At 42.7% G+C, this 70,971-nt stretch overlaps 4 protein-coding genes across 6 annotated transcripts in view; 2 read left to right on the top strand and 2 right to left on the bottom strand.

The window, feature by feature from the left end:
• The window catches only part of FBXO43 (F-box protein 43), a 14,331-nt gene extending 14,158 nt beyond the window's left edge, over positions 1–173 (bottom strand). For 2 of the 3 annotated variants that reach the window (XM_059672098.1, XM_059672099.1), the window contains exon 1: positions 1–173. This exon is cut by the window's left edge and continues 615 nt beyond it. The gene's annotated coding sequence lies outside the window, so the exon portion shown is untranslated. The other variant, XM_059672097.1, reaches the window with a different exon arrangement.
• A 3,166-nt stretch (positions 174–3,339) lies between these two features.
• Positions 3,340–7,546, top strand: POLR2K (RNA polymerase II, I and III subunit K). Its single transcript, XM_059672096.1, has 4 exons — positions 3,340–3,448; positions 4,090–4,159; positions 4,696–4,788; positions 5,580–7,546. The coding sequence occupies exons 2-4, from the start codon at positions 4,099–4,101 to the stop codon at positions 5,600–5,602; spliced, it is 177 nt and encodes a 58-aa protein (XP_059528079.1). The 5' UTR covers positions 3,340–3,448; positions 4,090–4,098; the 3' UTR covers positions 5,603–7,546.
• A 3,702-nt stretch (positions 7,547–11,248) lies between these two features.
• On the top strand, positions 11,249–61,033 carry SPAG1 (sperm associated antigen 1). Its single transcript, XM_059672095.1, has 18 exons — positions 11,249–11,390; positions 13,165–13,324; positions 15,202–15,327; positions 17,536–17,600; positions 18,322–18,431; positions 19,172–19,277; positions 19,765–19,895; positions 21,903–22,009; positions 23,497–23,656; positions 31,938–32,318; positions 32,689–32,788; positions 37,440–37,592; positions 43,972–44,138; positions 47,240–47,372; positions 50,918–51,044; positions 57,562–57,726; positions 58,983–59,348; positions 59,453–61,033. Exons 1-18 carry the CDS (start codon positions 11,251–11,253, stop codon positions 59,582–59,584), a joined length of 2,829 nt encoding a protein of 942 aa, XP_059528078.1. The 5' UTR covers positions 11,249–11,250; the 3' UTR covers positions 59,585–61,033.
• Positions 61,034–70,841: 9,808 nt separating this feature from the next.
• The window catches only part of RNF19A (ring finger protein 19A, RBR E3 ubiquitin protein ligase), a 36,752-nt gene continuing 36,622 nt past the window's right edge, over positions 70,842–70,971 (bottom strand). Inside the window, exon 10 of the mRNA XM_059672093.1 lies at positions 70,842–70,971. This exon is cut by the window's right edge and continues 2,054 nt beyond it. The gene's annotated coding sequence lies outside the window, so the exon portion shown is untranslated.

Raw genomic sequence — 70,971 nt, 5'->3', positions numbered from 1 at the left:
CCACCCACTGGAGACCAAGGTACCGCCACACCCACGGGGCCGGGCGCCGAGCCGAAGGGCGGGAGGGGAGAGAAGCAGCTCTGCCTGGTGCGCCCGGGAGGAGCCGTGGCCTCGCCCCCAGGGAGACCCGCTATGGCAACGCCCACGCCAGGTTCGCGTGGGGCCGCCGAGCTTCCCTCCTCGGGTTTGAACTGCCCGCCCCGAGTAACCGTTACGCCCCCACCGTACGCCCCGCCCCTTCCTCCGGCCCCGCCCCAGTCTCTGCTCAGCCCCGCCCCTTCCTCCGCCCCCGTCTCTGCTCAGCCCCGCCCCCACGGGCCTCCCTGCGCCTCTCAGGCCCCGCCCCAGTCTTTGCTCCGCCCCGCCCCTCCCCGCCCGTGCCCTTCAGGCCCCGCCCCCACAGGCCTCCTGCGCCTCGAAGGTTCCGCCCCCGTCTTTGCTCCGCCCCGCCCCTCCCCGCCCGTGCCCTGCAGGCCCCGCCCCCACAGGCCTCCTGCGCCTCGAAGGTTCCGCCCCCGTCTTTGCTCCGCCCCGCGCTCCATCCGCCCCGCCCCAGACTTCGCCCGGGGGACCTCGTCCTCTCCTGCCTACCTTTCCTCCCCACCCAAAGCCTCACGAGGGCTTCCCAATCTGATGGGCTCTCCCTCTCCTCATTCTCACTTTGGGGAGCTTTATAGAGAGGATACTAGGTCCTATAGTGGATGCCATTAAAAACAAGGTAGGGGAATATTTACTGGAAAATGTTTCCAGAGACAAGCCCGAAAAGCAGGTGACAAACAGAATGACCTCTTTTAGGTTAGAAGTACAGATATGCGCAGTCTATGGTCTAAAAGGTCTAACTTGGTTACAGTACGTATTTCTAGACAGGGATTGTGCTTGGTTTTTAGGCCTCTAAAAGCGGATGTTTTATCTTATTTACTGGGCACCTTTTATAAACCAGGCTTCATCCTTCTCCCTAGTCTCCTTTTCCCGGCTTCTTTTTCTCTGCCTAGTCCCTAAAATGGAATTCCCTACCTCAGCCTTTTCCTTACTTGTACCATTCTGTGCTAACATAGCTCTCCTTCAAAGCTTCAGTCATTACTTTTAAGCCAGTCGCAGCTGCCACCACTCTACTCCGACTGGACATTTCTCCATCTGTTGCCCCTTAGTCATCCAAAAGGACATAAAGTCAAATTCACTAACAATTATTAAGCTCCAACGATGTGCCAATTACTGGTCTGGGTACTGGAAATCCAAAGAGGAGTGAGGCACAGTTACTGCCCCTAAGGGGCTCACTGGTGTAAGTGCTATAAGAGAGGAACAGCAGTGGCCCAAAGAAAGAGGGGTGAGGGGACAGAGCTAACTTCATAAAGGGAGGTGGATTTTGAAGGACAAACGACAATTCAAAAGGCATGTAAGCCCTGGCCGGTGTGGCTCAGTGGGTTGGAGCAGCGTCCTGTGCACCCGAACATCGTGGGTTCAATTCCCATCAGGGCACATACCTAAGTTGCGGGTCTTGTCCACGGTTGGGGTCCACCGGAGGCAACTGATGTGTCTCTCACATTGATGTTTCTCTCTCTCTCTCTCATCTCTCTATCCCCCCTACCTCCTCCCTTCCACACTCTCTCAAAATCAATGGAAAAATGCCCTTGGGTGAGGGTTAACAACAACAACAAAGAGCAGTTAACGTGGGATTTCAAACACAAAGCAAAATGTGGAGGCTCTGGCTGGGTGGTTCCGTTGGAGTGTCATCCAACGCAGGAAGAGGCTTTTGATTCCTGGTCAGGTCGGGACAGGTGATCCATGTTTCTCTCTCACATGTCTGTGTCTGTGTCTGTATCTGTGTCTGTCTATCTCTCTCCCTTATTTTCTCTACCAAACACACACACATACACACACACACACACACATGCCATATCCTCCAGTGAGGACTTAAAAAAAAACAAAAAATGTGCAAGATCAGGAAAATTGAAACAGTTGGGCGCATTAGAGAAATTACATTTGTTATAGCTGGAAACAAAGATTTGTTTGAGGCAAAGGCGAAAAAAAAATTCTTGAGAAGAGTAAGAAGCCAAGGCATGGAGAGTTGTCCGTGCATATTAACTTCAGTGTCTGCAGGTTATCTTCTAGGCAATGCAGCGCATTTTAGAAAGACTCTGGTGGCAGCATGGTGGGCAGAAGGAAGGGAGGTGAGCTACTGCATTACTCTGGAAGAGAGTGGGGGTGGAGAAGAACCTGGGCTCACGTTACACTAGAGGCCTGGTGCATGAAATTCATGCATGGGTAGGGTCCCTAGGCCTGGCCAGCAATCAGGGCCGTTTGGGGCCTTTTGGCTGTTGGCCGGGGCCCTTTCTTCGTTCCATGCCGCCCCCTGGTGGTCAGTGCACGTCATAGCGAGTGATCAAACTCCCAGTCTCCTGGTCAAACTCCTGAGGGGACACTTTGCATATTAGCCTTTTATATATATAGATTGGCAGAACCACTGCCTAGGGCGACATGGAGTGACTGAAGAGTATAGGTTTTTGAGAAATTAAGATGAATTCAGTATGATGTTGCTGAGATACCTGTAGGACTTAAGGATTCGTGAATTACACATTCTTTAAGAGAGCATAGCTCTTCACACAAATCTCTATTACAGCCACACACCCTTCTCTGCTCAGCATTTGTAATTCTTCTCCGAATTTTGTCAGAGCAACTTATCACCTTCTAAAACACCATGTTATCTAGTTATTGTGTTTCATTGATATTTTTATTGATTTTTAGAGAGGACGAGCAAGAATCATTGATGGGCTGTCTCCTGCACGCCCCCTCCTGGGGATCGAGCCCACAACCCCGGCATGCGCCCTCGACCAGGCTCGAACCCCGGGACCCTTCAGTCCACAGGCTGACGCTCTACCCACTTTTTTGCAGTTTCTCTCCTGCTCCCTCTACCCCCTTGGAGAAGTGATTCTTTCTTTTTAATATATTTTTTTGCAGAGAGAAAGGGAGAGGGATAGAGAGTTAGAAACATCGACCAGCCGCATCCTGCGCACCCCCCACCGGGGAGGTGCCCGCAACCAAGGTACATGCCCTTGACCGGAATCGAACCCGGGACTCCTCATCAGTCCACAGGCTGACGCTCTATCCACTGAGCCAAACTGGTCAGGGCGAGAAGTGATACTTTCTACCAACTTCTTTAATCAGAGACGCAAACCTCATGAAACTTAGGGAACTGTTAAAAAATGCTTTGCTTTCCTGAAAAATGAAAATAGCTGAGGACAAGCGGGAAAGTCTGCCCACAGTCCAACGTGCAAAAGCCTCGGCTGCTCCGCACGCTCAATCAGGCACCTCGGCCCCGCCCCGGGACTGAAGGGGAAAAGGGGGGGGGGGACTATGTTGCGTCACAAGCTGGCGCCGGAAGTGGGGTGCTCACGCCGAGGTGCTGCGCAGTCGGTTTGGAATCGCAGCGGGAGGAGCGTGCCCGTGCTGAGTGAGTAGGGGGCTCGCCTGGTTGGGATTTGGGGTGTATCTGGGCCCAAACCCGAAAGGCGCCCGAGGTTTAAAGGCCGGGTGTGGGGTTGGGCGAGGCTTAGGACAGAGCCGATGCTGTTAGCCCTTTGCCTGGTGTCTTTAGTTTAGCGGCGTAGCCATTGGGGGTTGTTTTATTCGCCTTGTCTCCGCGCACGATCCCCTGTGGAGAGAGGTCATTTTTTGGCTGTCCTTTGCGAAAGTTTGGGGAAATGGGACTCTTCCTTCTGCTGAGTGAGAATGCGAGCTTTGCAGTCAGTTCTGAACTCGTCTGCCTCCTCCTGATCCTGCGCTGTTAGCTTCTCTAAGCCCGGGTTTCTTCAGTTTAGGAATAAGCCTAATAACTGGCGGGACTGTTATAAAGATGATCGTAAAGTAACAGGTGTAAGTGAGATCGCATATGCGAAGCGTTTATTGCTGTGTCCGGTTTGATAAGTGCACAATACGTTGCGGGGTGTTGTTTCTTTGTTGTTTTATTTCGCCCTTTAGACCTATGCATGGTATTTGGAAAAGCACAGATTAGGAATGGGGACCTTTCAGCCTTCTCTGGGAAGAACGAGGGCTGGTTGGGTGTGTGATACTCCGCATTGAATCTGATTTCAGGGGTTAACAATGGACACCCAGAAGGACGTCCAACCCCCGAAGCAGCAGCCAATGATATATATCTGTGGAGGTAAGAGTAGCACTTACATGAAGTAAGACGATTTTACTTCACTTTTTAAAAAATTACTATTTTCTCTTTGGCTTAAATGAGTCACTCGCCTTTAAAATTATACAGCAGAAATTTTAGCCACCATGAAGATCCTCTCAAGATTTTATTGTCCCTCCTAGAAAAAGTGCTTGTCCAGACTATTCTTCCCCCCTTAATATATTGGTAATAAGCCTTGGCTGGTGGCCAGTGGTTAGAGTGTCGGCGTGGGCATCAAAGGGTCTTGGGTTGGATTCCCGGGGCATCTGTGTCTGTCTGTCTGTCTGTCTGTCTGTCTGTCTGTCTCTCTCTCTTTCTCCCCCCTTCTCTCTCCCTTCCAGTCTCTCTAAAAATCAGTGGAAAAATACCCTCAGGTGAGGATTTAAAAGAAAAAACTGGTAATAACAACATAACCTTGAGATTGAGTATATTTTAGTGATTTGGGTGAAAAATATTGTTAGTATTTGCTTGTCCATAATGTTTTCCTTTCAGGTACTGAATTAATGTGTTTACTTTTCTAGAATGTCACGCAGAAAATGAAATAAAATCCAGGGATCCAATCAGATGCAGAGAATGTGGATACAGAATAATGTACAAGAAAAGGACTAAAAGATGTATCCTTTTAACTATGCTTTCTAAATAAGAGGTAGGAGGAAATTAAGAATAATGCTTGGGTTGATACTCAAAGACTAATTTCTGGTAAAAATGGTAATAACTTTTGGATTACTTACCCAAAAAAAGATATAGTCAGCATTTTCACGGACCAGTATGCCATTGTATAGTCACATACTATGTAATCTTAATACTAGTTGATTTTGGTTCTCATAAGTCTAATTTTCAGGGATTCTGTGTTTAACTAAATACTCATGTGAGCTTGAGTTTATGGATAAACTAAATTATAGGAGAAATACAAATATTATGTATGCTACCAAATGGAAAAAGTGAGCCTTCCAAATTAGTTGAAAGACTGAGAGGAAATTGTTGTGTAGTAAAAATATGTTTTTATTGATTTTAGAGAGAGGAAGGGAGAGGGATAGAGAGATAGAAACATTGATGAGAGAGAAAACATCAATTGGCTGCCTCCTGCATGACCCCCACTGGAGATCAAGCCCAAAACAGGGGCATGTGCCCTGACCGGGAATCGAACTGATGACCTCTTGGTTCATGGGTGGGTCAATGCTCAACCATGGAGCCACATGGGCTGGACTGCTTCATTGTTTTTTGGTGCATTGGTCTTTTGTATCGTGGAAAGACAGCTAATAAAAATAGTCAAAATGATGAATTCTATACTTTTGGGCTTTTAAATTAAATTACAAACTAGCACATTGTAAAGAGAAAGTGACTTGGAAGTATTAAAGTCTTTTATATAACTTACTCTGTTTGTCCTTAACTCAGTTTTCTACAGTGGTGGTTTTTGATGCTCGATGAAACGGAATTCAGAAGAATATCTGTTTGCCTTTGGATTTGCTGTTATTGTTGTATAGTTTTTGATGAGTATACTTATCTTTATGAATACAACTACTAGTATATACACGATTTCATTTTTAAAACCATACTGTATTTAGGTATCTATTATAAAGAATTTTTTTGTTCAGTTCCATGATTTGTAATTTAATTTTGTGTGTGTGTAATTTAATTTTGTTGTATATTTCACCTGACATGAAAAAGGTTAAAAGTGCTTCGCCAAACCACACTTTTAATCAAAACCGAGAGTCATTGGGGCCCTTGTTAAAAATAAAGCTTTCTAGGGCTCTCTAGGTGTGATTAAGTTCGTTCCTTGGAAACCACTGTTTTATATTATCAATTGTTAGTAAAATCTCCAACATCATTTTGTGTGGAGTGTAACTGTACACTTACTCTCAGTGTACATACATCATGCGGAGTTACATTTTTCATTTGTTACTTGAAGTAGGCCTTTTTGTGTTTATATGTAATGTTTGACTGGTTTTTAAATCTTGGGCAAGGGGAAAGAAGCCAATGGTTGCTTTCTTTAAGGGAAAATCAACCCCACATACATACAGATGAAGACTATTAAGGCAGGTGCAGTTCCAGGTGTAATCATTCATTAAAGTAAAAAAATCTGCTTTCAAGATATAAAAAAAAAATAGGGGTTGGTTTACACTGAATTACTGGATAAATGTTTAAAATTTTTGTCTTGATTTTAGGGATATCGATAGTTTGATACTCCATGTGTGTCCAATATTATCATCATTATGGATCATCACATTGGTTTCCCTAACATTCATTTGAAGGTCTGAAATATTCCAAGTTCTATAAAATTTATTATGTACTATACAAAGTACCGCCATGCTCATATTTTTAAAGAGTTCTTCCTTGATCTGGGTTTTCCTTTCGCCATGGCTTTCATAATTTGGTAATTGTGCTATATTCCTCCTTGACCTTGTCTTTTTTAGACAAGAGAGTCCCAACAAATAAGGTATCTCTTTATGAAAAGCCCCAACTCATTGGATAATGTTGCTCTTAACTGTGCTGATTCCATCATAGATCCCTTTCCTATCAGTAATTTAATTGAATATTGTTATTTGGTTAACCAGACAGATGTTTAATGGAGAAAGTATTACCATGGGAACTCACCATTTCAGTCCGTTCCTTCCCTATTTGTGTCTTCATCTATAAAATGGAAGTGATTTTACCTCTTGCCTATCTGGGCAGTTTTAAGAAAAAAAATGATACAATAAATATAAAATTGCTTTAAAAAATTCTTTTGAATAGTGCTCTGTGAATATAAAAATCTGGGCTTGAAGTTCACCCATCACTTGTTCGCTACTAAGCTGCTTGCTTAGACAAGCATGTCCATGAGAAAGGCATGGAAATTGGTTCACATCCAGTCCTGCTACTCAGTGACTGGCCAGTTAATTTATTTCTTTTAACTTCAGCTTTATTGTCAAAGTGGAAGAGTTAATGATGGCCGTCAGTACAGTACTTTGAGACTCTGAAGCTATTTTCAGAGATTTAAGGTATGAAAAATTCAAAAATATGTGGAATCAGAAATGACCAGTCCTAAGGAATAATAACTATCCCTTGTCAACTGGCAGTTTGATCTTACCAGGGTTCACTTTCCTTGTTTGTACCATAGGCACCTACCTCAAAGGTTTGTTGGAAGATAAAAGAATCCATAAAAACTCAGCCTAATAATAGCCCATGTTAATTATTATTACCATTACTGTAATATTAACGTTTTTCACACACGATTGTTATTGGCCTTAGGATGAGTCTCTCCCAGCTACTCGTTTTGCTGTCCTCCACGCTCTTCACATTGCTCCTTCAAGAATACAAATTTCATGATACCGTCCTGCTGAAAATCCTCAGTGGCTCCTCATTTTGCTAAAATAAAAAATGATTTGGAATACTGTGCTTAGTCCTTGATAATCTGACTCTTACCTCTGTCACCACTTCAGCCCACCTCTCACTCTTTTGGGTCTAAGATGTTTGCAGTTCCTTAAGCAGGTAAGAGGCCTTTTTTCTTTCTTGCCTGTCCTTTTCCCCAGGCTTTTCTCAGCCTGAAATGAACTTTTCTGGTGCTCTTCGCCAGCATCAGAATTCTGAAGGATTGTTTTGTTGTCTTCTAGCTTCCAGTATTGTTGAGAAGTCCCAAACCATGCTTGTTCTTAATCCTTTGTCTGTGACCCATTTTCTCTCTGTTAAGAATTTTTGCCAGTGTCCTGAAATTTTACGGTATGTGCATCTGTATGGTTTTCTTCCGCTGTTTTGCACACTTGGGTACTTTCAGTCTGGAAACCCAAGCTCTTCAATTTGGGGACATTTTCTTGAAATTATGTATCTCCTTGTTTCTTGGATGCAATGCCTTCTCTCAATGAAAACCATACTGGTAATTTTCATTGCCTCTGTAGTCTTTTTCCTTCAGGTTGCTTTTTATCCCGCTTGTTCATTCAGTATAAATATATATGTACATAATTATAACGAGAAAAAAATTATGAGTGAAAGAGCTGAAATTATAAAACAAAGAATTCCCCATAAATAAAAATTACTGTTTTATTTATCTGAATTGTAGTATATCTTCACTTTTGTATCTAGCGCCTAGTACAGTGTCTGACTCATAACCAGCACTCAGAAAATGTTAAATGCATGAAAAGAAAGAGGGAATCTTGTCTTCATTTACTCTCTGTATAAAGGGGAGGAAGGAAATCTAGGTTGCAGTGTAGACATCCTGAACGTTTACTTATGTTTCTGTAATTTAATAGGAGTAGATACCAATTTACCTTGCAGGTAGCACAACAATCCAAAGGAGCAGTATTTTAACTCGAACCGAAAAGAATTGAAAAGAAGGGGAACTCACCCTCCCCGCCCTCCCCCCCTCCCAATGGTCCTCTTTCTTGGTTAAGCTGGCCTCTGTACCGCCAATCAGCGGGATGGGGTCGGGACTAGCCAATCACCCGGCAGAGGGCTAGTCCCCGCCCCTGGCGATCAGCCCGTTGCACTTGATGCTCAGGCGTTGCGACACGCCCCTCCCTGCAACCGCGGCGCAGCGGGTCAGGTTTGCTGCGCGCGGGGCTCAGAGAACCAGGTGAGTACCTGCCCTCCAGGAGTAAATTTCGTGTCCCCATCGCAGTCCTTCCTCTGCGCCGGGGCGAAAGGCGGACGCGGAGGGGCAAATGCACTGTGGGCTAGAGTGAGGGGCGCGTTGTGGCTTGACCATCCTTCCTAGTCGGATGTTGCGGCGGGGTCGCAGCACGGGGGTTCCTGGTGACCAAAGCCTGGGAGTGGGGAACAAGCTCATAGGGTCCTAAAGTGCCCCTGGCCGTTGCCAGTTGGCGGGAAGAGCTCGCGGATCGCGGCCAGTCCCTCCGCCCTCTCCAGCTGCGTTGTACATAGAAACCGTTGCTATGGCTGGAGGCTGTCATTTCCTTTCGGCCTCCGGCAGCAGAGGGCGCTCGGCCCCGTGGATCTCGAAAGGATGCTGAAGGGGGAAGAAAACAGGTTTTCGTGTTACTAGTTCATCGCAGTTCCCACTGGAGGTATTACGATAAGCTGAGTAGGAAATACGTACAGGAAGTGGATGTGGATCAGGATGATGGAGAAAAAATTAAGGTTTTCCTAATCTGCAACAAAAATTCAAACAGGCGTGGAAGAGTTTTAGAGAGCAAATAAGCCCGCCGGTGTGGCTCAGTGGCTCAGCGCAGACCTATGAACCAGGAGGTCAGGGCACATGCCCAGGTTGCGGGCTCGGCCCCCAGGAGGGGGCGTGCAGGAGCCAGCCGAACATCATTGAGGTTTCTATCACTCCTCCCTTCTCTGAAATAAGTATTAAAAAAAAATTTTTTTTTTAAAGAGAGCAAATAAAGTCTTGTACAAGTTGTATTTTAGAACTTGAGAATATTTTGTGATGTTAAGAATGTGTATCCTACCAACAGTGGTAGTTTTCGAAAAGAATTCTCAGAAATGTTAAAACTGTCCAGAATGAAATTTATTTGATTAGGTAAGAGATGTCTTATCATTTCAGATGTTTCTCACTATATTTTATTCAAATAATAAAATCTCAGGGGTTGCAAGACACCTTCCATTTAAGGTAATTTATTTTAATCCTATTAGATGTTTAAACCTCTCCTATCAAAGATCCTCCAGCTCTTTGGTAAATTATCCTAAGACAAACGATTGTATTCTGGGCAACATCAATAATTTAAAAATTCTTTATGTTGCTTTCCTGTAACTTCCACCCTTAAAGTTATGTTGTGATGGGAGCCATTCATCATACTGGACCCTTCCGGTATGGTGCAAAAGCCATAATCTCATTTCTCAGCCATATCTCATCCAAATGCTGACAAACTGTTATCTGTATTCTATACCTAAGTTAAAGCCAGCAGGAAGATGGAGGTGAAGCTGACAGAGCATCCTCTTCTGCAGAGGTCCCATATATGACTAGACTCCCAGAGGGCAGGCATGCTGAAGGAAATACTTCAAATGGATTAGGCCCATTGCTGCTGCTTATTTTTAAATTTATCACCCAATATTCTTTAGGGCAATGATTTTAAAAAAGTATTGCTTTTAGAGATGAAGGGAGAGGGATAGAGAGAAACATCAATGATGAAAAGAATAATTAATCGGCTGCCTCCTGCACACCCCCCATTGGGGATCGAGCTTGCAACCTGGGCATGAGCCCTGACTAGAAATCGAACCCTCACCTCCTGGTTCCAGTGGGTGGGAGTGGGGGCCCAGGTGCGTGGGGCCCAGAGGGCCTCTGGGTGTCCCTCAGCCCCGCGCCCCACTTTGTTTTCCAGGTGCTGGGAGTAGAGAGCGCCTTGAAAGGTCACCCTTTCATTAGTTTCTCCCATATATTTACTTTCTCCTGGAAGCTAAAACCCCTTCTCCTTTGTTTAATTACTTCTCCACAATTTATCACCCTTTATAAAAATGGTATATAGGCTCCCATGCTAAACAGATTCTTTGGGTTTTCACTTTTTTGTGAAGCCCCCATGTGCATATAAAATAAATGTTTCCTTCTGTTAATGTGTGTTCTATCAATTTAATTCACAGGGCCTCAGTTACTGAACTTAACTGGGTAGAGGAAAGTATTTTTTTATCTTTTTTATAGCACCAAAACCTGCTTAGTCATTGAATTTCAGCATTACGTAAGTGGAGATAATCCATATATGGTACATAGTAATTTAGCTCCATGAATGTTAGCTGTCATTATCAGGGAGAGAGAGTTTAAAATCAGTAGCCTTCCTCCTTTTCTCTAGAAATAAAACATAATTATTTTTTTAAAATGTATTTTATTGATATTTTTTTTTTACAGAGAGGAAGGGAAAGAGATAGAGAGTCAGAAACATCAATGAGAGAGAAACATCGATCAGCTGCCTCCTGCACACCCCCCACTGGGGATGTGCCTGCAACCAAGGTACATGCCCTTGACCAGAATCGAACCTGGGACCTTTCAGTCCGCAGGCCGACGCTCTATCCACCGAGCCAAACCGGTTAGGGCTAAAACATGATTATTAAAGAAGTACCTAGATGGTTACTGCTATCCAAATTGAATATATATATATATATATATATACACTAGATTCATAACTGTTTTCCTGTACTATATTTCAGCCATGACTGCCAAAGATTGCCCATCGTTGCTGGGCTTTGGAACCACAAAAACATTCAAAATTCCCGTTGAACATTTGGATTTCAAGTACATTGAAAAATGTTCAGACGTTAAACATTTGGAAAAAATTCTTTATGTGCTTAGGTAAGCATTTAAAAATCATTTCTAGTTTCAATTTGTCAGTTTTAATTATATTGTCCTTGTCTTCTAAAAGCTGAGGCTGCATTAGAAACGTTGGAAGACATTTTCAAGTATCGCTATTGTTGTATTTTCCCATGTTAGGTCCCACAATAGTGGTTTTGATCCTGTGGTTAGTTTGCAGTGGTCTGGCTGGGTGTACTTCCTCCGTGCCCCGTAGGCTAATTTGAGGAGGGCCTTTTTCTTGCTTCCTTCACATTGTCTAGGAAAAGGTCACTGTGAGAGTCGCCAGGAGGATGTAGGGTAGCTCACCAGCCTACGCTGATAAGGTTATTTGGCCTCTCCCGCGTCGTGCCATCTGGTGACTCTGTGAGCTGGTCACTTGGAGGATGGCGGGGAAGCCAGCCCGGAGGCCGGAACAGGAGGCAGGGAACCCGGCCTTCTCTGGCTAAGAACCCCACGGTGGTGATTCTTAAACTTTCATATACATGTCGCTGTTAAAAATGCAAATTCTACTTCGGGAAATCTGGGGTGGGGCCCAGGAATCTGTGTGTATTTTTTATTTGTTTTGTTTTGTTTGGAATCTGTGTTTTTAACAAGTGCCTGCCTAATTGACATGCAGGTGGTCAAGGGAACCCACTTCGAGAAACACCGTCCCGTGCCACGTATTTCAGGTTTCTTGGAGGGTTTTCCCCTGGGGAGTAGCCTGATGTTGCAGAAGCACACGTGGAGTGTGGCATCCCTACGGTGGCATCTCTGCGGTGGCTCTCTTTTCTCCCCCGGACCCTTCATCTTACCACCGTGTCCTTTGCTTTTTCTCTCTCGTTACCTTTGGTGTCATGTCCTCCCTAGGCAGCCCTGCTTGTCCCCAGCCAGAGTTGATGTAACAACCTCATCATTTCTGAAATGGAAATAGGAATCATGTCATTGCTTTCCCTTTTGTTTTCCTCAGCAGTATAAGAACATATTCATGTATATTTGACCAAGGACTGATCAACAATACGGGATGAAAGTGTTTGAAAGCCATAGTAATAATGTTGGTTCTAAGAAATTCTATGAATAGCTTCATGAAATTATATTGCATTGACTTGGAATGATGGTTTTTAAATTTTACTTGAAAATGGAATATATTTCTATTTTTCTAAAAATTTAAAAGTGAACAGACTTACAGGAGAAGGGCAAAAATTGATTTTCTTTTTAATAATAGTAATTATAATTATAAAGACAAACTAGAACAGATGTCTCCATTTAACCCTCTAAGAGAGGAATTCTGTTTCCTGGTTGTATTTAGGGTCCTGTTGTTCTAAACTGTTCCTCTGCCATTTTCTTCCCATCCCTTTGCGGGGAGAGGGTGGGAGTGGGGGAATAAGCTAGGGGCTCCTCTTGGAAAGGCAGTCCAGAGTCTCACTTTCTGCCTGTCTCTAATATTGAATCTCCATTTTTAAGTTTAAAATTACCTTATGTACAAAAGGAACATATGTGTGTTAAAGAGGAGAGGAAATGTTATTCATTCACCTTGTAAAGTGTGTGATGGAAATGTGTGTCTTTGGAGCGCCTTCTTTTCTTCCGTTGCATCCCTGCACGGATGAACAGATAATAATGGAGGTTGCACTGGTTGAGGAAGGTGCGTGGGAGCAGCAGCCCCACATGCCACCGCCTGCAGGGCAGTCCTGGGGTCTCCGCAGAGCTCCTGGGCTCCGTGGAACCCAGCCTGCAAACCGCTGGTCTAGCTGATCTCTGAACAAAGCGGCACCTCTAAAATTCTGTACCATTTTTTAAGGTCTGGAGAGGAAGGATATTATCCTGAACTTATAGAGTTTTGTGAAAAGCGCCTTCAAGGATTGGCTCCTCAAAGTAGAGCTTTGAGGAAAGACAAACCTGCAGCGACAGAATCCAGTTTCACAGCGAGAGAATGGGAAAAAATCGATGGCGATATAAAGGTATAGATCAATACCGGTTTTTGTGACATTGTCATGTTGTATATATGTCTACTTCACTTATCCAAAATTCTAGGTTTCTTTTTTGTCAGCCAAAGGCTTTTTTAAAAATATATTTTTATTGATTTCGTAGAGGGAGGGAGGAGGGGGAGAGAGAGAAATAGAAACATTGATGATGAGAAATAATCATTGCCCGGTTGACTCCTGCATGCCCCCCACTGGGAATCAAGCCCCCCAACCTGGGCATGTGCCTTGACTAGGAATCGAACCCTGACCTCCTGGTCCATAGGTCAACCCTCAACCACTGAGCCAGGCTGGCTGGGTTCAGAATGCTATATTTTTAAAAACTTTCATCAGCTTTCTCACTTTACCATTTTATTGACTTGAATTTGAAAATCTGGTTATTAATATAGCTACAATAGTGGTTTATGTTTAGAGTTCTTTGACTTTATTTTTGGGGGATAAAACCTCGTTTTTTAAAAATAGTTCATTGATTTTTAGCGAAAGAGGAAGGCATAGGGAGAGAGCGGGGGGGGGGGGGAGAAACATTGATGTGAGAGCATAACATTGATCGGCTGCCTCTTGCATGCCTCAAACCCGCAACCTTTCTGTGCATAAGGTGACACCCAACCAACGGAGCCACATCGCCAGGGCAAAACCTTTTGGTTTTAGTTGCAGAGCCTGCTTTTACCCCAACTGTGTATTCTTTCAGGTCACTTTTTAGTCAGTCTCCTTCTCATCCCCCTTTCTTTCATGTCTGCCTTGCCACTTCTCCTGCATTCCCCATTCTCTCTCACTCCTTTCTCTCTTCTGCAATTCCTCCTCTCTCTTTCTTCCCTTTCTTTCCTTGCTGTGTTTTTATTCTCCTGCTTCTCCTGTTTGCCCCCTCCATCCTCCTTGCCTTCTATACAAATAGGACAGGTAACAGAGTTTATTTCTATATCCCAGTGCCTATTTTAAGAATGTCTAGCAAATATTACACCCTCACTATATATTTGATGAAAAATAAATAATAGAATTTCACAGATAATAAAGAAATATCCTACTCAGTATTTTCCTGGCACCAGTGACAATTTATTTTATTTATTTTTCTTGTAATATATTTTATTGATTTCAGAGAGGAAGGAGGAGAGAGATAGAAACATCAATGATAAGAGAGAATCACTGATTGGCTGCCTCCTGCATGCCCCACTGGGGATCAAGCCTGCAACCTGGGCTTGTGCCCTGACCGGAATCAATCCGTGACCTCCAGGTTTCTGGGTCAATGCTCGACCAGTGAGCCATGCCAGCCAGGCGACAATTCAGTTTAATGAACATTATTGTGAACCTGTTATATGCCAGACACTGTGCTATGTTCTGGAATCACAAAATGAGATAAAGACATAGGCTTTGCCCTCAAGGAATTTACAGTGTGGTGAAAGGGATGAACACTAAATAGATTATTTTAAACCATTATGCTAATACATGGAGGGGAAACATTTTTATCTTTTTTTTTTTTTATTGTTTTATTGCTTAAGAGGGGGAATATTTTTAAACCAAACCAGAAGCTCTGAGAAAGCTTACTGGGAGAGATGATCAATAAGATCTTGCAAGATAATGAGAAGTAAGAAGGCCAACAACAATATGAATTTACTTAATAATACTGAGCTGTACACTTAAAAATGATTAATAGGGTAAATTTTATGATATGTGTATTTTCCCCAAATAAAAGAAGAGTAGGAAGGGCATTCCAGGTCGAGAGAATGGCACGATCAAACTGTCACCTAAAAAACTGACTGATCCATGGGAAATTTTGATGACATATAGTCTTTTCTAATGCTTGGTTAATTACTTAAAATTGTATATTTGCCTTCATTTTCCTCCTTTTTTTCCCCCCTCAGAATTGGGTAACAGAAATTAAAAAAGAAGAAAGTAAAATATATTTTCATGAAACGGAAACATTTCCAGCAAAGGAAGAAAATTTGCCTCCAGTTCGTGGTTCAAACAGCCGTCCTCATGTTGCCAAAGTAGGCCTTTTGGCGCGGGGCGTGGTGGATAGGGGGAGAAGGTTGGGCATGAGGAGAGCTATCTCAGTTTTGTCAGTGCAGCCAAACGGTGATGTGTTCTAGGAGAGCAGGGGTTTCTTTCAGCTTCATGAGTAGACCATTGTTCATTAATTGATGAATCAAAATAAAACCACCTTTTCTTTTGAAGACTTGTATCTTAGATTAATTGCCTTTCTTCATTTTTCTTTTGCTGTTCAGTCTCTTCTACTCTGACCAGTTTTTTGTGTTGTTGTTTGTTTTTTTTAAAACTTTATTTCAGGAGGAAGGTTGAGGGAGAGAGAGAGAGAAACATCAATGATGGGAGAGGATCATTGATTGGCTGCCTCCCGCATACCCCACACTGGGGCTCGAGCCCACAACTGGGCAAGTGCCCTGACCAGAAATTGAACTGTGACCTTCTGGTTCATAGGTCGACGCTCAACCACTGAGCCACTCCACCTGGGCAAGGGCATATTTATTTATTTATTTATTTATTCATTCATTCATTTATTTATTTATTTATTATTTTTTGTTAATCCTCACCCAACGATATTTTTCCATTGATTTTTAGAGAGTGGAAGGAAGGGAGAGAGAAACGACACATGTTTTTAATATTCTGTGTGATAAAATGGGAAGTATGCAGAAAGCATTTCACTGTGAAGTGAAAGATGATTGTTATCTCAAGAAGAGCACTTGTGTGATTGAATTGGCAGCTTCAGTCGCCACTTTTTTTCTGGAATAAATTTTTCTCCAAAAATTTATGATTATTCAGACTTGGTTTTTTGGCAGACATTGCGTTGAAAATGAACAAAGTGGGCCTGTCACTTTAACCGACAGTGCTTTTTGCCAGTGATAATACCTGAGCTTTCAGGTACAATCTAGAGTATTTCATATTCTCACGTGGCTCTTGAATACCTGCTTGTGACAAAACAATTTCCCGTACTCAGACTTTTCCGATGAGCTCCATGAAGATATTAGCAGATACCGTTTTTTATTGTATGATGAAATGTATGAATATTTGGAAGATCTGCTTAACTCCACGTAACCAATGCACCACCGTACAAAACCGCTCAAAATGGTTTCAGATTATGACTAACTTCTAAGAAATAATTTAAGAAACTATTTGTGAGCATAATGGCTATTGTTTGCTTCTCTCCCACTCCCTCTGGTGCTTCCATTGGGCATGTGACCGAGGTTGGGCCACTTGCTAGCACCAGGCTAGTGCTTGGTCAGGGATGGGCGCATGACCCACGCTAGGCAATCAGAACCCTTCCCTGGGATTTCTCTAAAGATGGAGAGCAGAGTCCTTTTCCTTTCTGATTTGGAGGCCTGCGAGGTTATAACTCCAGGCTGCTTGTGGCCATGTTTTCTACTACATGGAGAAAGCAAGTAGCCAGCAGGGAAAACAAAATCAGTAGGCAGAGAGAAGAAGGGATGAGGAAGGGGTGGGGAGAGGAATTGGAGAGAGACCATATGACTCTTTCATCCAGCAATATCCCTGCCCTGCCTTTCATCAGTTTGGTTACATAAGCCAATAATGTATTCTTTTTAAATACAATTAGTCCAAGTGGGGTGTCTGTTATTGCAAACAAACCAGCTTTGAGTAATACAGCAAAATATTCTCCAATGCCTAGGTTTTAAAAGAATGGGTGATAGTTTATTACTTTTTTATTATAAGAAAATCACTAATAATCATTTCACATGTGATTTTTAAAAATTTTATGTATGTGCTTAAAGTCCTATAGATTGCTGAGATTAACTACAATTTTTTTAAAATATTTTTTTATTGATTTCAGAGAGGAATGGAGAGGGAGAGAGAGATAGAAGCATCAATGATTAGAGAGAATCATTGATTGGCTGCTTCCTGCACACCCCTTACTGGGGATGAAGCCTGCAACCAGGCATGTGTCCTAACCTGGAATCCAACACTGACCTCCTGTCCATAGGTTGACGCTCAGCCACTGAGCCATACCTGCTGGGCGAATTAACTACAAATTTAAAATCCTTTGAAGCTTGATATATATTCTTTTCTTAATACTTTTAATACTGGATTTGTTATAGCTTAAAGGGTATGTCTTTTTCTTATTCATTCAGTTTTCTTATTAATCCAATTCTTCACATTGCATTTATAATAAAACCTGCTAATCTTATATTAAGTATGTCTCATAAAGTATGTTTTTATTCTTTTAGGGAAAATATTCTAAAAGTAGATCAGCTAAAAAGAATATTCCAAGGGATTATGCAGAGTGGGATAAGTATGTTTTACATTTTTTATGTAAAGTTTGTCACTGAAAACTTCTCTACCACAAAATACTGTAATAAGTTCTTAATTATTATAAACCTGAACATCAAGAATAGCAAGGTACTTCAGTAGAGTACTCAGAGTATATAGTCTAAGCACTCTTGATCTTGTTTTTCATTAAATAAAAATCTCCTGCATCCTTTTGTTTATGAGAGCAACCACAAGTAAATAATATAATCCTTATACCTATCCAAGATAAAAAAGAACAAAAATTTTAAATTGAGAGATTAAAAATGGCGGCAGAGTAAGTGGAAGCTGCGGGGACATGCTCCCAGGAACAAACCGGAATTACAACTAAAATACAGAAAAACTTACTGAATAATCAACGGAAAACTCGCAGGCGAGAACTCTGATATCCGAGGAACGAAAGCAGAGACCGCATAGAGACTGATTTATTTTGTATATTATAAAAAAATAAAATAGTTTAAAAAAGTTTAAATTGAGAGAAATGTGTTACAATTTTAATTACAAAAATCTAAATAGTTTAGATCTGATTAATGTTTAAGTTCTCACTAAATTACATGGTTAGTAAAGAATACAGAAAGCTTGTAATATAAGCTATTATGCATTTTTGGAATGTGTGTTTAAAGGCATGGTGATACAAATACAAGAATATCATTAGTATATTTTAATGTATTGTATTGTACTTTTTTGTTTTTATTCTTTCTTTTAAGATTTGATGTGGAAAAGGAATGTTCAAAAATTGATGAAGATAGCAAAGAAAAAACTCTAATAAACAACAAGTCACATTTGTCTAAAATTGAGACAAGACTAGACACAGCAGGTAATTGGGGAAATATAAGAACAATTTAGTAGTCTTTAAGTTTTTAAAGTTATAATAAAAACTGTCAAACTAGAGGACATCTCTCTTTTTTTAAGTGGTTGCCTCCCACACTGGGATCAAGCTTGCAGCCGAAGTACGTGCCCTTGACTGGAATCGAACCTGTGACCCTTTAGTCCATGGGCCAATGCTTTATCCACTGAGCCAAACCAGTTGGGCAAAGGCTTTCTCTTTGAATGCTACAGATTTTCATGACAAGTTTATGCATTTTCTCCTAAAGTTGACCACTTCTAACAAATTCAGATCTATCCTTTATTTAATTTTATATGATTAACAGTTATACTTCTTAAATTTTAGTAAGACTTAAAAATACAAACCATTTTTTACTGTAATTTTTCATTTCTTTTTTTTAAAATCCTCTTTTCCCTTCAAATCCCTCAAATTTATTTTCTTTTTGCTTCAAAACAAAATGATGGAACAGTTAATTTGTTTTCATTTGAAGTCCATAGGCGTATAGTACCTTTAAAGAGAAACAAAATCAGTCATAAAATATGGAAACCCTCAAAAATTGTGAATGATTAGAAAAAAGAAAAGAAACATTACTAAATTTAGGAAATCATTTCTTTCCTTTTAATTATTTACAATTTTCAGCTTCTATTAAAATAAGCATTCTTGGATTTAACATTTTGTAAATATTCTATTAAATTATATGTTTACTTAAAGCAGGTACCATTTGTTTCTAGGTCTGACTGAGAAGGAAAAGGATTTTCTTGCTACTCGTGAGAAGGAAAAAGGAAATGAAGCTTTCAAGTCGGGAGATTATGAAGAGGCTGTGAAATATTATACAAGGTGAGCAGATTTTTGTGTGGTTTAAACTTGCTATTTTAAAAAAAAAAAGGTAGCATTTAAATTTAATTATTGAAAGGATATAAATAAGCTAACTGGCCTATGTCAGACTCCCTCAAGATACTGTATTTATCATAAATTCACTTCTGTTTCAGTATTATTTTGTATTGGTTTCAGGTATAAAGCATAGTGGTTAGAGTTAGCCAACCATATACATTACAAAGCGTTCCCCCAATATTTCCAGTGCCCACCTGACACCCTCCATAGTTATTGCAATGTCATTGCCTATATTCCCTGTGCTGTGCTTTACGGCCCCATGACTCTGTTATAACAGCCCTAACCTTTTCCCCCAGCCCCCCAACACCCTCCTCTCTGGCAACCACCAGTCCCTTCTCTGTGTCTACCACCCTGCTTTAACTTCAGCTGCGTTTCTCTGCCTTCTTGGATTTACCACTGGCCTGCTTGTTGCCAATGGGCGTTTGTGTTATAGGAGCATATCCGTGCTTCCCACCGTAGCAGCCTATAATAATCGAGCTCAAGCAGAACTCAAACTACAGAACTGGAACAGTGCTTTTCAGGATTGTGAAAAGGTCTTGGAGTTAGAGCCTGGAAACGTAAAAGGTAAAACATATGCAAAGGACGCTTTTAAATTTACAGCAGGATCCTCAAAGACGCTTTGTAGACACTCATTATGTTCACACTAAACCTATGTCAAATAAACTCAAATTTCTATATGGAATCATTACCTTCGTAAAGTTACTTTTAATGTCAAGTTTAACTTGGAATTTAAGTCCCGGGTTTTGCATTGAAGTAGCCGATAATTTCAGAAGATTCAATAAAATATATGTGTTTTTTAAAGAACTATCTCAAGCTTGCATTTAACTATGGGGTTTTTTTCTTTCCATTTTTTTTTTATTTTGTAAAATACATATAAAATTGACCATTTTAATCATTTTTAAGTATACAGTTCAATGGTATTGTTGTGCAGTCATCATTACCATCCATCTCTCTCTCTCTCTTTTTTTAAATTTTTATTTCAGAGAGAAAGGGAAAGGGAGAGAGAGGTAGAAACATCAATAATGAGAGAGAATCTTTGATTGGCTGCCTCCTGCACACCCCTTACTGGGGATTCAGCCCGCAAACCCGGGATGTGCCCTGACCGGGATTCAAACCAGCAACCTGGGACAATGCTCAATCCACTGAGCCACACCAGCCGGGGCAAAGTGATTTATCTTTATATTTCCATAGTTCGTCCTTCCTCCCTCTCTCCCTCCCTTCCTCCCGCCTCTCTTCCTCCCTTCCTCCTTCTTTCCTTCCTTCCTTCCTTCCTTCCTTCCTTCCTTCCTTCCTTCCTTTCTATTTATTTATTTCTTTATTAGAGGCCCAGTGCACGAGATGGGGTGGGGTGGGGTGGGGGAGGGGGCGGTCCCTCAGCCCTGCCTGTGCCCTCTCGAAGTCTGGGAGTCCTCAGAGGATGTCCATCTGACTGCCACAGAGGCGGGAAAGGCTCCCACCACCACCGCTGCTGTGCTCACCAGCAGTGAGCCCTGTGAGAGCGTACTGACCACCAGGGGGCAGCTCCTGCATTGAGCGTCTGTCCCCGGGTGGTCAGTGCACGTCATAGCAACTGGTTGTTCTGCCATTCAGTTGATTTGCATATTACCCTTTTATTATTATATAGGAGGATTTTTAGAGAGAAATAGGGTAAGAGAGAGAAAGAGAGACAACCGGTTTTGTTGTCCCACTTATTTATTCACTGGTTGTTTCTTGTATGTGCCCTGACCGGGAATCGAATTGACAACCTTTCAGTGCACAGTACAGTGCTCAACTAACTGAGCCACTCCAGCCAGGCTCCATAGTTCATTTTAAAACTAACATCAAATTGGTCAAAATTATGCTTGAAAATAGCACATTAAAATATATCAGATATAAATTTCTCACTTTTCAGAATTACTACGCCTGATTCTTTTCAAAATAATGACTTATTACACAAATTCTCTCAGTATATAATGGATAGTGATGGGACTAGAAAGGCATTTATTTTCAGGATTTAATAATTATTATACATTCAAACATATTTAAAAAGCGGATGCAAATTACCAAAGTACTTGATTTCTGACCCTACCTGACTTAATCATCAGGATTCTCTCAGTTATCCATGTGAAATACCTCCCTCTAGTTATTTTTAGAACTTGCTATAAAGACTTCACTAATGACCCCATATTCTGAGTCAGATGCTGGTCAGTAATATCCTAAATTTGAATAAATGATTTTCAGAGTTTTCAGAGAGTGGTGAAATAATGCTAGTGGTGATTAATAGGAGGCAAACATTGTTTAACGAGAAGCCTCCACTATGTCGCACAGCACGGAATCTCTCAGCCCCTGGGGGAGCTGGCAGGGCCTGGGGCTGCCAGAGGGCCAGGTGGTTGGAGGGACAGGTGCCTGGTGCAGCCTCTTGTTTACCTCAGTACCATTTTCTGTATGTGCGACAACATGAGAATGGGTGTCGTTAAGCTTTGCACAATGGCATCCTAAACCGTTCTGTGCGACTTGCGTTCTTCCACTCAAAAAATTGTTAACTATAGCGCCGTATGTTAAAACAAGCAACTTATTTTAGTAAAATTTCAGCTCTTCTGCGCCGTGCCACTACATTTAAACATCAGAACAAGCTCCAGGACGCGATGGAGGATTTGCGCCAAGTGCTGGATGCTGAACCCGATAACGAGTTGGCCAAAGTAAGTACAGAAAGTGATTCCTCACAGAATTCCGTAGTTTGCTGCTTCTGTGTTTATGTGACATCAATCTTGCTGGACACATGATGCTGAGGATTAGGTTACAGATTTAACTAGTAGGTGCATCCCAGACACCCCCAAGGGGTTAACATCAATTTGAAGTGGAAGAAAGCAAGCTCTTAAATTGTTCAAAGCTGTAAACCTACTTCTGAAGGACAAATACTCAATTTTTTTTCTTTCCTGCAATGCTGTAGGCAGTGGTTTTCTTTGAGCTAATTCCAGTTTATTATGCAGAGCAGTGTACACGTTTCCTGGGCTTAGGCAAGAGCTTGATGGCCATAAAAGAGGGTTTCTCTCAGTAACGTGCATGCAAAGCGTGCATCACTGACACAGACTGACTCAGATGTGCACTGGGCAGGTGTGTGTGTGTGTGTGTGTGTGTGTGTGTGTGTGTGTGTGTGTGGCGGGGGGGGGGGGGGGTCTGTGGTAAGGCCTTGAAGAGTAGAGTAAGTGTTGAGAACTGTGAAGGGTCTGAGATTTTACCCTACTTGCAAATTAACAAGGTGGCCGAGAGGAATATACAGGATTCTTGGGTCAGATACAAAGGACTTGGCTGCAGCATAGCAAGCTGATGAGCTTCAAGTCCATGTCCGTTCCCCTGGCTCCCAAGGCTCATGGGGGTAGCACAGAAACGCCCAGGTAGATGCTGCACACTCAGTGCATTCGTGTCCCAGCGGAGGCATCCCCAGGTTTCATGGAATATAAGCACATCTGCCCAACTAGCGTGAGAGGGAGACATTATCTTCATTTTCCCAGAGAGCAAACAAACCTGCTCTTTCCTCTGGAGGGAGATACCCTCTTTCCCAAGGCACTTCACGGAGAGATACTCTATTTTCCAAGGCATACATCCTTAAAAAGATAGTCTGACGTCGTTTAGTTTCTCTGCTCACAATGTATTCAGAAATGAGAAGCTCATGGAGCACTGTATTCCAACAAGCAGTTCCAGTTTTCCTCATACGCCTGCTGGGTATCTATCTCTGAATGGCAGCTGAAGTCCCCAGAGCATCAGCTGCATTTGTCAAGCCAGCATTTCAGTGAATTCATGGTACGGCCCAGTTTAGGGACACATCTTTTCCCCATAGTATTTCCTTTTTTAACGGTATGTTTAATATATATACACATGAACATATCTAGGAAGATGACCATCAGAATACCAAGTGTTACCTAAGTGGAAGATAATTTTTTTCTGCCTTTTTTATACTTGTTAATGGTTTAGGTTTCTTACAACAACCATGTATGTCTATAATCAGACAAAGCAACAAAGTTATTTGAAAAAGAAAAACAACAGACCACCATGAAAAGCCTTACGTTAATGGTCATTGTTCCGTTTTTAATAGCTTCATATTCTTGCCTGAAAGAATAGTTTTATTTTTTATTAAAGGAAAACATCTTTTTTTTTAAAAAAAAAAAATATGGTGATTATGTTGCAGAAAACCCTGTCAGAGGTTGAAAGAGAGCTGAAAAATTCTGCGCCCGCATCTAAGACTCACACCAAGGGGAAAAGGATGGTTATTCAGGAAGTAGAAAACTCAGAAGATGAAAATGGAAAAGAAGGCGAAAGAAAACATGAAGATGGCAGTAGAGATAAGAGTAAAACATTTTTTCTCTTTTGGTTATGTAAAATACTACTTTTTTATATGACGAGTTAGTCTATCAAACTTTTTATAGCTTTACCTTGTAAATCCACAAGCAGGTTTATCCTTAATCTTTTTCTTAATATAGCTCATTTTTCTTTTTCCTGTATTTATTTTTTTATATATATTTTTAAAAAATTGATTTCAGAGAGGAACAGTGAGGGAGAGAGATGTAGAAATAGCAATGATGAGAGAGAATCATTGATTGGCTGCCTTCTGCATGCCCCCTATTGGGGATTGAGCTTGCAACCCAGGCATGTGCCCTTGACCAGAATTGAGCCTGGGACACTTCAGTCCGCAGGCCGATGCTCACTGAGCCAAACTGACTAGGGCTCATCTTTTTCTTAATATAATCTCCCAAACTCATTTTTCTTCTTAATCTGACACTGTTTTCTAATGCTCAATTTAATTCCTGACTATCTTTTTTTTTAAATTGATTTCAGAGAGGAAGGGAGAGGGAGAGAGAGATAGAAACATCAATGATGAGAAAGAATCATTGATCGGCTGCCCTCTTCTGGGGATCAAGCCTACAACCCAGCCGTGTGCCCTGACTGGGAATTGAGCCGTGATCTCCTGGTTCGTAGGTCGATGTTCAACCACTGAGCCACACTGGCCAGGCTATCATCTTTTTAAAAAAATATATTTTTTCATTAATTTGTAAAAGAGAGGGTAAGGAAGAGGGAGAGATAGAAACATCAATAATGAGAGAGAATCATCATTTGGCTGCCTCCTGCACGTCCCCTACTGGGGATCAAACCTGAAACCTGGGCATGTGCCCTGACCAGGAATCATTTCTGATTTTGTTATTCATGGCACCAAATTATTTTGTAGATTATGGAATACATAAAAATATGTAAGATTCAGAAAACAAAAGTTTCTTGATAAGAAGAATATAAATTTTAAGACCAGTTAGTTCCCTTTTATTAGGAAAACAAATCTAGATTAAGTGGAATAGTCCGAGCCGGTTTGGCTCAGTGGCTAGACTGTCAGCCTGCGGACTGAAGGGTCCCCGGGTTGGATTCTGGACAGGGCATATGCCCAGGTTTTGGGCTCAATCTCCAGTAGGGGGCGTGCAGGAGGCAGCTGATTAATGACTCTCTCTCATCATTGATGTCTCTTTCCCCCTCCCTTCTTCTCTGAAATCAATAAAAGTATTTTTAAAGAAAAAGATTAGGTGGAATAAAAAGTTGGAAGCCATTTTAAAGTCATCCTTTTAAAACGAAATAAAATGATTGGAACTCTTTTATGCTTACTTCTACCAACTTTTATTGTTAGATGGCTTGTAAAAAGAGATCTTGGAGCCTTGGACAAGACAGGAGAAGTTCAAGTCACTATTAGGAAAATAATGTTAAAGTCCGGAGGAGATTATTGAGTTGGAATCTTTGCGGGTGGTTTCCCACTCCACCACATTCCAAGAGAGAATTGTTAGTCATTATGTGGCAGGCGGCGGGAACAGCAGCGGGTGTCTGACCAGGGGGGTCAGACCAACCTGAGTTCAGCAGCCTCGGTACTTGGGTTCTGGCTAGAAAAGAATTCAGAGCCAAGAGAACGTTTATTTGTTAAATCACAGAGGTAGAGAAAGTAATTCCTAGAAGAGATGGGCTTAGGAAGGCAAGTTATGGAGGCAAAGGAAGGGCCCTTGGAGCCTGGGGCAGGGAGGAGGAAGGAAAAGGGAAGGCACCTGTATGCTCTCTGGAGGGCGAGCCACCGGGTCCTCCATCCTGAGGGCGTTAGGGTGCAGACGTTAGGGCAGGTCCCAGGGGAAGGTGGGAATAGACTGGTCAGCAGCTTTCCAGGTGTGTCCTTCAGGGCTGTGGTCGCCACTGGTTGATTGTGGCACCAGGGCGGGGGTCTTTATTCAAAGCAGCTGGTTTTGTTGCTTCTCTGGGCCTGGAGCTGAAATACAACTGAGGCCTAGATGTTACCTCTAGGGGGGAAAGGTCAGGGGTTCCAAACCCAGTGACCACTGATACGCTCTGGGGAGGAAAAGTCACCATGGGGGCCAGGTCCCACCCTACCATGATTGTCTGTTGCCAGGCACCTGGGGCTTTCCACTCCGGTGACCTTCTGACCTGGCCCATGGTCCTGGCCCTGCTCATGTCCAACTGCCCACCATAGATAATACCACATTTTCTTTATCCATTCCTCAGGTGGCTGCTGTGAATATTCAGGTTTATGTGTGTGGGCATGTTTTTGATTTTCTTGGGTATAGGAGTGAAATGCGTGAGTTATATTGTAACTCTGTGTTTCACTTCTTGAGGAACTGCCAGACTGTTTTCAAAAGTGGCTATAGCATTTTATATTCCCGGTGGCCATGTCTGAGGATTCCAGTGTCTCTACATTCTTGCAAACACTTGCCATTGTGAAGTGGTAATTCCTCACGGTTTCTATTTGCATTTCTCTAATAACTTATTGTGTTAACCACTTTTTCATGTGTTCATAAGCCATTTGTATATCTTTTTGGATAAATGTTATTCAAGTCCTTTTGCCATTTTACAGTTAGATTACTTGCCTTTTTATTGTTGCACTAGAGGCCCAGTGCACGAAATCTGCGCATGGGTGGGATCCCTAGGCCCAGCTAGCAATCAGGGCCTATTGGGGCCAAGTCGGCCAGGGCCTGCCAGATGCCAGACGGGGCGAGAGGGATGGGGGAGGCACGGGGTGGGGGGGAGGGGGGAGGTTGGCTGGCTGTGGGAGGTTGACTGTGGGAGCGCACTGACCACCAGGGGGCAGCTCCTGTGTTGAGTGTCTGCCCCCTCGTGGTCAGTGCGCGTCATAGTGACTGGTGGACTGGTCGTTCTGATCATTCGATCAGAATGGTTGCTTAGGCTTGTGTATATATAGATCATAAGTCTTTACATATTTAGATAGTAGATCCTTATCAGATAATCATTTGCATATTATTTCTTCCATCGAGTGGGTGGTCTTTCTATAGTCTCGATTACATCTTTTGCTGCACAAAAGTTTTACATTTTGATGAAGTCCAATATATTTTTCTTTTGTGCTTGAGCCTTTTGTATCATATATAAAATCATTGTTAAATCCAAGGTCATGTAGATTTATCCCTATGTTTTTTTTCTAAGAGTTTTATGATTTAGCTCATATTTTGGACATTGATTTATTTTGATTAATTGTGGTAGGGAGGAGTCCAACTTAGCCTTAGCTTTTTTTTTAACATGTGGAAATTCATTTTTCCCAACATCACTTTTTATTTTTATTTTTTATTTTTTTTTTATTGCTTAAAGTATTACAAAGGGTATTACATATGTATCCATTTTATCCCCCCGCCCTAGACAGTCCCCTAGCCTCCCCTATCACCCCGTGTCTTGTGTCCATTGGTTATGCTTATATGCATGCATACAAGTCCTTATTTGATCTCTTACCCCCCTACCTCCTGCCCCCCAACCCTCCCCGGCCTTCCCGCTGCAGTTTGACAATCTGTTTGAGGCAGCTCTGCCTCTGTATCTATTATTGTTCAAAAGTTTATAATGGTCTCTATTGTCCATGAATGAGTGAGATCATGTGGTATTTTTCCTTTATTGACTGGCTTATTTCACTTAGCATAATGCTCTCCAGTTCCATCCATGACGTTGCAAATGGTAAGAGTTCCTTCCTTTTTACAGCAGCATAGTATTCCATCGTGTAGATGTACCACAGTTTTCTAATCCATTCATCTACTGATGGGCACTTAGGCTGTTTCCAGATCTTAGCTATGGTGAATTGTGCTGCTATGAACATAGGGGTGCATATATCCTTTCTGATTGGTGTTTCTGGTTTCTTGGGATATATTCCTAGAAGTGGGATCACAGGGTCAAATGGGAGTTCCATTTTCAGTTTTTTAAGGAAACTCCATACTGTCTTCCATAGTGGCTGCACCAGTCTGCATTCCCACCAGCAGTGCACAAGTGTTCCTTTTTCTCCACAACCTCTCCAGCACTTGTCGTTTGTTGATTTGTTGATGATAGCCAGTCTGACAGGTGTGAGATGGTACCTCATTGCTGTTTTGATTTGCATCTCTCGGATGATTAGTGACTTTGAGCATGTTTTCATATGTCTCTTGGCTTTCTGGATGTCCTCTTTTGAAAGGTGTCTATTTAGGTCCTTTGCCCATTTTTTGATTGGATTGTTTATCTTTCTTTTGTTAAGTTGTATGAGTTCCCTATAAATTTTGGAGATTAGGCCCTTATCAGATATGTCATTGGCAAATATGTTTTCCCACACAGTGGGTTTTCTCGTTGTTTTGTTGATGGTTTCTTTTGCTGTGCAGAAGCTTTTTATTTTGATGTAGTCCCATTTGTTCATTTCTTCTTTAGTTTCAAGTGCCCTAGGAGCTGTATCAGTGAAGAAATTGCTTCGGCATCCAACATCACTTTTTAGAGACTATTCTTGACACTTTTGTCAAAAATCAATTGGCCATAGATGTACGGGCTTATTACTGGAACCTCAGTTCTATTCCATTGGTCTATCTGTCTGTCTTTATGCTAGGACCACTCTGGATTGTTTTTGTTGTTAATCCTCACCCAACGATATTTTTTCCAGTGATTTTTTTTATAGAGAGTGGCAGGGAGGGATGGAGGGGGGAGGAGAGAGAGGAAAAATAACACATCGATGTGAAAGAGACCCATTGATTGCCTCCCTCACTCACCAGGGATGGAATCTGCAACCCTCTGTGCCCAGGCTGATGCTCTAACCACTGAGAAATACTGGCCAGGGCAGCACCAATGTTTTGATTACTGTAGCTTTTAGTAAGTTTTGAAATCAGAAGTATGAGTCCTGCCTGGCTCGTGTGCCTCAGCGGTTGACCCAGGAACCAAGAGGTCACAGGTTCTATTCCTGGTTGGGACACATGCCTGGGTTGCAGGCTTGATTCCCAGTAGGAGGCAGCCAATCGATGATGTTCCTCTCTCTCATCGATGTTTCTCTCTCTCTATCCCTCTCCCTTCCTCTCTCTAAAAATCAATAAAAACATATTTTTTAGAAAAAGAAGTATGAGTCCTTTGATTTTGTTCTTTTTCAAGATTATTTTGGCTACTTTGGAATTCCATATTAAATTGAAGATCAGTTTTTCTATTTCTGCAAAAAAGTCTATGGAATTTTGATAGGGATTATGTTGAATCTGTAATTCACTTTGGCTAGTATTGATATCTTAACAACATGAAATCTCCCTATCTATGATCAAGAAATATCTTTCCAGCCCTAGCTGGTTTGGCTCAGTGGATAGAATGTCAGCCTGTGGACTGAAGGGTCCCGGGTTTGATTCTGGTCAAGGGCACATGCCTGGGTTGCGAGCTCAATCCCCAGTAGGGGCGTGTAGGAGGCAGCCAATCAATGATTCTCTCTCATCATTGGTGTTTCTATCTCTTTCTCCCTCTCCCTTCCTTTCTGAGTTCAATAAAAATATATTTTAAAAAAAAGAAAAGAAATATCTTTTCACCCTAGCCAGTTTGGCTCAGTGAATTGAGCATTGGCCCGTGGATTGAAGGGTCTTGGGTTCAATTGTGGTTAAGGACATGTACCTCGATTACAGGCTCAATCCCCAGGCCTGTTCCAATTGATGTGTCTCTCTTACATCATGTTTCTCTCTGTCTCTCCCCCTCCCTTTCACTCTCTCTAAAAAAAGTCAATGGAAAATATCCTTGAGTGAGGATTAAGAGCAACAACAACCAAAGATGTTTTTTAAAAAAGAAATATCTTTCCACTTAATTAATTTCTACTGTTGAACTACTCTTCTATTCCTGAGATAAATCCCACTGATGGTGGCATATAATCCTTTTAATATGCTATTGGATTTGGTTTGCTTGGCTTTTGTTGAGGATTTCTGCATCTACCAACTACCCGAACGACCCTCTAAGGCTACTGAAATCCTGGTGGTCTTTAGTTCTATTGGTTCTCTTCAGTCCTTGTGCAAATGACAGTTGGCCATTACTTCCTTGGATATTTATTGCTGACTCCTTTCTCCCTGAAATACTCATTCTTCTTGGTATGCCCTCCTGGCTTTTTTCCCCTCATTTTAAGGCACTCCTCCATCTCCATTGTAGATTTTTCCTGTGACCATCTTTTAAGACTTGATCTGAATGACTCAGTCCACATTCAAACTTCAGTGATTCTTTATATGCCAGCAACTCCCAAGTCAATGTCTCTAGATCAGGCCACGCCTCTGGTCCACATTCGGAGTCACCTCCTGAGCAAGTCTTCTGGAATGTCCTACAGGTAGTGCAGCACCTAACAGGACTCACAGGACTTTCATGTTCTGGCCTCTGTTTACCTTTACAGAGGCTGGCCAGGTTGTTCAGGGACATTCCATCTTAAGGAAAGAGGTACGGCAGGGCATTCAGTTCAATTCATTTGAATCCCAGTTACGCTGGGACTTTTCGCGCTCTGTGCTTGAGCAAATGCCTTAGCTACTTTCTTGTGTCTCTTATTTGTAAAGCGGGGATGATATTACTTGGTCTGAAAATTAATGATAATGTATGTGAAGGCCTTGGCCCATATAAAGTTCTAAATAAACTGCAGCTATTTAGTAATAGTATCGGTCAGACATGGGAGGATAGCATTCCAGGGAATGGACAATCACACTAAGCTGTCCATGGTTACTGCTGACACTGACCTGTGCTCCCATCCGATTCTGTTCTGTCTGGGTGGGGGACTTCAGCAGCAGATATCAGCTAAAGATGAGAGCCTTGCTTTCATAAGCCTACTGTTACTGAGGAGAGGGAGACACCTCGGTTCTTGCCTTCTTGAGGGAAAGATTTCAATCAAGAGACAAAGTGCAGAAAAGCAAGCAAGAGTGTATTGACCTCAGCAAAAATATACTTAGGAGCGTGAAACAAGGAAGGGCATAGAAGCAGCAACAGGAGAGCCTACGCTGGGCCGCCTTAGCTCACGGGGAAGTCAGAGGAAAGGGGAGCCTTGGAGACAGGTTCAGGGGGTGAGCCCCAGACCAGCTGCTGCTGCCCATTGCCCCCCTGGTTGCTAGTCTCATGGAGTCCCTTAGAGGTTAGGGGATATGTGCATACATGCGGGAGGTGGTGGGGGGAGCAGAAGGGGAAGGGAATGGCAAGGGCATGCTCCCTGGGAGAGTGCACTGGCATCTTCATTTTCAGGGGTTTTATTTTATTTTTAAGTATTTGTATTCCTTTCAGAGAGGAAGGGAGAGGGAGAGAGAAACATCAAGGATAAGAGATAATCACTGATCAGCTGCCTCCTGCACACCCTACACGGGGGATCAAGCCGGCACCCAGGCACGTGCCCTGATGGGGAATCGGACCTTGACCTCCTGGTTCATGGGTTGACGCTCAACCACTGAGCCATACCTGCCTGGTGCAAACCATTTACTCTTAAGTGTCCTTGGTTTAGGGAAAATAGGATTTACTAGGTTGCTGCAAACTGCTGTTTAACTGTCTGTCTCAGTTCCCCTATTTTGTAATTTTTCTAGCTTCTTACTATTCTATAACATGACTGGGTCCAATCTAGGGTTTTGCACTATTATACGATCTTTTTTTTTTTTAATCATTGTAATGGAAAACTCTCTTTTTAAAAAACAAATTGTTGATTGATTTTAGAGAGGAGAAGAGAGAGAGAGAGGACATGAATTTGTTCCACCTATTCATGCATTCATTGGTTGCTTCTTTTGTATGTGCCCTGACAGGATGGAACTCACCTCTAACCAACTGAGCTACCCGGCCAGGGCCCAAAACTTACCGTCTTTTAAAGACTCACTTTAAAATCAAGGTGCTTATTTGATGTGATATCTTTGCTAGGTTCGCTTTAAAGTGACTTACAAATCCCTCTGTCAAGTGACCTTTATCTCCTAGTTCTTTAACGTAAGGAAAGGTACCCTAGCCGTGGATGCAATTATGTATTCAACTTTTAGTAACTGCATTCGCTCGAAAATCATACCTGGAAGAAAAGCGCCTGTTTTGTAAGATCTACCTTTGCCTGTGGGCTCTGATGAAGGGAATGACTCTGAAATGCTGGTTTGCAAATCAGAAGCCCTTCCGTGTTTAAAGAGTTAAATCCGGGCTTGGCTGCCGTCCACAGCCGGAGAGCCCCGGGGGGCTCGGCCGCGGGCGGGCGGACCGGCCTGGAGGTGCGGGGGCCGCGGGACTCCGCCCGAGAGAGGGCGGCGCCCGGCTTCCCCGCCCCGCCCGCCCGCGGCCCGGCGCCTGGCACCCCCGCGGCCGCGGTAGTTTCTCCTGATGATGCAAACACTCACTTCCCGCATCCACTTCCCACAGAGGCCGCCGAGCCCGCGGCCGCCGCGCGCGCCATGGGCAACATCCAGAGGAAGATGACGGGCCGGGGCGAGGCGGGCAAGCGGCCGGAGAAGGGCGCGCCGCGGCGGGGTCGCACGCCTGGGCCCGGCGCCGACCAGCGGGGCCGCCCGAGGGCCCCGGCCCCCGCTGGCCGCGCCAACGGGCACCCGGGCGGCGGCAAAGGCGCCCGGGACCCGGTGGCGGCCGACGCGTCCCCGGCACCCGGCGCCCCGCCGCCCGCCCCCGCCGCCCCGGCCGGCCCCTCTGGCCTGAAGAGCCAGGGCAACGAGCTGTTCCAAACCGGACAGTTCGCCGAGGCGGCGCTCAAGTACTCGGCGGCGATCGCGCAGCTGGAGCCCGCAGGTAGGTGAGCGGCGCCCGCCCGCGGGGCTCCCCGGCCCCCGGGGCTGAGCGTCACGGGCCCTGGAGGGGAGAGGCGCCGGCGCCTCCCGAGTGGCGGGCGCTGGCCTGTCTGCATTCCTCCCCGGTGGCCGAGGGCGGTGCGTGGCTGGACCCCGGGGAGCGGGCTGCACCTGGGGATGCGCAGTGTGCGCCCCGGCGAGGGTCCCCGCGCGCGCGGTCCCCAGCCCCCGGGCCACTGCGGGCGCGCGGCTCCCCCGAGCTCTGCGCGATCAGCCGGGGACCGCTGTCGCCCGCTGTGGCCGTGGTGTCATTCCTGAGGAGTGGAGTTTGCTCATGGATTTTAACTGTGTTTACTTCAATGTGATTTTAGGAAGTGGAAGCGCGGACGATCTAAGTGTCTTATATTCAAATAGAGCAGCGTGTCACCTCAAGGAAGGAAACTGCAGTGGCTGCATTGAAGACTGTAACAGGTAAACGGCCGCTTTCCGGTTTGTCCCGCGTTGTTAAATCGTTTCGAGGTGGTGGATGCGGTAATTACCGCCCTTCTGAGTTTTCTGCATGACTCATTTCTTAAGAAGTTGTAAGGTAAAAAAAAAAAAAAAAAAAAAAGAAGAAGTTGTAAGGTATGTTAATTGACTGGTAACCATAAATTCTCTTTAGCCTATAGGTGCTATACTATAGGGAGACAGTCATAGAAGGTTGTGCACACTTTTCAGGTCTCCACTGCTGCCACCTCCCGTGCTCTTTTCATGGCAGGCCTGGCCTGCGGGAGAAAACTTCCCCCTACCCTCCCTGCCTCCTGCAGTCCACCGTGGCATCAGAACTTTTCCGGAAACAGTCTTGCTCACACTGTTTCAAACAGGTGTTCCCTAGCTCAGCACGCTCTCCCAGACAGTTCTAAACTGCTCTGTCACCACATTGCTCCCCAGACAAGCCTTCTGCTCTCCTTCCGCCCACTGTCTTCAGTGGGCTCTGCACACCTTTGCTTCTGAAATTTACCCCCCCCCCTCCCCCGCCTGGGCACCTTCAGCCTCCCTGGTCATCTTCACGTCTGGACACTTGCACTGTCACTCTCTCACCTGCAGGTGCTTGTGTCCTCCGTGGCTTTGGATTGCAAGCTCTGTGCGGTCAGGAGCCCTGTCTTATACAGCTTTGCATCCCCCAAGCACAGTAGTCACCATGGTGCCCTGCCAGTTACATGCTGAAATAGAGGAAACACACTTTCATGAATAAAAAGTATGGTTTTCTTTTACCATTAAGTAGTGAGCCTTCCTCAGGAGCCTTTTGGAAAGAAGCTATTATTAGTGAATCTAGAAAATAAGAAGTCATATGTCCTGGTTTGACCTTAACATTCCTGGATTACTCCTTTCGTCTGGTATAATTATTCACATCACCCCCTTTTGCTCTCAGAAGCCCCCGTTTGGACAGTCACTTAAGTGGACACCCTGATTATAAGGTGAACGATTCATTTTTTTTTCACTGGTAGTATCAGTTTAATGCAATGGGTAAAAACTTGTATCTGTGTCTACACTTTTTTTTATCCTCACCTGAGGATATGTATATTGATTTTAGAGAGAGAGGAAGGGAGAGAAGGAAACATTGATGTGAGAGAAAAACATTGAACCTGTAACCTAGGTATGTGTCCTGATTGGGAATCGCACCCTAAACTTTTTGATGTAAAGACAATGCTCCAACCAGCTGGGCCAGCTGGCCAGGGCTGTGTCTACAGTTTAAAAAGAAGGCCTTTGCTGGTGTGGCTCAGTGGTTGACCACTGACCCAAGAGGTCCCAGGGCCGGTTCCCAGTTGGGCATATGCCCAGGTTGCGGGTTCCATCCCTGGTCATGGCGCGTATGGAAGGCAATTAATCAATGTTTCTCTTTCTTTCTCTCTCCCTTCCTCTCTCTAAGCATGTCCTCAGGTGAGGATTTTTTTTTTTTTTTTAAGGTCTTGGTGCTTGGATTTTTTTGCCAATTTTACATTCAAATTTTAAATAAATAATATTTATATTCATTCTGGCCTGACTTTAGACCTCATCCACTATTGTGCTAGTTCACATTAGCTAATTGTTACATTTTCAGGGATTTGTGAATTGGTCGAAGTCAAGTGGGTAGCTCGAAGTCTGCCATGGTGCAGTACTAATACCATGAAAATTGGCAAATGCCATAAACCTGGGTTTTTTTCCTCCAGGAGAGCCGGATGTTAAACATTTACCACTGCCCATAACTAACCAACAAGACCACGTGAATTTGCAGAACATCAGGCGCACTGCGATCTGCAGCCAAGAACCTGTGAGAGGGCTAAAATAATAATAATACTTTTCCTTCCACCGTCTAAGTTCTAGCTGGGCTCATAATCAAAGTAACAGAGGAATATTAATAGGAGAAAATCAAATTTTAATACATGTGCTTGAATTCACATACGCATGAAAATTCCAAAGAGACAGTGAGGTAAAATTTGGTATATAAGTAATTTTTGACAAAGAAAGGAGGGGAACACACATGGCAGGTAAAGATTTGCTAGAGAACCCAGAAACAATGAGATGGCGGGGGGGGGGGGCGGGATCTAGTAAACAGGCCCCTGCTTGAGGCCTTTCTGCCGACCATACTTCATTCAAATTGGGCCAAGGTGAGTATGGGCAAGATTTCTTTCCTGGAGCAGTTTTTTCTATCTGAATCTCTTGGGCAGGAAAGGAGGGAAAGATCAAAGGTTCATTTCTAATTCTTTTGTTTCTTAATAGCCAACTTTTATAAAAATATGGTTTTATTGATGAGAGAGAGAGAGAGAGAGAGAGAGAGAGAGAGAGAGAGAGAGAGAGAGAAACATCAATAATAAGAGAATCATTAATTCAGCTGCCTCCTACATGCCCCCCACTGGGGATCAAATTGAAACCTGGCCATGTGCCCTGACCAGGAATCAAACCGTGACCTCCTGGTTCATGGATAGACGCTCAACCACTGAGTGACACCGGCCAGGCTTTTCCCCCCGCCCCCCCTGAGGACATGCTTAGAGAGGAAGAAAGGGAGAGAGAGACATACACACACATTGATCTGTTGCCTTCAGTACGTGTCCTGAACGATTGAACCTGTAACCCAGGTATGTGCCCTGACCAGGAATGAAACTGGCAACCTTTCACAGGACAATGTTCAGTCAACTGAGCCACTCCAGCTGAGCTCAAAAGGCACAGGTTTTTGGGTGTCAAAAACATTGTTTCCCTTCAACCCTTTCCACTGAGGTGTCTGTTGCTAATACATTACCCTTCAGACTTGTCTTAGGTATTCCCTACAGTGAGTGAAATCTAGGACTCTTTATTTAAAAACCCAGTACCTGTACAGACAAGGCTACTGTCAAACAGTGGACTCACATTGTCCTTAAGTGAGATTGTTTAAGGTGGCAGGCATTTTCTTGTTAAAACTTGTGTTTCATTGTAGACCCAAGAGGAGGTGAAAGATGGGACTCCAGCCATGGTGTCCAGGGAGGCTAGAATGGAGGTTTGTCTGAAGGGACAGCCGGCCTGCTGGGGAAGGAGGTGGGTGGAGCTTAGGTAAGGTGTCCTTAAAACATTGTCTTCTGGGCCTAGGAATCCAGCTCTGTTGGTCAGTACTGACCTCCAGCATAAGGGGCATGGGTGGTTTCACTCCAGAGCATTGGTTCTCAAACTCTTTTTGTTGTTGTTGTTGTTTTATATATTTTATTGATGTTTTACAGAGAGGAAGGGAGGGACAGAGAGTTCAGAAACATCGATGAGAGAGAAACATCCATCAGCTGCCTCCTGCACACCTCCTACTGGGGATGTGCCCACAACCAAGGTATATGCCGGAATTGAACCTGGGACCTTTCAGGCCACAGGCCGACGCTCTATCCACTGAGCCAAACTGGTTAGGGCATGTTGTTGTTGTTGTTTTAATATATTTTTATTTCAGAAAGGGAGGGAGAGGGAGAGAAAGATAGAAGCATCAACAATGAGAGAGAATCATGGACTGGCTGCCTCCTGCACACCCCCTACTGGGGATCAAGCCCGCAATCTGGGCATGGGCCTTGACGGGGAATTGAACTGTGACTTCCTGGCTTATCGGTCCATTCTCAAACACTGAGTCACACCAGACGGGCAATACAATCTTGATTGTATGTTCTATTTCAGAATATAATGAACTACGTTAAGTAGTGAAGTAGTAGCTTTACACAGTTACTTCAAACAAAACCAGTGAACATAACCTTGAAATACATCTCTAGTGATACTGAAAACACTTCATAGAGTAGTCCAAGATTAAAATTCACGGCTTAAAGAAGTCATTGTATGCCTGGCTGGGACAGCTTGGTGGTTGAGCATCAACCTATGAACCGGAAGGTCAAGATTCAGTTCTGAGTCGGGGCACATGCCTGGGTTTCGGGCTTGATCCCCAATGGGGGGCGTGCAGTAGATAGCCGGTCAATGATTCTCTCTCATCATTAATGTTTCTAACTCCTTTTCCTTTCCTCTCTGAAATCAATAAAAATATATTAAAAAAGGAAGTCATTGTATGCCTCCTTGATGACCTCTGGTCTATTTTTGAGGCCCTTTAGAAGCAGGTGAATAATAAAAACTGTATTAAGTTTTGGAGAGCTAATTTTCCAACAGCAATGCCAGTTTTTGTGGTTCTGTGCTAAGGTGCCTTATTAAATACATAGGTGCAAATAAAAAGTTCCCTTTTAATCCTTCAACAACTATCTGTTGAAAGCCTGCTCTGTGCCTGGTGCCGTGATGGGCTCTATTAGGGTGTGTGTGTGGGGGGGGTGTGTGTTAGGAGTGAGGGTATAATGGGGTGAGGGCAGGGGAGGACGTAGAAAGAGGCGCAGAGGTGGGTGAGGCGCACTGCCTGCTGCCAGGGAGCTCAGTTTCAGTGGGGGAAGAGCAAATGAATGCCAACGGGCTTTGGTCCTGGTTTAAAAGAAAGGAAGTAACCCCAGATTTGATTGCTCTGCTACTCAGGGTTTGCGTTTCTGACATGTTGCCAGGTCCTGAAGATGAAATGCCAGGTAGGTGTGTGTGTATTTGAGCCCAGTGCCGCAGGGTACATTCAGTGAGTCTAAGTTAAAGAGTAACTTTCAGAACAAATGACATGTAATATTTTTGTCGTCTTTAGGGCTCTGGAACTTCATCCGTTCTCCGTTAAACCTCTCCTTCGACGAGCAATGGCCTATGAAACTTTAGAGAAGTATCAGAAAGCTTATGTGGATTACAAAACGGTGTTGCAAATAGACTGCGGAATCCAGACAGCCAGTGACAGTATTAACAGGTAACGTGATCTGAGGGTCAGATGTTTTCTAATGGAAGGAGATTCTTTTTCTTTCCCTCCTTCAAGAATGGTGTCAGAGCGTGCGAGTGTTCTCAGTGACTGACTACACGAGTGATTGCTGCCTTTCCCTCCATCCAAACCAAATGGTTCTCTTTCCAACTTAATTTCTAAGTATCCCATAATACATTGAGTTGTCCTCAAATACCTTGAAACTATTTTTTTTTGCAATTTTAAAAATTAATTTTAGAGAGAGGAAGAGAGAGAGCGAGAGAAAGAGAAACGACCGATGTGAGAGAGAAACATTGATAGGTTGCCTCCCACATGCACCTCGACCGACCTGGGGATTGAACCTGAAACCTGGGTATGTGCCCCGACTGGGAATTGAAACCACCACATTTTGGTGTATGGGATGATGCTCCAACCAACTGATCCACACCAGCCAGGGCCTCTAATACCTTTATATTTGTTTCCTTTATATTTCTCCATTTATTACTATTCTGTGAATATTCTTTTTTTTTAGTTTTTTTTTTTATTGTTAACAGAACTGTATTACAGATGTCCCCCCATGTCCCCCACTCCTTTCCCCACCCTCCACTCAGCCCCTGCCACACCCCAGGCCGCACCCCTATTGTCTGTGCCCCTGGGCTATGCATATAAGTTCTTGGTTAATCTCTTCTTGTCCCCGCCCCCCACCTTCCCTCTGAGAGCTGTCCATCTGTTCCATGCATCCCCATGCCTCTGAATCTATTTTGTTTGTCAGTGTATTTTGTTCAATAGATTCCACATATAAATGAGAAAATTGATGTTATCTGACTTATAAATGAGATGATGTGATGTTGTCTGGCTTATTTTGCTTAGCATAATAATCTCCAGGTCCATCCATGTTGTCCAAAGGGTAAAAACTCTTTTTATAGCTGCATAGTATTTCATTGTGTAAATGTACCATAGCTTTTTTTTGTTTTGTTAACCCTCACCCGAGGAGATTTTTCCCATTGATTTTCAGAGAGTGGAAGGGAGGGAGGAAGAAGGGGAAGAGAGAGAAACATTGCTGTGAAAGAGACACATTGATTGGTTGCCTCCTGCACTTGCCCCCCGACCAGGGCAGGATTCGAACCTGCAACCCAGGTACCTGGAATCGAACCTATAAGCCGTTGGTTTGTGGGCCAATACTCTAACCATTGAGCACACTGGCCTGGCCTGTACCACAGCTTTTTTATCCACTCATATACTGAGGGGCACTTGGGCTTTTTCCAGATCTTTGCTATTGTAAGTAACGCTTCTATGAACATAGAAGTGCATGTATTCTTTCTGATGGGTGTTTCTGATTTCTTGGGGTATATTCCTATAAGTGGAATTGCTAGATCAAAAGGTAGATCTATTTTTAATTTTTTGAGGGAACTCCATCCTGTTTTCCACAGGGGCTGTACCAGTCTGCATTCCCACCAGCAGTGCACAAGAGCTCCCTTTTCTCCTCATCCTTACCAGCACTTGTTTGTTGATTTCTTAATGGTAGCCATTCTGGCAGGTGTGAGGTGATATTAATTTGCATTTTTTTCTGATGACTGAGCAGTTTTTCATTTATCTCTCTTGGCCATCTGAATGTCCTTTTTGGAGAAGTGTCTACTCAGGTCCTTTGCCAAGTTTTTTTATTGGATTTTTTATCTTCCTTTTGTTGCGTTCTCTATATATTTTGGAAATTAAACCTTTATTAGATGCCTCATTGGCAAATACATTCTCCCATACAGTGGGCTCCCTTTTCATTTTGATGATGGTTTCTTTTGCTGTGCAGAAGCTTTTCAGTTTGATGTAGTCCCATTTGTTTATTTTTTTCTTTGTTTCTCCTGCCCTCGGAGACGGGTGAAAATTCTGCTACGTGAGATGTCAGATTTTACTGCCTGTGTTTTCTTCTAGGATTCTTCCGGCTTCGTGACTTACATTTAAGCCTCTTATCCATCTTGAGTTTATTCTTGTGTATGTGTAACTCGGTGGTCTAGTTTCTTTCTTTTGGCATGTGCTTGTCCAGTTTTCCCAACACCACTTATTGAAGAGACTGTCTGTACTCCATTGTATGCTCTTGCCTCCATTGTCAAATATTAATTGACCGTGATTTTTCTGGTTGATTTCTGTGCTCTTTGTTCGGTTCCATGGATCTATTATTGCCAGACTGCTTTGATTACAATAGGGATTGTGTTGAATCTATAGATTGCTTTGGGTAGTGTGGAATTATGTCTGATACATGAACTCAGTATATGCTTCCACTTGTTTGTATCTTTCTTTATTTCTTTGCTCAGTGTCCTATATTTTTCTGAATACAGGTCTTTTACCTCCTTGGTTAGGTTTATTCCTAGACATCTTACCTTTTTTTGTGGCAATGGTAAATGGGATTTTTTTTAGTGTCTCTTTCTGAGAGTTCATTATTGGTGCATAAAAATGCCACCAAGCGCTAGCCGGTTGGACTCAGTGGATAGAGCGTTTGCCTACGGACTGAAGGGTCCATAGGTCAATTCCGGTCAAGGGCAGGTACTTGCAGGCTGGATCCCTGGCCCTAGTCAGGGTGCGTGTGGGAGGCAGCAGTCGATGTGTCTCTCTCACACTGATGTATGAGGAGGCCTTGAGCAAAATTGTGGAAAATGAGAATGGCACGTTGGATTAATTCATGTTTTAAATCATGCCTCACCTCCCCACATGGTCCCACTGGACTCTGGAGGAAACTGTTGGAAAGATCTGTATTCCTGGAGCTTGCACTCTGGTCACATGGACCCTGACAGCTTCCTGTCTGATTAGAGGAAAGGGATGGATATTGGTTACTGGATCTAGACGGGACCTAGATCAGCCCTTGGGCATTCACAGCCTCCTCCTTCCTCTCGAGCTTGTACCATCAGGAGTGTCCCCTGGGAGCTCTCCAAGCCGTTTGCCCGGCTGCAGAGCCACCTCACTGCATGTCAGCTGCTGCCGCCTCCTACGTTCCTGACACCCTTTTGCCTGTTTTTTTCCTGGTTAACTCCATCTCATCCTTTAGGAGAGGATTGCTTCCTGGAGGAAATGGCTTTCCCTGATCTACTCATCTCTCTTCCCACACCATATATGCACTTCAGGCTTCCTGCCTCAGTGCCCCCAGAACACCGTGCCTCTTATCACCCAGCTGCCATATTGTGTGCAAATGCTCTGTCCCTCTCTTCTTGTAAAATATGCTTTCTCTCATCCTTCTAGGAGTTCCTTGAGGTCAGGACTTGTGTTTTATCCATCTCTGTAGTTTCGGGAACTTGCACAGCAGATATCCTCAGGGAAAAGGTTGAGTGAATGCGTTCTCCAGCAGAGAGGGCATAGCTCACTCCGGTGCTGGGTGGGGCTCTCCCTGGGAGTCTCCAGAATCGTCAGGGGGAAGTGGGAACTTCTCCCAGAGTCAGCGGTTCCTGTGGAACAAAGCAGGAAGACACCTGGCGTATCTGACAGGGAGGAAGGGCCTGCCGAAAAGCTGTTTTAGGAGTCGCACTTCATAGGGATAGGCTGAACGCTCTGCAGGGAGAGAGATGTCTGAGAGACCGAGTACTCACATTTCTGAGCCTTCCGCCTTATGATTTCTAAAACAGTTGAAGTGTAAGTCACATAACATAAAATTAACTATTTTAAAGTATGTAATTTAGTGACTTTTCTAGTATATTCACAGTGTTGTGCTATCTCTATCTAGTTTAAAGCATTTCATCACTCCAAAAGGAAACTCCTCATTCTTATTCTCATTCCTCATTCTCCCTCCTCACATCCCCTGACACTGATTTCCTTCCTGCCTCCGTGGATAGTTCATGTAAATGGAATCATAGGATATGAACCCTTCGTGTTTGGCTTCTTTCAAACAGTAGGGAATGTTTTTAAGGTTCATCCATGGTGTAGCATATATCCGTGCTGCCTTTTTACGGCTGAGTAATATTCCATTGCATAGGTGTATTACATTTGTCTATCCATTCATCCATCAATGGACATTTGGGTTGTTGCCACCTTTTCGCTATTATGAAAAGTGCTGCTGTGAATATTGAAGTACAAGTTTCTGTTTGCATACCTGTTTTTAGTTCCTTTTGTTGTATGCCTAAGAGTCAAATTGCTGGGTGATGTGGTAATTCTGTTGAATTTTTTGAGGATTGCATTATACTTTTTATATGTGTGCAAGAAGGTTCTTTTATACAAACTAACTTTTAAGACTCATTTTTTTAATTGAGTGGTTCTTGCTGGTATATTTTATATAAAATGAGGAGGCTTTGTCTGGTATTGCCATATATGCTTTTCTGTAAAATAGCCAGTTTAAAATTTTCACCATTCTTTTTCATGAACCCCATGTGGATGCTTGCGTTTCCATCTAAGCGACAGCAGTTTTTTATTTACTGAAACATTTGTGTGTATTTTGTTTCTGTCTCCCATTAATCACACTCCTCTCTTCCTCTCCAGGAACCTTATATGTAAAATTCCCTGCTTATACTTATTTACTCCCTGGCAACACATCATCTCTTTTCCGCTGCTTCTTCCTTCCTCCCTGCGGGTAATACAAGTTTTGCTTGAAAATTCTTATTTTCTAAAGCTTCTTTTTCTTTTGCAGTTGTGGGTGGTTACTGTTATACGTTATTTTTCAAATTTATTTTTTACACCAAAATATATGATATTTGGTTATCATAACCAAAGAGCAAATATTGAAGTTTCAGTTTAAAAAACTGGGAAATTATGTGTACGCTATTTGTCTCTATAAATATAAAAATTTTTCACACAAAAAGTTCTAACGAGTTAACTAACTTGAATGCATTCTACTAATTACCAGCCAACCTTCAGTCTTGAGGAGCACCCTTTTAAAACCAGATTCATTCCAAAGACATAATTCTGTTTTGTTTTTAAATAAAAGTGTGATGTTTTATATGTTAAAAATGATGAAAGTGATAATCGGGGATGTTAATCTGAATTTTATGATGGCTGTTAGGAAATGTCATTAATACAAGGACCCTCATAGACTCCAGTATCCTATTCTTTATTGTTTATGCATATGAAAACACAAAAAAAGTGAGTTATTTTAGAGATGAAAGCAATATTAGGTAAGAGCATTTTAACTGCAGGTAAATATTTTAAGAAAAAGCAATATTCCACATAATGGTTTTAGCCCAGGCTTTATTTATTTATTTATTTATTTATTATTGATTGGTTTGAGAGAGAGAGAGGAAGGGAGAGGGATAGATAGAAACATCGGTGAGAGAGAGACATGGATCAGCTGCTGCCTCCTGCACATCCCCTACTGACTTCACAGCCCGGGCATGTGTCCTGAATGGGAACTGGACCAGGCTCCCCTTTGTTCATAGGTTGACACCCACACCAGCCCTGTGTATGTGCCCTGACGAGGGATCGAACCCATAATCTTGGAATGACTCTCTGAGTATCCCACCGGGGTAGCCCAGTCTGTACCCCTATCTTTACAGTCTGGGCATAGAAGTTCCCTAGTGCTTCTGAGCATTCTCAGGAATAATACATTATCCATTCAGTAGTCATATTACTTGTTATGTGGGACATTTCTTCTAGGCCTCCTCAATTTTGTTTTTATATTTCACCTTTTTAAAAATTAAAATGTTATTGCATGTATATTTTTAAATTACAGATGTCTTAATTTTTATCTTTTGATACAAAAAGAATCTAAAGTTACATAATTTGGAGGCCCTAGCCTGGTTTGGCTTAGTGTATATAGAGCATCGGCCTGAGGACTGAAGGGTCCCGGGTTCGATTCTGGTCACGGGTACATACCTGGGTTGCAGGCTCCTCCCTGGCCCAGGCCCTGGTCCGGGCTCATGCAGGAGGCAACCAATTGATTTGTTTCTCTCACACCGATATTTCTCTCTGTCTTTCCCTCTCTCTTCCACTTTCTCTAAAAATCAATGGAAAATATCCTCGGGTGAGGATTAAAAAAAAAAAAGTAAAATAAAATTACATAGTTTTTGGCAACTTTAAAAAGTCCTTTTGGAGAGTGTATGTGGACAGGGAAGTACACAAATGCATAGCATTTGTAAATCTTACCTGTTTGTTTTGTTTTTGTTAATCCTCACCCTAGGATATTTTTTCCATTGCTTTTCAGAAAGAGTGGAGGGGAGGGAGAGAGGAGAGAGAGAAACACCGATTTGAGAGAGGCACATTGACTGGTTGCCTCCCGCACGCGCCCTAACCTGGGGTGGGGAGTGAACCCACAACACAGGTATGTGCTCCTGACCGGGAATCGAACCCATGACTCTTTGGTGCATGGGCCGATCCTCTAACCATTGAGCAACACTGGCCAGGGTGTAAATCTTAACTCTTGATATGACCTCTGGTAATATAAAAAGCAAATTGCATGATCCATAGCGAAAACTCATGTTCTTTTTAGAATAACAAGAATTTTAATGGATCTGGATGGACCACGCTGGCGGGAGAAGCTGTCACCCATACCTTCTGTGCCCACTTCTGCGCAGTTGCGAGCGTGGCGGCCTACGGCAGAGACGCCCCCAGACCAAGTGGGAGATTCCCGCAGCCATCACCAACCGGGCAGCACAGGTAGGGGAAGTGTGTACTCATTTCTTTCTAGGGTTGAGCCCTGTACCTTTCACAGTAGAGCAGTAGAATAAGAGCATAAGTGTAGGCGTCAGACCTGGGATCAAGGCCCTGCTTACCCTCTTTCTAACTACAGAGTCCTAAGAACTTGCTTCACACCTCCAGTGTCCTAATGGATGTGATAGGGGTTAACATGAGCAACTACCTCATGGAGTTGCTCCTAGGACTAAATGGAGCTCTGCATGTAAAATACTTAGCTCATGCTGACTGTACGATTACAGTAGCCTCCATAAAGATAGCATTGTATTAACAGTAAGAAGGAAAAGAGTCAAGTCGCCTGTAGCTCTCTGTGACTCCGTTAAGACTGATGCGTTTGAAATAAGAAGCAGCCTACTACGTCAGTAGGCAGCAGGTGCTCCCGCCTTGTGTCATAGTTGTGAACGTGGCTGCTTTGCCGGAGGACCGACCTCCTTGCTCTGTGCCGTGGTGAATAAATGGGACTGCCCTCCTGCTTTCTGCTTTAAAGCTAGTCGAGGCCTCGTTTCTCCTGCCTGCTGAGGAGCTCCTGTGTGTTCCCTGGATGAGCTTCATCTTGCAGAAGCCCTGAAGCTCCAGAGCCGTGGTGTCCCAGTGGCTAGTGTTAGACCTTCATCTCTCATTGCCTTGAAAGAAGATGCAGGGACCGTCTGCCAAGGCTTTTAGATGACTTAGCAGTCCCCGGGAAATCACAGCGATCTCTGCTTTTCTAGAGCCCGTTATTAATGGGGCCTGGCTCAAAGCATTTGCTTAATGAAGGGTGGCTATAATTTACAAAGTACATACGCTAACCACACTGTAGATATGTCATAGCAAATCATAAGGACACATATTATAGTCAGCTCTTTCTGTCCCTGGTGTACTGATTGCCAGTGAGAATGGATACCAGGGGCTTACACACCTTGTTGGAAGAAAAGCCGGAGGAAAGGTTTTTAATTTTTAGCAAATTGAGGGGGCGGAAATACTGTGTTATTTTGTTTTAGAGCTTATAGATACCAGCATTCATGGGGAGTGTCATTTGACCCCTTTGAAACTTGAAACATTAGAAATATTCTGTTCTTTGAAATAAGAAAATGAAAAATTAAGATTTTATGCCATGTGTACAGAGGGACAAATAAGATTATCATTTACATTCAAGTTTATGCTATAAATTCAATATACCTATCAAGATTTTTAGATCACAGAATTTAAAGGTATATTTTAGATTTTAGGTTAAGGATTTTTATTTATTTACCAGTATATAAAGTTATTCATAGGGTAGAGTTACTACACAGATTTAAAACTTAAAATTTTAACAGTTTATGTGTGTTAGAAAACTTCAGTTGTAAGTAACAGAAAATTATAAGGAATGGTTTTGGCTCAAGTAACTAAAAGGGCCCAGATAGGCTCTAAAATCATGCACAGCTTATCAGGGTTCAGGCTCTGGCCGGAAACAATGGAACCACAGCAGTTTTAGGCTTCATGTCTGTACATATCAATGTCCAAAGGGAGAGAAACACCATTGCTTTTGGCGGCATTAATTTAAGAATGAGGAAATATGTTGCCCCAGAGTCATAGCTTTTTTATTCTGTTCTTCTGTTGGCTCGAATTCTGTTGCTACTTTTTTTTTTTAAATGTTTTTATTGATCTTTAGAGAGAGGGGAAGTGAGAGGGAGAGATAGAAACATCTATGGGATAGAAACATCATCAATAGGCTGCCTCTTGCATGCCCCCTACTGGGGATAGACCCCCACAACCTGGGCATGTGCCCTGACCAGGAATTGAACCAGGAACCTCTTGGTTCAACCACTGAGCCACACCAGCTGGGCACTGTTGCTACTTATTCTAATGGGTCATGTGCTGATGGAGAAATGCTATGCGCTGGTTGGCTTAGGCCTAAATTCCTGATCACTAGGGTCCGCTTCTCCTGAACACATGGGCTGAACAGAAGGTGGTAGCTGCGAGGGACCCTCGGGGCGGGAGTGGCGGGTTGGGGGGGGAATGGATCCTGCGCAGGCAGTCCGCCGTGATCACTACAAGACAGTAGCTAATGATAATAGTTAGGACACTGACCACAGATAACAAAACCCAACTCTTAATATCTTGAAGCAAAAAAAAAAAAAAAGAAAGAAAGAAACAAACCCCACAAAACAGGTTGTTTTGGGCTCTTATAGTGGAGAAGTCCACGGGGGTAGCTGTGGGAAGGCTGGATTTAGGCCTCGTTCTCCTTCAGCTCTCTGTCTTGCCCTTTCTCTTGCTCTGTTGGCCCCGTTCTCAGATAGACTCTTCGTTTGTCTCATAGGATGGCAACATCGCTCCTCCTTTCACCCTCATTCCCCGGGAAAGAGCAAGAATTACGTTATCAGATGCTGCCACAAAATTCATAGTGCAGCTCGTTGACTCTCATAGGCCCAGCCCTGACCAGATAAATTGTTTTGGCCAAGGGAATATAATGTGTTGATCAAGAAAACCCCAAAGTTTACCCCAAAAGGTAGGGCTAGGGTAGGGGTTGCTTTAAGCCACAGGAGTGAAGACTGGAGGAGGTGTGACTTTCCCAAGAACTTTAGGGTACTGGACAAATGTCTACTTCATGCTTCCGTGGGTTGGTTTGTCCATTTTTCACGAAATAGTGATTTAATGAAACACTAGATTTTTATTTTTACTTTGGAAAGCACATTGGTTAAAGCTGGGCTCAGTGAAAGAAGAAAGGGCTGAGGATAGTGGAAGCCACAGGAGAGCCGAGGCGGGGCTGCTTAGCTCACAGGGAAGTCAGCGAAAAGGGCGACACTAGGTATTCCTGTCTCTCGCAGGGAAAGGGGATGCCAGTGTGGATGAAGATGATTGAAGTACTGGTATTTTACTTGTATGTTTTCTAATTTGAAGAAAGTGTCATAATTGTAAATCACTTCCACTTACAGCCAATTTATCTTTCTAATTTGTATACAGTTTTGTTCCATTTAGACTCTAGCTCCGCACGGTTTGGGGGCAAGTTGATTTGAAGTAGGAGATTTCCTTACAGCTGCACTTGAGATTTTGTAGAGGTGCTTTCTATAAACATTTCCTCTGTTTTTATCTTTTGGGTTCCATAGATGAAAAAACGTTTAAAACCCTTAAAGAAGAAGGAAATCAATACGTAAAGGACAAAAACTATAAAGACGCACTTAGTAAATACAGTGAATGCTTACAGATTAACAATAAGGAATGTGCCATTTACACAAACAGGCAAGTTCTTTTTAACTTTATATATTTATGTTAATATTTTCATTGTGAAAGTTTTTTCCATGGTTCTGATAATTTATGTAGCAAATTGTCTAAGAGGTGTGTGTGGTGGGGGGGGGGGGGCGGGGGCATAGGAGTTCTGGAGAGATTGCAGACATGTGGTGTGGTGGGCTGGGAGGTTGGGTGTGGCCTGTGTTACGCACAGGCTGGCATTCCGGCCTGGATGGATGCGCTGACCCTTCCGGGCGGTGGCCTTGCTGCAGCTACAGGCCTGAGTGTTGTCCTCCTTGGTGGGAGTGTCATAAGTGCCCTTCTTCTCTTGAAGTGTTAAAGCAGTGGTTCTCAGCCTGTGGGTCGCGACCCCTTTGGGGGTCGAACGACCCTTTCACAGGGGTCGCCTAAGACCATTGGAAAACACATATATAATTACATATTGTTTTTGTGATGAATCGCAATGTTTTAATTATGTTCAATTTGGAACAATGAAAATACATCCTGCATATCAGATAGTTACATTACGATTCATAACAGTAGCAAAATTATAGTTATGAAGTAGCAATGAAAATAATTTTATGGTTGGGGGTCACCACTACATAAGGAACTGTATTAAAGGGTCGCGGCATTAGGAAGGTTGAGAACCACTGTGTTAAAGGAAGGGGTCAGCCTCTGTAGTGTGCGGTGGGAATGGGCAGATTGTTCTAGAATGCTGCTCAGGTGCTATCTTCACGACATTGTGGTATAAGATAGTTACCTAGACGATGGTGATTTGGGGAATTTTAGGGAGTAAGTGGAATCTGGAATGACAAAGAAAAATAAGGTATAGTTCCTAAAGAAGAGGGACTCTTAGCGTGAGCTTTCTAGCTATTTCAGATTAATTCTTTTAACTGAACTTCTCACAGCTTTGTTTTTGTATCTTTTCCTCTATTGGTAACCTTTTTGCCAAAAATTTGTCACTGACTGCACCAGGTATTTTTCTAACCTCCTGCTCAGCCTCTGTGTTAGTGGCTGCTCAGTGTCCCGGACAGCCCTCTCTCCCTTTGGCGGCAGTGCCGACGGCTCAGTTGTCTGCCTCTCCTCTTCTCCCTCGGGCATTCTTGGGGTTCTAAAGGTGTAGACCCCTTTTTCATCCTCTATGCTCTCTGGCCATTTCATTCTCTCCGCAGTTCATTTAACCACCTTCCAGTTATGGTCTCTACTCTGTCCCTGAGTTTCGGACCTGAGCGCTCCCTCCCCTTCTGTGCTCCTGATGGGTTATCCCCCCTGACTAATGCCTCCCTTTTTGACCCACCGTTTCTGCCTTTTGTCTGCAACACCCTTCACGTGTGCCTGCAGTCTTGTTCCCCAAGTGGCAGCCAGAAGGCTCTTTCTAAACATGGTGAACACGTCAGCCCCTATTTAAAAACCCATTAAGTTCGGGATAAAGCTCAGCTTCCCTGGCACAATTTGCAAGGCCCTTTGTGATCTGGCCTGCCCGCCCTCCCAGTCTCATCCCTACACTACAGCCATCTGGCACGTGTCTTACCCCGTTAGGAACATGGGATATTGCCGGGAGCCGGTCCATCCTTGCTGTTTCAAGGGACCTGGCATATATGGCATACGGTTCTTAATATGTTTGCTCACCTTCTTGGCGCTGTGTTTTAACCAAGGTCACCTCTCCGAGAAAGGTTGAATCCCCAGGTAGGGATTTTCCCCTGAAGTTAGGGAGGGAATAAAACCCCTCAACTAAGTGCCAGGCAGGTAATTAATCCCTTTAACTACGAACAATCATGCTTAAACTACATAATCTTTTCTCCCTGGAATGGAGATAAGAAACGCCCTAACCTTTGTAATAGAGATTGATAGGATTGAATCAACTGGTATAAATACAGTTGTAACAAGACAGAAACACTCAGAACTTAGAACAGAATCAAGAAGACAGAACCTACACGGAGCCTAGAGACAGAAGAACTTTGCTGGAGAGAGCATGCCGGAGGATCCTGGAGAGGGACTGGCCTCGGAGCCTAGAGACAGAGCCTAGCGGGAGAACATGGCAAGGGATCCTGGACTGAACCTGACTACAGAGATTGGCAGGAGAACCTGACTGGAACCTGGACACCGAACCTGACTGGAGAGCCAGGACAGAACCTGGCTGGAGAACCTAGCGAGGAACATAGCTACAGAACCTCGCTGGAGATCCGAAGCAGAACCTCTGGAGATCCAGACCAGAACTTGGCTGGAGATCTGGGCTAGAGATCCTGGCAAAGCTGCTGATCAACTGAACGCTGCCTCTGTGTCATTCCTTCTTCGCCGACTCCGTCCACACCTTTGGGGACCCCTGGACCTGCTGGGGTTGGACCCCGGCAGGATATGATCCAAGATACTGCCCTATGCGGAGTGGCTCAGTTAGTTGAGTATCATCCCATGCACCAAAGGGTCACCGGTTCAAATCTTGGTCAGGGCACATATCCAGGTGTCAGGTTCTATCCCTGGTCTGTTTGCATATGGGAGGCAATCAGTTGATGTTCCTCTTTCACATCCATGTTTCTCTCTCTCCCTCTCCCTCTACTCTCTAAAAAAAAAAAAAAAAAAAAAAAATTAATAAAAATGCACATGCTAGCCCTTGACCTCCACTCTCCTCTCCCTACATCTTAACTCTCACCCCAGTGCCTTTGCTTTGGATAATTGTCACTTCAGACTCCAGGCTTCAGTTTAAATGTCTCTTCTCCTGGGGAAGTCTTTTCTGGCTGCTCTTGCCCTCTCCTTAGCCCTCCCCCCCACCCTCACCCCCCCAGAACTGATGAGACTCTCAGCTGTGTCCTCCCAGAGCACCCTTTACAGATTTTATTGTGTTTGCTTTTATTTTTAAAAATATGTTTTTATTGATTTGAGAGAGAGAGAGGAAGGGAGAGGGAAAGAGAGAAACATCAATGAGAGAGAATTACTGATGGGCTGCCTCCTGCACACCCCCTACCAGGGTTGGAGCCTGCAACCCAGGCATGTGCCCTGGCCAGGAATCAAACTGGTAACCTCCTAGTACATGGGATACTCAACCAATGGAGCCACACTAGCCGGACATGTTTGCTTGTTTTATTTATTTATTATTTATTTATTTATATATTTTATTGATTTTTTTACAGAGAGGAAGGGAGAGAGATAGTTAGAAACATCACTGAAAGAGAAACATTGATCAGCTGCCTCCTGCACACTCCCCCTGGGGATGTGCCCGCAACCATGGTACATGCCCTTGTCCGGAATCGAACCTGGGACCCTTCAGTCCGCAGGCTGACGCTCTATCCACTGAGCCAAACCGGTTAGAGCTGTTTGCTTGTTTTAATTGTCTCTTCCTTGAGGGCCGGGGCTGTATTTTGTTTGCAGTTATATTCAGTGTCATAATTACATGAGTTGCCAGAAAATGCCATGATTGTACGTCAGTGTTAGGTGTGAATTGAGAAACAGCTGTGGTCTATAGATACATACTTAATGAGCTATTTTCTGATTTTCCTTAGCAGTCACATTTATGGGTATAGTGTCTTTCCCTTTCATAATACTGAGTTCCCTTGTTACACCAGAGCTCTCTGTTACTTGAAGCTGTGCCAGTTTGAAGAGGCAAAGCAGGACTGTGATCAGGCGCTTCGGATAGACGCCGGGAACGTGAAAGCGTGCTACAGGCGAGCTCTTGCCCATAAAGGACTCAAGGTGAGGACCTCTTCATTTCAACACATACAGTTCGGCTCCGAACAAGTCAGGTGGTTTTCGTGAACGCCAGCCTCGGGACCTAGGAACGGGAGTGAGATTATCCTGGGATTTACTCCCAGTTCTATACTAACCAGCCTGAAACCTTGGACGAGGCCTCAGCTTTCTCCTGATTATAATGTGGAGCTGGATCATTTCTAAGGCTCCTTCCAGCTCAAAAATGATGATTTATTTCCTGATTTTCTAAGGAGTGTTGTTAGTTATGAAAAGTCTACTTAAAGGACAGGAATTTTTTTTTTTTTTTTTTTTTTTTTTTTTTACTGACTTACTCCAGGCCACCAGCAATGCCCTTGGATTTCTCCAGCAAAGGACTGGGGTTGTCTGGGGCGGGAGGAAGGCGTCAGAAGGGAAGATGGTAGAGACATATCAGAAATTGGGAAGCTCATGTTGATTTGGGTCTTAACTGACTGGTGATCAGTATGGGACTATCGAGTGGCATTCTTTAAGAGAATCACACTTTCAAAGAAAGTATTGTATAATTATGCTTTGGGTTTATTTTTGTTTTGGTCTTTAAATATTTTTGTTGTTGTTGATTTGAGAAAGAGAGAGAGAAACACTGACTGTGCTTTTCCACTCATTTATGCTTTCATGGGTTGCTTCCTGCATGTGTCCCGATGCGGGATTGAACCTGCAACCTTGGTGTACTGGGATGATGCTCTAACCAGCTGAGTTACTGGCCAGGGCTGCTTTTGTTTATGCTGGTTCTTCTGCATGGAAAAGTTGAATGAACGATCATGTTTGTCTAAAATAACATCACAAGGGAAAATCAGATCATACAAAACAAAATGAAATGGCTTTTTTTTTTATACTAACCCTGGCCTATTATGCTTTCTGCTGGTCATCTTTTTATTTTATTTATTATTATTATTATTATTTTTATTTTTAATCCTCACCTGAGGATATTTTCCCATTGATTTTTAGAGAGAGGGGAAGAGAGAGGGAAAGATGGAGAGAAATATCGATGTGAGAGAAACACATTGATTGGTTACCTCCTGCATGAGCCTTGACCAGGGCCTGGACTGGAGAGGAGCCTGCAACTGAGATAGTGCCCCTGACCGAATCGAACCCGGGACCTTTCATTCTGCAGGCTGACACTCTATCCACTGAGCTAAACCAGCTAGGGCTGAAATGGCATTTTTAATAGTCATTTTGATTAAGGTCTAATCTAGTGAAATTCACATATTGTAAATGTGCAGATCTTGGATTTCTTTCTCAGCAATTTTTTTTTAAATTGACATAGTCGTTTCATGTGCACAACATAATGGTATGTATATATAGCAAAATGATCACCATACTATCCATCACCACACAGTTACAAATTTTTTTCTTGTGATAAGAACTTTTAAGATCTATTCTCTTAGCACTGTCAGATATGTACTACAGTGTTATTAACTACAGTCACCATACTGTGCATTACACCCTCATGAATTATTTACTTATAATTGGAAGTTTGTACCTTTTGACCACCTTCACCCATAGTGCTTATTCTCCACCCCTCACCTCACCTCTGGCAGCCACCAGTCTGTTCTGTGTATGAGTTCGGGGTTTTTTTTGGTTTGTTTGTTTGTTTAGATTCCACACAGTAGTGAGGTCATATGGTAATTGTCTTTCTCTGTATGACTTATTTCACTTGGCATAATGCCCTCAAGGTCCATGTTGTTGCAAATGTCAGGACTGCCCTCTTTTTTATGGCTGAATAATATTCCAGTGTGTCTATTTACACCACATTTTCTTTATCCATTCTTCCATCGATGGGCACTTAGGTTGTTTCCAGTTGTTGGCTGTCGTAAATAACGCTGCCGTGAACTTGGCGGTGGGATATCTTTTTGAATTAGTGATTTTGTTTCCTTTGGATATATGTACACAAGTAGTATTTTTAATTTTCAAGGAAACTTCATACTGCACCAGTTCACTTTCCATCAACAGTGCCCAAGGGCTCCGTTTTCTCCACATCCTTGTCAACACTTGTTATTTTTGTCTTTTTTCTAATGGCCATTCTAACAAGCATGAGATGATATCATTGTGGTTTTGGTTTGTATTTCCCTGATAATTAGTGATGTTGAGCATCTTTTTTCTTTTCTTTTCTTTTTTTGTTAATCCTCACTTGAGGATATTTTTCCATTGATTTTTAGAGAGAGTGGAAAGGAAGGGGAGAGACAGAGAGAGAAACATTGATGTGAGAGAGAGAGAGACAGACATTGATTGCTTGCCTCCTGCAAATGCCCCCGACCGGGACTGGGGATCGAGGTACATGCCCTTGACCAGAATTGAACCCAGGACCCTTCATTCTGAGGGCCGACACTCTATCCACTGAGCCAAAAGGGCTAGAGCAAGCATCTTTTCATGTACCTCTTGATCGTCTGTATGTCTTTGGGAAAGTTGTCTATGCAAGTTCCTCTGCCAATTTTTTAATCGGATTGTTTGTTATTTTGCTATTGAGTTGTATGAATTTTATATACTAGTACATTTTGGATATTAATCCCTTATCAGATATATGTTTTGCAAATATTTTCTCCCACTCAGTAGGTTGTCTTTTTTATTAATGTTTTCTTTGCTGTGCAGAAGCTTTTGAGTTTAATGTAGTTCCACTTGTTTATTTTTGCTTTTCTTGCCTGTGGTTCTAGTGTCAGACCCAAAAAATCATCACCAAGACCAAAGTCAAGAAGCTTACTGCCTATGTTTTATTCTGGTGTTATGGTCCCAAGTCTTACATTCAAGTCTTTAATCCATTTTGAATTGACTTTCAGGTATGGTGTAAGAAAGTGGTCCAGTTTCAGTTTTTTGCATGTGGTGTCTAGTTTTCCCAGCACCATTTATTGAAGAGACTTTCCTTTCACCAAAGATAATTCTTGGCTTCTTTGTTATCAGTTAATTGGCCATAAATGTAATCAGTTTATTTCTATTTCTAGGCTCTGTTCTTTTTCATTAATCTATATCTGTGTATTTATGCTAGTACTGTGCTGGTTTGATTGCTGTAGCTCTGTAGTATAGTGTGAAATCAGGAAGTGTGATGCCTCCAGCTTTGTTCTGCTTTTTCAAGATTGCTTTGGCTATTTGAGATGTTCTGTGGGTCCATACAAATTTTAGAATATCTATCTATCAGTATCTTAGAGTTTTCGGAATACAGGGCTTTCATCTCCTTCATTAAATTCATTCCTAGGTATTTTATTCTTTTTGATGCAATTGTAAATGAGACTGTTTTCTTAATTAGGCTATTGACCTGAATAATGTCTGTTCCCATATAGCCACTGCCTCAGTTAAGGTAGAGAACATTTTCATCTCTCTAGAAAGTTCCTTTTGCCCATTGTCTTTAATCTCCCCCCTCTCACCCCACCCCATTTATCTAATTGTTGCCCCTATAGATTAGTTGGGCACAGGCCCAGGTTGTGAGCTCAATCCCCAGTGGGGTGTGTGCAGGAGGCAGCCGATCAATGATTCTCTCTCATCATTGATGTTTCTATCTCTCTCTCCTCTCCCTTCCTCTCTGAAATCAATCACTCAGTGTTTTAAAGAATACAGTTGTAGCCACATAAAGAGGTGGTGCAGAGGGTGGGATCTAGGAGGGTCCTGAGCGCAGGGGCCTCTGTCTGAATGGAGCTGGATGTGCCACCTTCCCAGCACGTGATGCAGTCACCAGCCCGGAGCCCACACTTGCCTGCATGACCCAGACACCCTACCCGTTTTTATTTTGTTAGCAGCACTCATTTGTAAACCTCACCAAAGATTTCCTAGGCAGTGTGTGGCACCATGAATTAAAGTGGCCTCTTCAAAGTTAACTCATCTTTTCCTGAGCTCAGTGGATTTGGGTGCATGAGGGTAGATCCGCGTGACGCACGAGTTTCCATATGTCCAAACACTTCAGCAGCTTGACCTCGTTCTGGCTGCCTGACTCGGAACTTGTTTACCCGACGGGAAGTCAGAAGATGTACCGAATGAAAGACCAGCATTTCATACTTCCTGGAGCAAATTCCAGACATTGTATTGTGGATGGAGAAAGACAATCCCAAGTCTGAGGAATCCTGTTCCACTAAATGAGGAGGCCGGCAGCTTGTTTTTCTGGTTTGACTTCTTGGGGCCTGATTTGTCTGCCCTGTCACTAGAGCTCCGTGCCAAGGGAATTGTTCCAGGATCTGCACGGGCTGCGGCAGTTTTAATGTGTCACTCACCCCTGGGCCCGCTTCCTCCGGGGCCGGGATGAGGAGGTGGCACCAGGGCCCACCGTGACAGGTGCCGCCAGCTCTCAGGGGAACTCTGCTGCTTGGATCCCCCGTCTCTCTCCTCGCTGGCTTCCATTTCTCTGTGTGCCAGTTTGAGAAACAGAGCTTTCCTTAATGTACAGTTGTTCACAAGAAAAGGTAACCGAACATTTTGCTGTTGACTTTGTTTCTTTGAGCGCCGCTTCTGTGCTAGGCTTGGGGACCGTCGAGGTGAGTGAGACCTAGGTCCTGCCTTGTGGAATGTACAGCCAGTTGGCGAGGCTACGGTACCGAGACATCAAAAAATTTCTATTGTTGGGGTAATCTGCCTACATCATAATGCAATTTCTGGAATAGCCAATTTTTATTGATATTAGTTGAAGCACATCTATTAATAGTAAATGTCATCATAAACCCATGTGATTGTACTTCATTTTTTTAAGGCCCAGTGAGATCAGCAGCAGCTTTTACTGCCCTCTTCCTGCCAGAGCCACACTCCCCTGTTTGTATAACCTTCTCCTTCCCTCCACCCTGCAGGCTGCTTCCCCTTCAGATCCCTCCCCCTCCTTAGTATCCATCTCAACCTTTGGTGTTCTTAATTGCATTAATGACATGTTCTTAAGTTTTTTACTTGTTTTTCAATATATATATATATTTTAATTGATTTCAGAGAGAGGAAGGGAGAGGGAGAGAGAGAGAGAAATGTCAGTGATGAGAGAATCATTGATTGGCTGCCTCCTGCACGCCCCCTACTGGGGATTGAGTCCACAACCTGGGCATGTGCCCCACCCGGGAATCACACTGTGATCTGGTTCATGGGTTGACGCTCAACCACTGAGCCACATGGGCTGGGCTGGGCTTACTTGTTTTTTCTTTTTTGTTTCCCTCCTTAAGACGTACGTTTCCACAAGGGCCAGACCACAGCTGCTCTTGTTCCCCACGCTGTTCCCAGTTCCTGGCACACGGATGTGGCCGTGGCCATCTCTGAGGGACTAGCTGTAATGCCACATTATCCTCAGCTGAGGATTAAAAAACACACACACAAATTTAAATGCAGGAGGCAGCCAGTCAATGATTCTGTCATCATTGATGTTTCTCTCTCCCTTCCTCTCTGAAATCAATAAAAATATAGTTTAAAAATTTAAAAAGCATCAACCAATAAAAAACTATGGGTCTAGTCTGTAGTTCTAGAATGTGGCCTGTCACAGTGGACTGATTTTGTGGTACATGTCTCTACTACCGGATTCCATGCTGTGTTTGGTAAGCTTAGATTTCTCTTCTTTCCCCTCGACCTCTCCAATGTATTGTCTGACTCTTTATGGGAGAATAAATGTCAACTCTAGCCTATTTGAACAGTATAAAACTTTGATGGGTTTTATGGAACAGATAATCTGGTAGCAGCTAACATTTGTTTAGCCCTTTATAGGTTTAAACCACTCATATATTATTTTAATTCATTTATTACTTGGTAGAGCCTTGTGGAAACTAGAATAGAAAAGCTCCTGTTATTCATACTTTAACGATAAGAAAAACTGAAGCTCTGGAAAGTTAAGTAGGATCTTGTTCAGGTTTCACTGCGAGTAGGTGCTAATATGAGGATGTTCATTATTTCACTTATTTAGCCGACAACATGTGCCCACCGTGTGTTAGGGACTGTGAAGGTCATGGTGATAGAGAGTTTAACCTGAGTCTTCTAACTCCGGATTCTGTGTGCTGTCTCTTATAGAGGACTAGAGGCCCAGTGCACGAGTTCATACACCGGTGGGGTCCGGCCAGCCTGGACCAATCGGAGCCGGGCCAGCTGGGGAGAGGGGCTGCAGGAGGTTGGCCGCCCAGCCCCCCATCTCCCCTCCAGTCGAACTCCCAGTCGAACTCCTGGCCGAGGAAACAATTTGCATATTAGGCTTTTATTATATAGGACTAGAAGCCTGATACATGAAAGTCATGCAAGGGGGTTGGCCCTCGCAGTCACGGCGGCTTGCCTCGGCCCTTGCAGCAGCGGCTTCGTCCAGAAGGATGTCCAGAAGGTCGTTTGGCTGTCCAGTCTAATTAGCATATTATGCTTTTATTATAGATGCTCACTGTGTTATGGGTTATAATAATTTAGCCCAGGTGTTACCCTGCAGGCCCAGCTTTCTAACTGTGGTGCTGACAGGAGCCCACTGCGCCACTGTGCACTCCCGAGCGTCCTTCTCCCTGCCCCGGGCTGATCTGTGCCCTCCTGTTACCTGTGAAAATGACTGCCTCCGCCCTTCTACTTGCAGGATTATCAGAATAGTTTGAATGATCTCAATACAGTTCTCCGGCTAGACTCAAGTATTGTGGAGGCCAAGATGGAACTGGAAGAGGTGACCAGATTCCTTAATGTGAAGGATCAGGCAGCATCACTCAACAAAGAAAAGGAGAGAAGGAAAATTGAGATTCAAGAGGTATTTGTGTTTGATTATCTTTGAAAGTACTTTTTGGGGGATGTTCTATTGGATTCTAAGGTCATGTTCCTGTGAGTTCTATCAATTTCTTTTACATTTTGTGTTTTTTTATTCTGATGCCCAATGAAGAGATTTAAACCGATTGTAAAGACAGACTTTTCCTGTGCCGTGGTTTGGCCTGTCTTTTCCTGGTTTGGCCATGGACGGTACTGGGAGTCCGCATTAGGTTCTTCCGTTCTTTGCCCCTGTCCCCCACTCCCTCCCTGTCTGGCCTGTGTTTTGTATTGTTTCCACGCCAGACTGCGCTGGGAGCCTATGGCCACTGAGCTTTGATTCAGGGTAGACCCAGAAAATGCTGACAGGACTGATTTTGTTTCAGTGGTCCTGGCAAGCCACATGCCATAGAGATTTTCCAGTTTGATTCAGACCTTTTAGCACTCTAAGACTGGCCTCCTCAGAGATTTTTGGACTCCGTTTGATTTCAGATTAAATTGGTGTCTTGTGCGATACAGCTTTCTGCTTTGCCTTCAGTGAAGGATATCAATCATGAATGCCTGTGTATTCATGAATACTAATATATCATATTACATTTCCACTAAGAGTAAGGAGCTAAAATGTAAGAGGCTAGGAAGTGTTTTTCCTTTAAGGATGGAAGAAAACTGTTTTAAGAGAATTGAAAAATAAGTTTACTTCTCTATTAAATGTAAAGAAATAACTAAAAGTATGAAAGAGATAAAGTTGTTATAGGTCTTCTTTTATCCAGCAGCTTTATTCATGGAAAATTATAAAAAGAGTCCTGGCTGGTGTGGCTCAGTTGGTTGGGCGTCATCCCATGCACCAGAAGGTTACTGGTTTGATTCCAGCACATGCCTGGGTTGCAGGCTCGATCCCCAGTAGGGGGTGTGCAAGAGGCAACCGATTGATGTTTTGCGCTCTCTCACATTGATGTTTTTTTTTCTCTCTCTCTCCTTCTTCCTTTCTTTCTCTCTAGAAATCAACAAACTATTCTTAAAATTTTTTTTCAATATTAAAAATATTTTAAATTTAAAAAATGCTTTTATGAATGAATACTAGTACCTTAAAGCATCTCTTCCTCAAAAAGTAGATTTTACGATTACAGACTGACATTTTCACTTACGAACTTGACTAAATACGGTGTTCTTGTGTTTTTCAGTTCCTTCCCATTTTAATAAATGTAACGTGGGATGTGTGCAGTGGCTGTTTGTGTCAGGGTGTAACTGTTTTTCCTTGCGAAGGTGAATGAAGGCCACGAAGAGCTTGGAAGGACCCCCGAGGAGGTCTGCACGGGCTGCCCTGCCCCTGAGGGGGACACCAGCTGTGGGCCACCGGCACACTATGAGAAGCTGCCCGTCACCAAGCCCAGCAACGCCTATGAGTTCGGGCAGGCGATGAACGCTGTCAGTGCTAGAAAAGATAAAGCAGCCTGTGCACATCTGTTAGCCATCACTGAGCCGAAGGATCTGCCAGCCTTGCTGAGTAACAAACTCGAAGGGGATCTATTCCTCCTCCTCATTCAGTCTCTGAAAAGTGAACTTATTGATAAAGATCCCTCATTGGTATATCAGCATCTTCTATATCTGAGTAAAGCAGAAAGGTTTAAGGTAAGTGGCAGAGTATCTCGTTGAAAGAGACTGATTTTTACAGGCTTTCTACAACTTTGACATGTTAATGTTTTATGCTAATGTAATTTTTCTCCTTCTTTCAGATGATGTTGACCCTAATTAGCAAGGGCCAAAAGGAGCAAATTGAACAGCTTTTTGATGACCTCTCGGACACACCAAACAAACATTTTACTTCAGAAGATGTACAGGCCCTAAAAAGGCAATATGAGCTTTAAATCAGGATTATTGTTAGATCTCTTCCATGCATGCATGTGCTCCAGTAACACTAGCGAGACGGTATTGTCATACAGTTGCATGGATAAAACCTTGCTTAGAAAAGATCCCTGGGTCTGGACTATAAAATATTTTACTTATTTTTATACATAGAACATGTATATTCTACAATCTGCTTTTTATCAGTTGTAAATATTTTCTTATGTACCAGAGCTAACATCTTTATATTTAATAATAAGTATATTTGGAACTTATTCAGATGCATTTTAATTTATATCATACATTTCCTTTAATAACTTGTTAAAAATTTGAGTTAAATTGTATTTCTTTGGGCTATGAAGGCATCCACTTAGGTTTGACAGAAATATATTTCTTTAAAATGCATTTTTAAAAGTGAAAATCATTAACAGTGATTATGTCACCTTTATTTTCTGCTAACACATACATATAAGTCCCATTTTATACTACTTGTATATTAAAGTCTGCTAAGATAAAATGCAATACTTAAATCCATAATATGAAATGATTATTAAATAAATTGTGATTATCAATTTAAAGCTATAAGAGGAACTTATTTTTTCTAATACGGAAGCATTGCCTAATAATTAAGAACAAAAATTGCCAAAAATTTCTAGCACTTTTTACTAGACTTTAAAAAGCTCCTTTCCCTTATAAATTGCTTGTATAAGCAGTAACAAAACAATAAATACTCAAGAGCAAACTAAGCCTTCATTTCTGTTTGCATTGTCAACCCCATATTTCCCCAAATATTTAAATGTCTTCTTGCCCTTCTTTTATCCCTCTTTTAAGCAGGACCATGTTTATTCCCTTAATGTCAAAGGAAAAGTGAGGAACTCTTGAAGCTCTTTTGTTAATGGAGGGTAAAGGTATTTCTTAAAATAAAATATTCCGGTTTCTGTCAGTATACCATCAAACATATTCCTGTAGTCTTCAGTCAGTTCTCTTTTTCTGGAGCATTTTCTTGTTCTTTAAAAGTGAAGATAAAAGAAGAATATCTAATTGCTTTATCTAATTGTTTTATCTAATTTTTTTATAATAGAATATTTTTAATTTGTTTTATTGATTTCAGAGAGGAAGGGAGAGAAATAGAAACATCAATAATGAGAGAGAATCATTGATCGTCTGCCTCCTGCACACACCCCCCCAATGCGGATCCAGCCCACAACCCAGCATGTGGCCTGACCAGGAATCGAACTGTGACCTCCTGGTTCATAGGCCCAAGTTCAACCACTGAGCCACGCCAGCTGGGCTAATTACAGAATATTTTAAATATTGTTGTGGGTAAATGGTAACTTTCAAAACATGCCATTTTTCTTTTAAACTTTTTTGTTCATAAATGAAAATCTGTAATAGTATTTAGTTCTAGTCTTCAAGCCAACAAACAAACCAGTTTTCTCCTTTGTAATACTATTAAATTTGTGTAAAAGTAAGTGATGGAGTGTGTTAGTTACTTTAGAATAGGGACATAACAAGGAAACACCGCCTCTTGTTGACAGTCACATACCCGGCACCTAGCTGCTTGGGACTAAGCTGTCCGCCCGCTGGTGGCAACCTGTCCCGCGAGGAGGTGGAGAGCAGTGAGTGGATGCCTGTCTGTTCCAGTTGTGTGGGTGGCAACTAGAGAAATCCACTTCTCTCCAGCGCGCCCAGTGCACTGGGGCCACACTTCCATTACTGAGGGGAGGAAAAGGAAAGTAAAGGAAGCAGATAAGAATGTCAAAGCGCATTAAAGGAACACGGGTCCTGCTGACCTCTCAGGACTTCATCAGGAAGTCCGTCCGCAAGCCCCTGGAATATCCCACTCGATCTCCCCACCGGGTGCGTGGGCACCCCCAGCGCCCCAAGTGCTAAACCCGCACCCGCTCCCACTCTGTAGCCGGAGCCTTGTACTAGTACATGCCCCTGTGTGCAGTAGCAAAAGCAGATCCACTGATCAGTGCTCTCAGAAAAATGGACCAGGGTGTGCAGGCCAGGAAGAAACTGCAAACGAGCTATAGCACCACTTTCTGGAAAACAAACGAAGTTTCCAGCAGTCAGCATGGTGAGTTATAAGAAAAGATGTAAGAGATTAAGGATTCTGCCACAAGAGGGAGCAATAAGAGTGGAACAAGTCTTCCCATTAAAAAACTGAGGAAACCTTCAGGTAGGAATCCCAACAGTCACTGCCACCTCAACTGTGATAACAGAAACACAAAACTACAAGGAACATGACAGATCAAGAAAATGTCACCCCCAAAAGTCACAGCACTTCTGCCTCCACTCTCCTGTCACAGGGCGCTGACCCATCACAGAGAGGCTGAAGAGTAGTCTTGCCTTTGCCAGGAGGGGAAGAAAACCAGGTATTGGTTCAGACAGATAATGCCTCCCAAAGGAACTACTTGTATAAGTAAATCTCTGATATTTCTACCATTTTATATGCAACGTTACTGTGCTTCTCACAGACTTTTCCCTGCTCCAAATGTTCTGTCCTCCCTCCCCCCACTCCCAAACCACAGGCTAACTCCATTCTTGGCCCTCCTTTAAAACCCAGTGCAGTGTCACTCCCAGCTTCTCCTCACCTGCCCTGGCTGTGAAGTGACCCGTGAGCTTTCTCAGTGCCACGTGCGTGGCCCTGTCAGCTCTAACCATTGTTTTGGTGGTTTGGGTTGACTTATCCGTGACAGACTGTCTGGCTTAGTTCTGTCCTCCATATTGTTCAGCAACAAGGCTGGCACAGTAGAGAGTCAATAAATCATCTTTGATGAGTGAGAAGCTAATTACTAACTTCTCTTTCAGTAGGATGCTAGCACTTGGATGTGATGGGTTGCTGTAAAAGAAGTCTCAAAGAAAGTAACTCTATACCGAGTGCGGGGGATTTCCCAGCAAGTTCTTCAGCACCTTGTAAGCAAAGTTTCTAGACCTAAGAGTGAAAGGCATAATACTACAACAGAAAAAGGGGGAAAACCCAAAGGCCCTTAACTCTAAGTGACAGTACCCAGAGGTATGACACCCAAGCAGATGACAATCACTGCGCTTAAGTTTACACATTACTTTTCTGTTAATCCTGAGGACATTTTTTCCATTGATTTTTAGAGTGGAAGGGAGGGAGGGAAGGGAGGAGTAAAGAGAGACAGGAACAGCAATATGATAGAGACACATGGATTGGTTGCCTCCTGCACGCACCCCAACTGGGACAGGGATTGAACCTGTAACCCAGGTACATGCCCTTGATGGGGAATTGAACCCATGACCCTTTGGTGCGTGGGCTGGTGCTCAAACCACTGAACAACACCGGCCAGGGGAAGTTTACATATTTTTAAATGATTAAGAAGTAAGTATCTGGGCTGACATGATGATTGCTTCAAATAACACATGAAATTACTTCTCAACTGTATATAATATAGGAGACTGTCATTTCTGGTTCATGGACCATATGAACACCCCTTGTGAATACAACCTGAATCTATGCCCGGCCAGTGTGGCTCAGTGGTTGAGTGTTGACCTATGAACCAGGAGGTCACGGTTCAATTCCCAGTCAGGGCACATGCCCAGGTTTCAGACTCGATCCCTAGTAGGGGGTAATGCAGGAGGCAGCCCATCAATGATTCTTATTGATGTTCCTGTATCGCTCTTCCTTTCTCTCTGAAATCAATAAAAATATATTAAAAACAACAGCAGAACGTGAATCTAGGGCTCCACATCTAACTGTGTACCATCAGTTCGTGTCCAGGCTCTGCAGTTGTTACCACATGGTCCACTACCCTGGTCATCCTCAGCCGCCTGACCTTAACAGAAGGGACCTCTCCGATCAGTTTCCCTTCCTTTGACTTAATCACCAATTTTTTATTAGCCAGTTGGCACCACTCAGGCCAAAAGGACCACCCTAAAGACTGATGTGGAGGCCATATAATCCTGTCTCAATTCTCTACATAAGGCAGGGGTGGGGAACCTTTTTTCTGCCAAAAGCCATTTGGATGTTTATAACATAATTCTTGTGTCATACAAAATTATCAACTTAAAAATTAGCCTGCTCTGTTTGGTCAAACATTTAACTCCCCCCTAATGCCCTGGCAGCGCCAGGCCAAATGATTTCACAGGCCTTATAGGGCCCTCTGGACGTTCCCCACCCCTGACATAAGGGATGTCTGTTAGCAGAAATCTCTGCCTATGGAGTACAATGCATTTGGTCAGATTTGAAGGTTTTGATGTCTTTAGCCAAAAGTTAAAGGAGATGGTAGAAAGATCGATGACAAACAAGCAGGAGATAGAATACAAGAGATTCCCACAACTGCCTTCTCTTTTCTTCCCTAGCAAACTGCTTTCGAGCATAGACTATGGCATCAGAAAAACCTGGAATTAAACCTCAAATCCATTTAACCTCAAAGACTAGGTTCCTCATCTGAAAAATGAGGCGGGATATACCAATTCAGGGCTGTAATGCTACGTAGTTCGTGTAAAATGCCAGTGGTGCTTAATAAGCATCTTTCATGTGTATAATTGCTTTCTTCCCGTAAGTCTAATGATCTCATCTATGTTGTTAGAGAAAAGATTAAAAAGCTCTTTGGAAATACTAAGTGCACTATCATGTTTACTTACTGGATAAGAAACACACATGAAGACCCCTCCAATAATAGTAGTATAGCCAGGGAAGTGGCTAGCCTTGCAAGACTGGTGCCATCTCTTGGACATTAGTCACGTTAAAACGTAAATCCAAGAGTTTTCTCCACAAGTTGAGCTGCACTGAGAATCTCTCTGTAATAGCATGTGTCTTTCTTTTCCAACCTGTCACGTTTTGGGGTGAGCCAACACAGAGTGGTACATTCAGAGTCTGGCCTAGGCTGGTGGGTGCTTAGGAAGTGTTGAATGAATGAGTCTAGAGGACCACTGCCCCAAAATGTGCTCTGGTATCCAAAATTCACATTAGAGAAGTCCCTATGACTGATAAGTGTACAAAGACATTGTAAATATTTCTCGAGTAGTTCTTGGAATATTTGCATCAGGATCACTTGGAAATCTTATAGAGCCTAAGCGGTAGGGAATCTAACTTTTAAAGCATCTATTGTGATTCATAGGCAACTTGGAATACGCAACCCACTGTCCTAGAAGCTGAGGAGTGGGCAATAATATCTGACTTCCATAAGCGTTGTAAATGAACAAAACTATTTATGGCCCCGAGAATAAAGTATTGTGGGGCATAAATAAAAAGGATAGCTCCTCCTTTTATTGAGTTTATATGATTAATTTGGGAAAACAAAACAAAATAAATCCAAGTTCAAGATACTCTAGTATAGCAGTTCTCAACCTGTGGGCCGCGACCCCTTTGGCGGTCGAATGACCATTACACAGGGGTCGCCTAAGACCATCCTGCATATCAGATATTTACATTATGATTCAAAACAGTAGCAACATTACAGTTATAAAGTAGCAACGAAAGTAATTTTATGGTTGGGTCATAACATGAGGAACTGTATTTAAAGGGCCAGAAGATTGAGAACCACTGCTCTAGTAGAAAAAAGTATCAATGAACTGTTGCAAGTGTCAAAGTTATTAAAAGGTCCAAGAGTTAATCAAGAACAGTTAGAGGGAGAGGTAAACTCTAAGCCAGGTTTTTAAACAGATGGGCGTTTGAGAAGCCAGAGCTCAGTAGGACTGAACTATTCTGCAGAATTCAGTATCACCCTGCACTGGACACTTCGCCTCCAATTCAGCCACTGCAGATGCTTTGCTGGGGAGCAGGCGGAGACCAGACAAGACATTTGCAAACCAAATAGACTGGGGTTTCTACTTTTCCTTAGGGTTTTAATAGTGACCTAAGTCAAATCCAAAAATAGCTGAAAATTTCATCTAACTACCCCTTGACCTTTTTTTATGCCCATTTCCCAACTGTAAAATTTTTTTTATGCCCATTTCCCAACTGTAAAATTCTGCCAAACATTTGCTGTAATTAAGGAGTAGTTGGGAGGACTATTTTAACAAACACAATTTTAACTTCTAATTCATATTTGTGTTAAAACAAGGGAAAATATTTCACTAGTATAGATATAACAACAAACATTGGCAAGGAGATAGAGAAATTACGAGCCACATATATTACTGATAGGAATGTAAAATGGTGCCGCTGCTTTGGAAAACAGTTTGGCAGTTCTTCTAAAAGTCAGTGTTACTGTGTGACCCAACAATTCTGCTCCTAGTATTATACACAAGAAAACTGACAACATGCACACATGTACACAAAACTTACGCATAAATGTTCACAGAAGCATCTTTTATAATAGCCAAAAAATGTAGAAGCAACTGGTGTCCACCTAATGAATGAATGAATAAAATGTAGTATCTCCATATAATAGAATATTAACCGGCCATAAAAAGGAACGAAGTATTGATTTATGCTACTCCATAGAGCAGTGATGGCGAACCTCTGACACGCGTGTCAGAGGTGACACGCGAACTCATTTTTTAGGTTGATTTTTCTTTGTTAAATGGCATTTAAATATATAAAATAAATATCAAAAATATGTCTTTGTTTTACTATGGTTGCAAACATCAAAAAATTTCTATATGTGACAAGGCACCAGAGTTAAGTTAGGGTTTTTCAAAATGCTGACATGCTGAGCTCAAAAGGTTCGCCATCACTGCCATAGAGGAACCTTGAAATCATTGTTAAGTGAAAAAAGCCAGACACAAAGGCCACATATTATATGATTCCATTTATATGAATTGTCCAGAATAGACAAATCTATGCAGACTAAGTAGATTAGTGGCTGCCATGGGCTGAAGAACAGGGGAATGGGAACTGAGTGCTAATGGGTACAGGGTTCATTTTATTGATTTTTAGAGACGAGAGAGAAACATCCATGTGAGAAACATCAAATGGTTGCCTCCCACACATGCCCCGACCAGGGATCGAAACCGCAACCTGGGTATGTGCCCTGTCCAGGAATCAAACCCACCACCTTTTGGTGTATGGGATGACACGCCAACCAACTGAGCCACACTGGCCAGGGCACAGGGTTTATTTTGGGGGTGATAAAAATGTTCTGGAATTAGATAGTGGTGATGGTTGTATACTAAAAACTACTGAATTTTCTACTTTAAAAAGGGTGAACGATATCTCAATTTTAATAGTTGAGGGAAAAGCAAACCACCCAAGGTAGACAGTAACTTAGAGGCAAACTCTGGAAACCCCCAATCAGCTCAAAAAGGCCATCGCGTTAAGCCTGTCAAGAATTTACCAGAAGGAATAAAGGCCAAGGATGAATGAAAGACTAAATACTTCCATGCTATGATGGAAACAAGGTAAGGATGTCTACTCTTACCTTTCCTATTTAACATTGTACTGGAGGTTAAATCCACAATACAATAAGGCCAAAAAAAAAAAAAAAAAAAAAAGTTCCTGCCCTGGCTGGTGTGGCTCAGTAGTTGAGTGTTATCCTATGTACTAAGAGGTTACCGGTTCGATTCCTGGTCAGGGCACATGCCCAGGTTACGGGCTCTATCCTTTGTGTGCAGGAGGCAACTGATGGGTGATTCTCTCACCATTGTTTCTGTCTCTCCCTCTCTGAAATCAATAAAAATATTTTTAAAAACCCACAAAAACATTTGTTTCCCCCCAGTATCCTGAATTCAGATTTTGGAGACACCTGGTGCACGTGGGTTGTGCAATATCTAAATTTTACGTCCTTTGTGCAGGACAAAAGATAGCAGAAATAGGTGGTCCAATACTATTAGACAAAAGGCTGGAAAGAAAACAACAAAAGCAGGACTATGTTTTACCACAAAATCGACACATGCTGGGATTAATAAGATCTTACATAGGGAAAAGCTTGCCATGCCTTACTGCTTGTTTTATACATATGAACACTAACCCTGAAAGTCTGGCTCTGAGATACTAAAAAACAATTCAGGAGACCCAGACCACCTACACAACTTCTAAACATTCAAGGAAGTCGTAACTCCAATCTTACACACTCTGATATTAAAGATTATCCCAGGAGGTTAGCTTCAACATTTGAAAAATCAAATTCACCATATTAATACATTAAAATAAACCACAATTATATAATAGATGTCCCCCCCTCTCCAAATAGCAGCCAATAAAATTCAACATTTCCCAAGGTAAAAACTGTTGGCAAACTAAATTTAATAAATTTGATAAAACTAAAGTTAAAGTGTATCTATAAATATATCTGCACAAATATCACAATTTGAGATTATTAACAAGTCAACAATTTGCCCATAACCACTGCTATTCAGCACTATATACTTGAAGTCCTAGCCCATATAAATAGACCAGAACAATAGATTTGTGTATGATGCAAAGACTGAAGAAGAAATAAAACAGTTGGAATCCTGGCTCTGCTGCTTGCCAGCTATGCATATCTGGGCAAAGTACTTGGCATCTCTGTGCCTCAGTTTTTGCAACTGTAAAATGGAGCTGAGTGCCACCTCGCAGGGCTGTTCTGAAGAGTAAATAAGTTAATATTTAAAGGTACATAAAAAGTGTTTGACACTTCAAAGCACGGTACAAGTTTTGTTAAGTAAAAATAAATTATTCACAGATGATTATATATGTAGAAATCTCAAAGAATCTAGAGATAAACCATTAGGACTCAGAGTTGCCTCCACCTCCACCCCAGCATGCCCAGGCCTTGCTTCCCTCCCGGGCATGCATCTCCTAAATCTAAGAGTCCCCATGAGACTTGCACTGAGGGGAGCAATGGGCAGCTACAGCTCTCCCAGACTTATCCCCTGAACCTGTCCCCAAGGCCCTTTTTCTCTGACTTTCAGGTGGAGCTAAACAGCCTCTTCTAGGCTCACTTCTGTCACTGTGACTTGAACTTCTCAGTGAGTCCACACAGCCCCACATGGCTCACCTTCCTATGTCATTTCTAGGGAACCAAAGCAGCCCTGCCTAGGCTCTCTCCTGTCCTCAAACCTTCCTTGTTTCACTGTCCCCAGCTTTAATAAACATATTCTAAAAAAAATAAAATAAGTAAAATCAGTATTTCTATATACTGTTAGTAACAATCATAAAATGACATCTAAAAAATATCAAATACCTGGGAATAAAATTTAACAAAAGATATGAAATACCTCTAAAGGGATAATTATAGATTAATTATCCCTTCAATGCAATCCCAATCACAACTGGTAGAACTCAACAAGTTTATTCTAAAATGTGTATAGAAATGTAATGTACCAAGAACAATCAAGACACTCTCCTAGGAAAACAAGGTGGCAGACTTACCTTACTAACGAGGCAACAAATTCCAAGATTGATGTCTAAATTGTCCATTAACTCACCTGGAAGAAGGTATCTTTTTGGAATATTCATCCATTAGGTATGTCTCCATAGTTCTTCCCTCACTTCCTTAAGATCTTTGCATAAATGTCTTCTAAGAAATCTTTCCGGTTTTCTCTGTATAGAACCCAATACCTCTAGTCATTTTATTCCCCACTCTAACTCTCCCCGATAGAATATTATTTTAGACACTCAAAACCAACCAGTATGTAAATACTGGTTTTTTAACAATGATATTTCATACTTTAATAATGAAAACTAATGAAACAACAGGTCCATTAAAAGGAACCATATAAAACAAAAAAACTAACATGCACATATGCATGACCCAGGGACCCAAACCATAGTGCAGTGCAGGTCTGGGGGCAGGGGGTGGTGGAGGGGGGTCATTGAAGAAAAAAGGGACATCTGTAATACTTTCAACAATAAAGATAAATTTAAAAGAAATAAAAAAATAAAATGTAGCCCTGAGAATCTTGATCATTCTGAATAGAAAGGCAACATGATCTAAAGAGCAGGAATTTAGGCATTTTGCTCCCATGTCTTGTAGGAAATAAAGCATCACATGATGGTTTTCAACTCTATTTTATCTTTTGGTGATCAAAGTTTGTATTTAGCTAGACAATATGGTATGGAAAGTCTTACATATTTACTAGTTAACACAATTAGCCAAGAAAATAAAAGCAATGGATTGTGTACATTTAACATAAAGAGCTAACTAATTCAGTGCTCTGAAGGAGCATTTGTACTTTTAAGACAATCGAGTTAAACTCATGTTTTCCATAATGAACAACAGGTTGTACTACTATAATCTTTGCATTCTTCTTCCTCACTATCTTGTGATTTTCCCCACAGGCCTTAAGAAAGCAAAGTAGAAAGGGTTTTACCAGATTTGGTGAATTAAGGCCTGTCTTGAACCCTGTCCTCTTGTTCTAGGCCTGTCTGGAGTTGAGCTCCATGGGAATCTGACTTAGTCCTAAATTAATCCATGGTTGAAGAACCCCTGGGAGATGAAGGAACTTCTGAAGCCAATTGAAAGGTCTAGTCCATTTTAAAACTGAGACTGAGGTGGTACTGGTTGGGGGTACAATCAGAAGAGGGATGGGGTGAACTGAATTGCACTGGCACTTTTGCTATATTCCTCCCAAAATCATTTAGCTTCCCATTTAATCTTTAGTTTTTTATAGAAATGTCAAGAACGCAGTCAACATATTCATACAGATTATTTTCATGAAGTATTAATTCTGAAACAGGAAAACAGAAAAACCACCTGTGCATTTTTTAGAGGCTACGAGAATAGAAAGTGATTACAATTATCAGCTTGTATTTAACTGGCTCTCATTTCATAATATAATGTTGCTAGAGTAGAATCTCTTAAAATAGACTTATAAGGTCTTTTTACTTTTCTGTTAAGATAAGGATTATAGTACTTATCTCTTCACAACTTAATAATAGATCAAATCTATTTGCTTTCCAACCAATTTCCTTTTTTTAAAAAATATATTTTATTGATTTTTTACAGAGAGGAAGGAAGAGGGATAGAGAGTTAGAAATATCAATGAGAGAGAAACATGGATCAGCTGCCTCCTGCACACCCCCTTCTAGGGATGTGCCCGCAACCAAGGTACATGCCCTTAACTGGAATCGAACCTGGGACCCTTGAGTCCGCAGGCCGACGCTCTATCCACTGAGCCAAACCGGTTACGGCCAATTTCCTTTTAAAAATGAAATTATTTTGATGAATTAAGCAACTCCTTTCTGAAGGACAGGCAGATATTAGACATGAAGAAAGGTTTCTAACAACTGTTTGCTGATAAGTTCAGTAAATGCTTCTCTTTGGGCTGAGACCAGAATGCAGAATTATATCAATGGCTTTCAATATTTATGAATAATGATCACATGGCAAATGAATATTCCTGTTCTTATAAAAACACTTATGCAGAAACCGTAGGCAGCAATACATTAGTATTTACATTTATTTTATGTATGCAGTATACACACTCACTATTGAACAAAATTGGAATGCAAACAAATATACAAATACCATAATAAGCATTATCAAATAAAATAACTGGCACTAGTGTTATA

The sequence above is a fragment of the Myotis daubentonii genome, chromosome 17 (assembly GCF_963259705.1).
Source record: "Myotis daubentonii chromosome 17, mMyoDau2.1, whole genome shotgun sequence".
Taxonomy (NCBI): domain Eukaryota; kingdom Metazoa; phylum Chordata; class Mammalia; order Chiroptera; family Vespertilionidae; genus Myotis; species Myotis daubentonii.
The sequence above is the reverse complement of the archived record's forward strand: the minus strand, read 5'-3'. Positions and strand labels throughout refer to the sequence as shown.

What these genes read in the sequence shown, in the direction of transcription:
- SPAG1 (XM_059672095.1), top strand. Translation starts at nt 11,251, where the DNA reads ATGACTGCCAAAGATTGCCCATCGTTGCTGGGCTTTGGAACCACAAAA. An exon ending in AGATGGCAGTAGAGATAAGA is followed by an intron (nt 23,657 to 31,937) that starts GTAAAACATTTT and finishes CACTTCCCACAG; the next exon opens with AGGCCGCCGAGCCCGCGGCC. An exon ending in TGCATTGAAGACTGTAACAG is followed by an intron (nt 32,789 to 37,439) that starts GTAAACGGCCGC and finishes TGTCGTCTTTAG; the next exon opens with GGCTCTGGAACTTCATCCGT.
- POLR2K (XM_059672096.1), top strand. Translation starts at nt 4,099, where the DNA reads ATGGACACCCAGAAGGACGTCCAACCCCCGAAGCAGCAGCCAATGATA. An exon ending in AATGATATATATCTGTGGAG is followed by an intron (nt 4,160 to 4,695) that starts GTAAGAGTAGCA and finishes TTACTTTTCTAG; the next exon opens with AATGTCACGCAGAAAATGAA. An exon ending in CAAGAAAAGGACTAAAAGAT is followed by an intron (nt 4,789 to 5,579) that starts GTATCCTTTTAA and finishes AGTTTTCTACAG; the next exon opens with TGGTGGTTTTTGATGCTCGA.